We start from the raw sequence: 72089 nt of genomic DNA on the forward strand, positions 1-72089 counted from the left end.
TAGCTTTTGACAAAACGCTCTAGTTTAAACAAACAACTTCGTTTGACAATACGAGCGTTTAGCTTTTAGTTAAAAAAAACGTTCAAAATCTTAAAGCTATTTCATGTAGTGCTTAACAAAACACTATTGAGCTTTTAAATTTTTTTTCAAGAATTGCCCTTAGAATATATATTTATATATTTATTTTTCTTACACAATTGTCCTTTTATGTAATTTTACATATTTTGAAAGCTTCTAGATACTTTGCCAAACAATCATATAACAAATAAATGTTACAGCTTCCAACTTCCAGTTACCCGCTAACCGCTACTAGCTTCAGGTAACAATTACTTTTGTCAAACACGCCCTTAATCACTATAATAGTCATTGTGGATTAATATCCCTTTAATAATCTTCTTATCCCGGAATAAACATATCGACCACATGGTACTAAAGATGACACATCAAACATTTTCTTTTTTATTGTAAGCAACATTTTAACCATGTGATATTTCATGTTAAAATTGTGTTCACCGAGGATGGATATTGCTCTTACTCTACTCGACCATTATTCAGGTCTACCCGTTTTGCTAATAAAACCACTAAAGGATCATGAATAACCATAAACTAAAATGACTCGAGATTAATGAAAAATTTCACCTCCATTTAACCATTTCATCAAAACATGAGTCTAAGTATTTCAAAACATTATTATCAGAGTTCCCAAATCAAAACATTAGAGTAAACATCTCAGACTAAACATCTAGGTGTGTGCAATATAGTCATCCCGGGCTCTTCTCTTTACAACTGGAAGTACCTGAAACCAAAACTGAAAATTGCAAGCACGAAGCTTAGTGAGTTCCCCATACTACCGCATACCATACACATAATCACATACTGGACCCCCACCCCTTCATTGGGGCCCGCCCGACATCGGACAGTGTCCGACATCAGGCCCCGTCTGGCATCGAGCTCCGCTCGGTATACATATCTGTTTCTCCCAGGCCCCGCCCGCTATATACAAACAAACAATATCACATAATCATGCTAGCACATAAAGAATCATACACGGTACTATATGTTCTAGTCCTAAGGCCTTGCCTACCATGGGCCCCAACCCTACTCTGCTAATGATGAGATATGAAACCCCGTCCACACTCAGCTAGTGATGAGATACGGGACCCCGCCCACACTCACCTCCCTACCAGGCATATACATGTATCACAAAGACAACAAGTATAACTAAACATGCATACATTCGTCGGGTACCACTCGACATCGAGCCGAAGTCCGAAATCATACATATAAACATTCCTCGGGTCCCACCCTATTGGTGATTTTAGTGTCACCATGTCATTTTAAGTAACTGGAACTAACATGTGAGCTAAAGGGCTTCATAATTAGTACTTTAATATATGTACGGTGTTGTACGAAGTGCACAGATGTATAAGATCGAAATAAAAGCCAGTTCGACAACTAGTCAAGGGTCCTGGGGCAGCGCCCCTGGGTCCGGGGTTTCCAAAGGGTCAATTCCCCTTTAGCGGGGTTTAGGGGCAGCACCCCTAGCGGGGTCCAAGGGTAACGCATTTAATCTCTTGTTTTCATCAAACTCTCACATAATCTCTCTAGCAAATTGGCTTACAATTTCTGTGCCTAGAATCGTAAGTGTCTACTTGAATTATCCTAAGCCGAATTTCTTACAACCCATGCATAGGGTAGAAATATCAGTTCGGAAAGTGTACTCACGATCCAAGTTGGTATCCAGATCTCCACCACAAACCCTAAGTTTCTTACACGCCCGACATCGGACCGTAATCCGGAAAGCATACAGACATTCCTCGGGCATCGCCAACATCGGATCGTAATCCAGAAACAAATACAAACACATGCAAGAATCACGAAGACATCAAGCATAACAACATTCCTCGGGCACCGCCCGACATCGGATCGTAATCTAGAAACATATAACATAAATACGAGCCGACATTAGTGCCTTCGACCCATTCAAACAGGAGAAAACTCACCTTGCAAAGTTGGATCTCACGGATAATCCTTTGGCTGCTAGCTGGTAGATTCCCGAACTGCTGATCTCTCGACTCCCCGAGCTACTAATCATCATATAAACTAGTTAACTTCGGGATTCTCATAACGTAACCATAAGTCCTCACTGGGGTAAAAAGACCATTCTACCCCTCACATACTCTTGTCCCAAAATGAACTCTACCAAACCCTTGGCCCAAAAAGATAAACACTCCTATAAGGCCCAATATATGTCCCAATTTCCAATTGGGCCCAATCCCTTCACATGGGCCTCAACCTATGGCCCAATAATGCTTCTCTAGTCTAAAGGTTGAATTCCATATGGCCCACAAAGGCCTAAAGTAGCAAAGTCCAATGAATGGCCCAAACCGAGGCCTATATGTGCGAAGCCCACTCTGACTGAGTACGCAGGGCGTACTCAAATGTACACAACGCGTACTAGGTTTGTGACATGTACGTTGTGCGTGCCAGGTTGTACGCCCAACGTACTCCCCGGTTAAGCTCTTTTTGCTATTAAGCACTTAATGCTTCAAACTAAGGGACCAAATCACATATCTGAGCTCTACTTAACGTCTAAACCCATAAAGTCATTGACGTGGCGACTTTACATGCCCCAAACAAGCCCAAACTCTAAAAACGACATTCTACTTCCATGAAAATGGTCTTAATTCTTGCATGAACCCATTAAGACCTTCAAGATGGCAACTTTCTGTCCTAAGGACTCAAATAACACCTATGGTGGCAACCCTAAGCCTAGAAACAAATTTAGAACCATAAATCTCCATTCTTGGGACCAAAAAGGTCCAAAAACTCAATATAAGAGATCTAAGCACTCATGGATCAAGTTCAATACTTTATACCTTGAAGGTTTGAAAAGAAGCAATAATCCCAGATTTATAACTTCTAATTTGCATCACCACCTTGCCTTGACCTTTACTTCCTTGGAGAATGGATCCAAAACACTAAAATGCTCTTAAAAGGCCTTCTAAGCTCCAAGATCACTCAAGTATGGATTAGGGTTTTGTAGTAGCTGGTTTAGGGTGAGAAGGAGGTTGGTCTTAAGGCATAATGTTCCTTATATAGTACAATACCCTAAAATTTAGGGTTTTAGTCTGAATGGAGTACGCCTCGCATACCTCTTAGTACGCCCGGTGTAGTCACAAACCACCCGTAATCATGCAGCCTTCTATGCCCCGCATTTTCAATGAGTACGCCCCGCGTACTCATGGAACCCCTAAAACCCTAAACTTAATATGGCTATAACTTATTCGTTTTAAGTCCGTTTTCGACGAATTTTATATCCATGGAAAGGTGACGAGAAACCCTACGCTTATAACAACTCATCATTACCTAAAAACTTTCCAAACAAGAACCCAAAATCCCTAGAAGATCGAGATGTCAAATTACGATTATACCATTGGCCTCCGAAGACATAATCAAACACTTGGATCACGTATACCCTAACACCCACATCCGAAATGGGCCAAATCCTTCCTTTCCCCAGGCCCAAACCCTTATGACAATTGATGATTGGGCCACAACCCCTAGCAACGAAGCACTTTCAAAACTAGATGTTACATTATCTCTCTCTTCCTTTGTCTTCTTTCAAGTTACTAGTAACATTATTTTCTAACGGAGTGGTGTTGGTGATGATTTGATCATCTTTAACGTGTGAAACACTCTATATAACCTAAAAGAGCCTGGTAGACTGAAGAAGACTACCAATACTCAACCACCAATCTCTTTCAATTTTATTAGGCTTTTCCAACTCACCCAATATATTTTTGGATCTCCTATATATCCTTTCAAAAATTTTTGTCTCATATTCTGTGTAGCTTTCATAAGCATAATTTACACATGAAAACATAATATCTTTCCATGCTACCGAGGACAAGAAGAGTAGTAGATCTACGACCAAAATATGAATTTGCCAAAATATGTTTTTTTTAATTCATTTCGAGTCAGTATCGAGTATAATAGATACATTATAAATTCAAAAACAAATATATAAATAAATCAATGCCATGTGTTTTTAGATTTATATTATAACATTTTTTAAATTATATTTTAGTAAATGTTAAATTATAATTTTATTATTTTATTTGACAAGTTAAAATAAGAGAAAATTTTATGAAATGACCAAAAAAAAGGAAGGGTTTGAGAAAAATGACCAATAATTTTTGTTTTTCAGAAAATGATCATGACTTTCGCAGAGAGGAGTTCTAAGGAAGTCCTTATCTTCTAAGGAATGAATTTTGCTTTGAGGAAATGACGTGTCATGGGAAAAAGACAAAAAATTTCATGGTTCCGCAGAAGGTACACTGGTTCTGCAGAGATGCCCTCCGCGGATCTGTTCTTCCTATGTACTCCTTTAAGGAAATATTATTCGCAAAATTTTTCAGCGAAGAACATTTCCTCAGAAGAGTACCTTTGAAGACCAGATTCACAGAGGGTATCTCTGTGGAACAAATGTACCCTCTAATGAACCATAACTTTTTTTTTGTCCTTTTCCCACGATACGTCATTTCGTAAGAGCAAAATATATTCCTGAAAAGATAAAAACTTCCGCAAAGCTACTTTCTGCAACGTCATGGACATTTTCTGGAAAACAAAAATTTTTGGTCATTTTTCTCAAACCCTCCCCTTTTTTTGGGTGTTTCACAAAATTTCTAAAATATTAAAAATAATACAATACTATAAGGCATAATTGGAAATTTTGAAAATAGAAGCAAAACGTTGGTGTGCGAATTTCAGTCACTCCCCACTTTTCTAGACTGTTCCACTACCATAGCATCTGTGGCCATGGGGGAGATGAGCGACAGCATGTCTCTGAGCTCCGGCGACTTTCCGCCTCCACCATCATCGGCGATCGAAGCTAAGAGATCAGCGAAGAGAAGGAAAAGGATCGTTTACGAAGACGAAGACGAAGACGAAGAAGAAGTAAACCAAGTTTCATTGCCGCCGAACAGCAACGACGAAGAATTAAACAACGACGACGACGGAGATGATGAAGAAGTTAGACAGGACACGAAGACAATCGGAAATGTCGTTAGGGTTTCTGGTGAAGGAGAATCGAAAAGGAACCATTTCAAAGGGTTCGAAGCTGATGGCGTCTCTTACGAACTCGTAAGTCAATATTTATTTCTTATTTGTCACTTTGATTTCATACCTGAAAACCTTCATTTTCCTGATATTGAACTCATAATTTTCCAATTCTATATCAGACTCATGAACTTAGCAGAACGTTCTTCGTTTTCGATCGAATTCACAACAAAATTTAACCGGATTTGTTAACCTAGCTATTTGATCTCCATGAGCAAAAAATCTCAGTCATATACACAGTTTTTTCCAATTCAAAAAATAAATCAGGAACATTTCGATTTTTCCGATGACATTGATGAACCAAAAACCACCGTCATTTCCCCGTTTTTGTTGCTCGCCGGAGACCAAAACACACCGTCTTCCTCCTTCACCGCCTTTCCTTTCCACTATCTTTTGCATGCTGCCTCCATTCTGCTGTACTTTTTGTACTAGCCAATAGGTTTTCGTTCATTTTTTAAATATGTTTTCTTTTAATTAAAACTCAATATTTGGCTTGTTTCGCAAGTTATTATCATTTTTTTTTAAATTCGATGTACATCTTTTTTAGTGTAATAATAGAAAACTACAAAACTTTGTCCCATTCAAAAAAATATCCCAAAAAACTTATCATTTTAACGTTATCATACAGGAAGATACTGTTCTTGTAAGTCCGGAAGAACTTAACATCTACATGAAGCCCTCCGTAACTATAATTAAGGTACTCTTTTAACTTATCTCAATAAAGTGCTTACAATTCTCACTTTCTATCAATGCGGGAGATATTGTTACAGGATATCAGTGAAACTGTAGATGGGAGGATTATGGTGAATGGGCGGAAATTTTATCGGCCGGAGTTTGCAGAAGAGGAAAACGGGGGAAAATGGGAATCGAGGGGAGAAAGAGAATTATTTTATAGTTTTGAAGAGATTGAGTTTGCAGCTGAATCAGTTATGCATAAATGTCGTGTGCATTTTGTTCCACCAAACAAAACGATCCCGAATGTTCGAGAATATCCTGGTTTTTTTGTTGAGAAGGCTTACGATGCAAAATCAAAGAGACTGTGTGGGATACTTGATGTAGGGCATGGAGATAGTAGACAACTTGAACTTTTTGTGCTTGTTCAAAAAACAATCGATCGGATCCCTAATTGGCCTATCAAGTCGTAAGTCACATATCTTACTTTCGGTTAAATAGAAATACTACATGAATATAACTTTTTCAATATAGATATTGCGAATATATTTGTAATTCTAAATTTTTCCCTCGACATCTTTCAAAAATTCAATATTTGTTTTAAATTTTATATGCAATCTATGCGCAAAAGAGACTATTAAAACGATGTGGTTTTGATTCGTGTGTTATTGTATAGTTAAAATAATTATATATTTTTTTTCTGGAAGCTTTTTGTTAAAATTATTATTTTAAGATTAGTAACAATTACACAATTATTTTGAATAACATATATTCTACTACTACAATGACGAACATTCTTCTAGTACCATAATAAAAAATAAAAAATAAACAAATTTAGCATTTCTGAACCAATCCATTAAGGTAAAACTTTTTTCTTTTTCCTATTTTATTTATTTGGCCAGCAGCAATTTTGTTCTGTAGCAATTCTGGAACAAAGTATTCGTACAATTGTCAATACAACTGTATCATTGCAAGAATATTACCTGTTTTAAGATAAAAAGTGACATTAAAAATATTAATTGCAAAAATTAATAATATAAAGTTAGTGTAGGTAATGTAACTTTTACGTCTTGATTTTCGATAATTTTAAGATCAAATTTATATATATATATATATATATATATATATATATATATATATATATATATATATATATATATATATATATATATATATCATGCAAAGTATCAACATATTTTTATTGTTTTCATTGACAAAGATTATTGTTATTAGTTTTGTAGTAATTAGTTAATGATAATGTTTTAGTAGGTTTCTACGATTTTTTTTAAACAACATGCTTCATAAGAGTTGAAGCTTGTAAGATTTAAATATGGATCAACTTCATCATTTTGGTGTGTTTCATATCAACCACCTGGTCAAATGCCACATATTGATGGTGGTAGGTTTCTACGTAAATTAGATCGCTAGTTAATGAAAATTAAACCATATTTTAGTATAAGTAGACAGACATCGGTTTAAAATAGAAATTAAGTAAAAACAGGTTATTATAATATTTATTTGACAAATTTTTTTTAGTATTTTGAATCAATACTGTTTGTAAACACATCATAAATAATGATACGTACACTAGTCTTATAAATACATGTTGAATCATTAACATGTAAATAAAAACATCATAGTTAGAATATTTTAATGTAAATTAGAACAAAAGAAAATGGTGCAGGGATAATCACAACAATATTGACTATATTCAATAAATAATCATTACTGGACAAAACTGTACAAATGGTTTAAGTGGTATGTCGAAAATTGGCGTCATTTATGTTCAAAAAAGGTTTTGACTAAATATAAGAAGTCTACAATTTTTATTTTGTTGCAAATTTGGTCCAATTTATTTTGATTTTTTTAAAATGCCTTTGACATTTTTTTATTAATTTTATTTACTAAACAATATAAAAAAGAACATGTAAACACCCTACCCTCCATCTGCCTTCCTTTATCACTTAACATCACATCACCGATAAAGCACAATCGACACCACCACCACCAGAAGCCACCGTCGGTAGCACAATCACCACTACCTGAAGTCGTCGTCGGTAGGAAGGAGATGAAAAGGCACAACCGGAACTAGGGAGATAAAGAGAGACGTGAGTGAGAGATGGTAAGACACAGATCCGACGAAGAAAGAAACTCTCATACCCACATACCACATGAACCATTTATACAGTTTAGTCTTATTACTATAACTACATTTTTAATATAACGTAAAAATGACCAATGTCTTCACAGATAACATTGAAGATTTCAAAGCATAAAGGACGAGCCTTTTATGATTTCTAAACTTTTGTCTTTGTTTTTCACTCTTTCTTCTTCCATAACATAACACTATATCTCGTTAGTTCTTGCTCTAAATTCATTATTTTTCCTTTCTTTTTTAGTTTTTTTTTTCTTTTTCATTTCTAAGAAAAATATGATCATGTCATTTCATTAAATATATACAAAAAATAAGTTCGAAATTCATGAACAATTTTAAAAACTCATCTAGAAAAAACAAGTTTGATACTTTTATATGAGAAATAGTTAGATTTTTTTTTTTTTTTTGACAAAAAACTTGTTCGAACCTCAAAACGTAAGTTCCAACCTAACCAAGTTTCGAACTTGGTGCTTATTTACAAAATTTAAGAAAATACAGGTTATTTGTTATATCTAGGTAGATATTGAATATTGTTATTTTGGTAATTATCCCTAAAAGTAGTTAGTTAACAGTTATATATGTTGCTCATATGATGAGAGCCTAGTGGGTTTTTTTTAACAGCAAAAATGTTTTTATTAGAGAAATTAAGCTAGCAAATGGCTAGAATAAAATTACAAGCATACCCGGTTAGTACACCAATCAAACCATTTGATGTGACTATCTTTTCTACTTCTATTTTTAGCCAGAAATAAACATAGAATTGCATTTTATTGGCTAAAATTTTGACTTGCTTAACCTTATTGTTGAAGATATGAGCATTCCTAGAACACCAAAAGACTCAAATGAGAGTAAAAATAACAACAGACTTCACACTCCTTGTCATGGTTCTGCTTAACCTTTCTACTTATATTTAAAATGAAAATTTCTTTACTAAAAGTTCAAAATTCAAATTTTATCCATTCATAAATATTATTAGTGTTTCCCAATTTATCAATTTATAAATATTACTAGTTGTGAAACCCGTATATTATACGGGTTGATTAAAACAAAATGTTAAATAGAAACGATGAGAAGTTTATTTGAATTTGAAATAAATAAAAATTATGAGAAAAAAAACATGCAAAAAATAAATAAATAAAAATTATTGTTTAGTTATCAGACCCGTAAACTAAACAGGTTAATTATAACAAAATGTTAAACACAAATGTTTAAACTGTAAATTTATTTGAAATTGAAATTGAAATTTAAAATTTAAAATTTGAAATTAATATCATTATGGTAGGTTTAATTTATGGAAACTAATTAGTAATATATTAGAAATGGAAAATGAAATAAATGACAAGTGGAAAATAAATATATCTCTAAATTATAACAAAATGACATGTGGCAAATTGAATGAGAGAAGGCCATGTGGCAAAATCATTCTTATTTATTAGGGTAGATTAGCGTTTCACAAAATTCAAATATTATTAGTGTTTTCAAATTTTATCCATTCAAAATTCATAAATTTTATCCATTCATAGATGGGTTATTGACATAAAGGCACATCAAAGTTTTAGGTTGGGTTTTAAAAGACCATTTAGTTTTTTTTTTTTTGCCTCTTAGACCATTAAACTCAAAAATTACCCGTCTAAAATAACATTTTACTCAAAATTTGCATGTTCCTCCAGTTATAAACTTGTGTTTTCGGTAAGTAGTCAAAACGTTGTATTATAAAAATTCTGAACATTATAACAAGAAGATAACAAAATATAACATGTTACTCTTTCTAAAAATCAAGTGATTTTAAGAAATATAATACAGTAAAATACAATTCCTAAGATAAAAAGAAATAAGTATACAGTACAAAGAATAACTGTTTTCACATACACAATAATAGTAAAATACAATATCACAATTGGGAAAAATAGAAAACACAACAAGGCCGTTTGTTTGCGAATTTTAGTCATATCCCACCTTTAATAACATACCCTTCAACATCACCTAGCTAACAGTCCTAGCTACACACTTTGACCATCTACAGTGAAGATGAACGACAGGCTGTCTCTGCCTTCTTCACCACAACCACCGGTGATCGGTAAGAGGTTAGGGAAAAGAAAGAAAATGATCGTTTATGAAGACGAATATGAAGAAGGAGAAGTAAAACCGCAAGATTTATTGCCACTGATGAACAGCAACATTAGTGATCACGATGATGAAGAAGTTAACGCAAAGCCGATTGGACATGTTGTTAGGGTTTCTGGAGAAGGAGAATGGGTAACGAAACATTTCAAAGGGTTTGAAACCGATGGCATCTCTTATGAGCTCGTAAGTCATTATTTTTTATTATTTGTTAATTTTCTTGATTTAATAGCTCAAAACCTTCGTTTGCATGTCTGAACAGGAGGATACCGTGCTTGTTAGTCCGGAAGAATATAACATGAAGCCCTCTGTAGCTATTATTAAGGTAAGTACCTTTAAACTAACCCAATAACGTTAACCTAAAACTTGTTGGTATTTCCACAACTTAAGACTTATAAAAGCAATCAATTTGTGGGTCGCTTACATGTGTTGCAGATTACCATTTTTTTAAGCAGACAATTCGTTGTGTACACAGGATATTCGAGAAACGAGAGATGGGAGGATTATGGTGACTGGTCGGAGGTTTTATCGACCCGAGATTGCAGTAAATGAAGATGGAGGAAAGTGGGGGTCCGAGGAAGAAAGGGAACTATTTTATAGTTTTGATGAGATAGAGTTTGCAGCTGAGTCAGTTATGCATAAGTGTCGGGTGCATTTTGTTCCACCAAACAAAACGATCCCGAATGTTCGAGAATATCCTGGTTTTTTTGTTGAAAAGGTTTACGATGCAAAATTAAAGAGATTGTGTGGGATAGTCGATGTAGGTTATGGAGACAACAAGCAACATGAGCTTTTTGGGCTTGTTCAGAAAACAATCGATCGGATCCCTAGTTGGCCTCTCAAGTTGTAATTCATATTTTAAATTAATTAGGTTGTCTAATGAGAAACTATTCTAACTCTGATAATTTTAGATTAAGACTATGTAATTGTGTTTGCATGAGTGCACTACTTATGTGTCAACTCCTTAACGTGATTTGTTCAAGCACATTGAATTAATATAAACCGTTAGCTTTGATGCTTGTAATCCGTATTCGCTTGTAAACATAACGCTTGTTTTTCTATAGACTTGTTTCTTTATCGATATGTTTTCCGTAGAATGAGTCTAGCTTGATGCAACTTGCGTTTGTGCCTTCGTAGTATATATAAAGATATACTGGGGTGAGGTTTGGCAGAGGAAGTGCAGAACCCCGATATATTGGGGTGAGGTTGGACAGAGGGTCATGGAGAGTACCGAAGTGGTACTCAAGACGACGGAGAGGATCCAACAGGACTGGAGCAGGCTTCAAACTGCTCAGAGTCGGCAGAAAAGTTATGCCGACAAGCGCCGTTCAGACCTGGAGTTCCAGGTCGGGGATATGGTCCTCCAGAAGGTGTCACTTTGGAAAGGTGTCATCCGATTCAGGAAGCGGGGCAAGTTGGGCCCCAGGTGATGGGTTTTGTACAAACAATCATATGTGTGCATGCAACCCTAGAATTGGATCTATGTTTTCACTATTAGATACACAACATTATGAACACATAAAGAAACCCTAATATGCCCTAGTATTTTCGAAATACACATACCTCTTGTTGTTATATTGCAATAACAACTCAAATCTTCAAACTCTAAGTCTTGAAAGCAAGTACCACAAGTGTAGTACCTCTAATGGCTCACAAACACCAAGAGCAAATGGAGAGACAAGAGAGAGAGGGAGGAGGTATAAAATCGGCCCTAAGAACCCTTTAAGAAGGCATGGACAAATTCATGTGCCAAAAGGGTGTTTATATAGGTGTAGAGATTAGAGTTTCAGTCCTTATCCTTATCTAGTTGCTTGTCCACCAAGTAACAATAAGATAAGCCTTGAAAACCCTTTATCCTTTATCCTTTGGACGATTTCAACGATATCTTATCCCTTGAATTCGTCCAACCTATATCTAGGATAACCATTACCCTATTTTGTAACTATCACATAATTACAATTCAGCCCCTCTAGTTTAATTAATTACACTTGATCACTAAATTAATTCTTAATTAATTATTGACCAATATTAATTAAACAAATATGATTTCTCCTTTAATATATTATTCTTATAACATATTAATAAATCATAATAACCTCTTTCTCTATTATTTCTCCAGTCAAGTTGCTCTGGTGAAGACAACCCAAAAGGACCATGCACAATTGGGTCAAGTACTTGACAAATATGGTTACGGGCTTAGACACTAATCCAACACCAGGTACATTAGGCCTTTCAAGGTTGCAGCCCGGGTGGGCAAGGTAGCGTATAGGCTGGATCTGCCAGCCGAGCAAAGCCAAATTCACAGTACCTTTCACGTCTCCCAGCTGCGGAAGTGCCTAGTAGACGACTCTACCGTGGTGCCTCTAGAGGATATTCAGGTGGATGAAAGCCTGAACTACATTGAGCGACCAGTAGCTATCCTCGACAGGAAGTCGAAAGATTTGAGGAACAAGATGGTCGAGCTGGTGAAGGTGCAATGGCAACAACGCAAGGGCTCAGAATGGACTTGGGAGCTGGAGGACGAAATGAGAGAGTACTACCCCAAGCTTTTTTGAGATGTAGCAACAGACTTCGAGGACGAAGTCTGAAATAAGTGGGGGAGAGTTGTAACCCCTGCTTCCCGGTACGTATTTTAAATTAAAATAATTGCATGTTTTACACTGGGACTCGATGATTTGGAGGCCCAACTCGTCGAGTAGACTAGACTTTGGACATAGGTTTTAAGTAACCTACTCGACGAGTCGGGAGCCCGACTCGGCGAGTAGGTCTGCCTGGATGAAACCCTAATATTTAGGGTTTGCACCCTATTTAAACGCCTTATCTTGTCCCAATCCAGCCTCCATCGTCTCTCATAGTCCAGAAAAGCCCTAACTCGGAAACTTAAAGCATTTGGAGTGTTCTTTAGCCATTTTTGTGTGTTTTTGGTGGTTTGAAGCTTGAAGAAAGAAGTGGAAGCTTGGGGGTTCCCGAAGAAGCAAGTAGATCCAGAGGTTTTGCTTCATTTCCAGCTCATTCAAGGTAAAAATCTTCAACCTTAACCATCTATCTCTTAGATCTCTAGTTAGGGTTGATGTCTACCTTTTCTAAGCTTTAATGGAGCCAACTTCGGGGTTTTGTGGTTCTAAAGGGGTAGAACTTCATATTTGGAACCATTGAGGATTCCCATGACATAAAGGTGCCAAATTTATGGTCATGGGAGTCTCATGCATCATATAACCTCATTTTAGGGCCATTTGAGCCAAATACCCCCATGCATGAACGTCAAGTTTGTAACTTTACGTGTAATATGGACCCTAGGAGGTCAGATCTATGTTTTGGATGCATTGAGCCCAACTAAAATCGACTTGGTAGACTTGGACTTTGGGGGACTCGGCGAGCCGGGCTATGGTTCCCCAACCTTTTCTATTTATGATCGAACTGGTTGAATCTAGAAGAGGACTCAACAAGATGCATGGATGTGAATATGGACCTGAAGATCATGGAACTCGGTGAGTTCAAGAATAGAACTCGGCAAGTTCAAGACTAAGTCCCAACTACATGAAGACGAACTCAACGAGTTCATAAGGAACATGGCGAGTCCAAGACTAGATGTGCCTTCTTGCATGAAGAAGGACTCGACGAGTTCAAGGATGAACTTGGCGAGTCAGTGGTAGAAAGTCCCGACCTCGTATGAATGAGAACTCGACGAGTTCTTGAAAGACTCGGCGAGTAGGCTCGAAGCTTTTAGTGTTCTAAGGACTATGGAACTCGGCGAGTTGGTGGGTCAACTCAGCGAGTTAAGTCAGCCAGATGTTGACTTTGACCCAGAGTTGACCATGAAATGGTAATTAAGGAAGATCGTTATTTGTATGAATCGAGAGGAGTTTATATCGCCAGCGAGGACAGTTCGTACACTTCATGACACTAAGGTGAGCTACCTTCTAGTAGAAGTGGGTCTAAGGCACCAAGGTCGGCCCACCAGTAAGAGATTATGGTAGAGATGATTGTCTTTATGATAGTTATCTGGTATGCTGATATATGTTATGGTTATGTGCTAGAATGCTAAATGTGTTAGTAGTAGTAGGGGCGGAACAACCCCAGTTACCTGTTGAAAGATAACGAAGGAGTAGACATCACTCATGCATGCCTAGATATATGTTCATGATAGGCTATTATGTGGTAGTGGTAGGGGTGAAATAGTCCCCAGTTACCGGTTGAAAGATACTGAATGGGAGGTTAGCTCCTGGTTACCGGTTGTGAGATACCGAAGGGGAGGTTAGCTCTCAATTACCGGTTTAATGATACCGAAGGGGAGCCCAGCTCCCAGTCATGCCAGTTAGATACCGGTTGAAAGATACCAAGGGACATGCCTTATGTGGTATGTGGTATGATAGGGGAACTCACTAAGCTTTGTGCTTACAGTTTTCAGTTTTGTTTCAGGTACCTCTTCAGCGAAGGGGGAGGAGCCGGCACGGTAGCAGCGCACACACATGATTTCTGCACTATGATGTTCTTGGGACTGTACTCTGACACTATTATATTTCCATGACATGTTTTATGACATTTAACGATGTTTTTCAGTAAACAATTTTATAAGCTACTTAATTAAAAATGAATTTTTTGGTCTTGAAATTTGGGATGTTACAAGGTGGTTTCAAGTCCCTCCCGTATTGGCCAATGGAATGCACCATACCTATAAAAGAAGGACTTGTTGCCACGTTGAATGAGATCTCGTTCTCGTAAAAGCATCTCCTGATATCCAAGCAAACTCTCTTCCGGTGTTCTTTAGCACTTGCTGGTGTCATCTTCTCACCCGATACCATTCCTTGCTCATCAATTTTTGTAGTCCCCAAAAATCGATCCATAGGTCCTCTAACACCCCTATTGTTTACACACCTAGAGAAGAACTATTGTCGAGATTCACAAAGTATGCACCACATTCCACATTCTCTTCAAAATTGTGTTGGGCCATAAATTTTGTAGATTCAAAGGTCTTCAAATATAGAGTGATTTCGTCCTTCACCTCGATGGGAACATTAGGACAAGTTGCAACATCTTTGTGAGTGCATGGAAGATGTTCCTTCATTATCTTCACTCCCCCCTTGATGACTTTACTACAAAACTTACATTTTAAGTATTTGTAAGGTTTTTTCCTACCCTCAATTGTTACTTCTGTACCATACTTCCATGCAGGATCATTTCGTGATCCTTTAGTAGCCATCCTAATAAAAGAAATTGGATGAAACAGTCCTAAACAGTAAGCAAAAAGTCTAAACAGTCAAGAAAACCAAAAACTGTATATTGTTACTAATTCATGGATGTATGAAGCAAACAAAAAGCTTGTAAACAGTTAAGAAAACCAAAAGTTGTATATTATTACTAAAATAGCAAGAAAGCAAGAAAATATATCGATGTATGAAGAAAACAGAAAGAAAACTACATTAAATAGCAAAAAAGATTGCAAACAACCAGCAAAATAAGGCAATAAAAACCAAAAGCTATATACTATTACTAATTCATGGAACAGCCAAGAAAAGCTATTGCATTTATGACATTAAACACATAATAAGTGCATGTCTGCATGAAATAATGAATAGAAATAAAAAACACTACAGAAGACGAGGTAAAAAAAAAAGATAAAGAAAAAAATGTAACCTGATGAGGTCTTCAATGGCTTGAAGAAATAATGGCCTCAGATTTTCTTGAAGGAAGTATGGAAGACTTATGTGATATGTTTGAATAAAGAAGAAGAAAAAGAAGGAAGGTCCAAGTAATAGGAAAAATATCGATTCTAGAGTAGGTCAAAAAGTGTGAAATTGATATTTTGGGTAGTCTTAGAACTTACTTTCTTGCAGAAGTAAAAGTAAAAAACAAAATTGTGGAAAAACTATGGGGTAAAAAACATAAAAACAAAAGGCTAGAGGACAAAATCTCTCTTGAACGCCTCCACATAAAACGCACCGCCTTCATCTGCTTTCCTCCGCTTCTCTCCGCCTCAAACATTTGAGGCGCACGCCCTAAACCAGACCCTAGAATCGGCGCCTCAAACTCGTTTCATCCCCAAATCGCCTTGAGGCGCGCATCAAGGCGTACGCCTCGACTGCTTTTTTAAATAATGGTTTACATACATGCTTTAGCAATGGAACAGTGGAATGCTTATCATATGTATTTTTGTTTATTTTGCCTTATCATCCATACCATTGTGTATAATTGATTAGATCATGTGAAATCCAAAGATGCGAACTCACTTTGGCTACCAACATATCTGATGATTGGATGTTGGGGGAGGGAGGATTCAGGTGTGTTTACAAGGCTACTTATCATGTGATGGCATGGTGGTAGTTGTTAAGAAAATTAAAAATGCCACATAATCCCAATTTACCCGGGAGAGAAAGAAAGAGAGAGAGAGAGAGAGAGAGAGAGAGAGAGAGAAAGAAAGAGATTCGTTTTATTACTCAAAAATTAAAAATGCCACATAATCCAGATTTAATCGGTGAAACTGGAGAAAATGAAATTCAATGCCCTTTTTAATAGGTTAGTTCTAAGTTTAAGGAGTTGTACTACAAAATAAATATATGAGGAACCTTTTAAAACAAATCTCGAAAGTTGGTTGGGCTACAGTGATATTAATTAACCCTATTTTATATAGGGTGATATTCATTGAGTGTGGAGGGGTCTTTAACTTTGGGTGCGAGTGTGATAAATAAGGAGTTACGACCGTGTCCAAGTGTGCCAGATTCCTTAAAGTGTCTCACAAATCTCATAACATAATCACAAATTGTATCCCAATAGTTTTTAATAAACTTGAGTGTGAATCTGTCGGACCCCTTGGCCTTTTCTCCACCACAGGCCCAAACAACAGCCTTGACCTCGTAAAGTGTGAAGGGTGCTTCAATCCTGATAGCCTCCATTATGGATATGGAACGAATGTGAGGATTAAGTAACTTAGGCCTAGAAACATACTGTTCTTTGAAATTGGATTGAAAAAATTACCGATTCAAAACATAGTATAACTTTTCTCAAATTGGTGGAACATATAAACTAACGATTAACTTCATTTATTTTAATATGAACCTATATTTCAACTAAACATGCTATTATATAAACATGTAATCACTATTATAGATAAATGATCTATAAGGCTAGGAGTCATGCCACTCTGTTCACTCTTTTTCCTGCCACATCAGCTTTATATCACACTTGTCACACATCTTCAACTTTCCAAAACTCTACTAACCGGAATGTTTGTTACTTTCTGCATGAAAATTTTGAAGAGAATTGGCTCACAACATTCCATCATTTTAACTATTTACTACATCACGCCTCACCTTAGAAAACATAGTATGAAACTATATTGCCACTGTGCTTTTCTCCATTTGACGAAGGGTTGATCTTTACTTCAATGACGCCCTTCACGTACTTCGAGGTTGTAGCGTTGGGTGATTCTTCTCCAGAAGGAGACCCATCTACGAAGTTGATGTGATTTGGATCTTCACTTAATCGACACAAACAAGAGCCAAAATTATCTCTTCATCCATACTCTAAATATGGGCCATTTTGTGAGATGAAGATGGTAGAAAATAAATAATGTTGAGAAAAATGAATAAAGAAGGTTTGAATGGGGTGAAGAATAAAGAATATTATAGGTATTTATAGTAGTTGTTGAATGATTTGAAATTTGAAATTTTGAAAAGAAAAACGGTTATATTTTGAAAACTGATGTATTTTTTGAAAGTGGTAAAAAAATCAATTACACCATCTCTCATCTACACCCAGTTTCCGAGTTAACTCTCCAGACTTGGCATGACGAGTTAGGGGAGTGTGTTCACCGAATATATGTTCACATTTGCCGAGCTTCCCCGAGTCCACTCCATCTAGCCTAACATATTTATGTATCCATGGACTACTCTCTTTACCTATAAAATGGACTTCTGATCTATAAAAACAAATATTTATTTTTTTTAAAAAAATCTATCCATTCAAAATCTAAGCAATTTAATGAACTTTTTTTCTCTACAAATTTCAAAGTTAATTGAATTGCTTATAGGAAAAAAAATAAGGTTTTGGAATGGATTTCTTTTAAAACAACTATGAAACTTTATGCATCTAAATCTACATTTTTTTTGTCTCCCACCATATTTGACAATTTTTAGTTGATGGTCACATTTCATCAATTTTGATACCGTTAGGTTACAAGTTATTTTGTATTTAAAATTGTGTCTTTTTTTTAATAATTCCAACGTTTTTTATCAAAAAAAATAATAAATAAATAAATTAATTAAAAGGTCAAGAATATTGGACATCATGGGTAAATCTTAATTATTTTTATTATTATTATTATCTTTTTAATTTGGTCAAATAAAATTTACAAAGTCCAACCCGTAAACAACAATGGGAAATGTTAGACATTTCCTACTAAATATACCCTTGGCCTGTCCACACCACCTCAGTCATACACTGCCACAGAGTACAGACTGTGGTTAGGCAGAGATCGATGAAGGACAGGTTGTCTTTGTTCTCCGGTGACTCTTCATCATCACCACCACCACCACCACCAGTGGTGATCGGAGCTAAGAAATCGGGAAGTAAAAGAAAAATGATCATTTACGAAGACGAAGATGAAGAAGTAAACCAAGTTTCATTGCAAGAAATAACCGACAAGAATGACAATGATGATGAAGAAGGAGTTAGACAGGACACGAAGCCAATCGGAAATGTGGTTAGGGTTTCTGGAGAAGGAGAATCGAGAAGGAACCATTTCAAAGGGTTCGAAGCTGATGGCGTCTCTTACGAACTCGTAAGTCATTATCATTTATTATTTGCCTAGCAAGCTAGTTTGATTTCATAGCCCAAAACCTCCATTTTCGTATTTAATTCTTATGTAGCTGAAAAACTTCATTTTTACCAGTATGAACGCAAATAATTTCACAGACAACAAACTTTAACCTGAATCTGAGATATAATCAACCTATTTGATCTTCAGATCAACATTTTGCAGTTATTTCCGGTGATGACATTGATGAATCAAAAATCACCATCGCCGGAGATCGACTGTTAAAATGAAAGGAATCAACATGTGATCGTGATATATTAATAGGCCATAGCTGGAATATCAGATTTCTGTTACCTATTCATTTACTTTCCTCCATTGTGTAAACTTGTGGCACCTTTTGTACTAACCAATAGTATTTGTTCATTGATAAACATGTTTTTTTAAACAAAAAATTAAAAATAAAAACTCAATCTTTTATATTGGAGCCCTATATGTAGAAACACTTATTTTGGTTGGTTTGCGGGTTAAATCAATCAAAATCAATATTTTTTTTTATCAGTCTTGTATTACTAAAATAATATAAAAGTTGTATTTGATATTCACTAGACTAGTGGAAGTTATTTAAGGCTTATAAAATGATAAAATTTCTCATTTTGTATCCATGAGACCATTTCTTACGAAAATTCAAGCAAGTGAAGTAACATGACATCAAGGGTACATCCGTAAATATGCTTTCTCTTTTGGGTCTAAAATGTCAGTAGCAAGAAAATTTTGAGATAAAGTCGCCTACAAAAGAACATCAAATTCCCAAATTTCGTATCCTAGTACATAATATTGAGAAAATGTAAAAAACTTTAAAATGCAAAAGACCAATTGATTAATGACATTACATAAAATATTGTTCGTAAGGAGGAAGTGTATTTATTTAGCAGGCTGATATCATGAAGCAACTTTTACCTTTTGGCCCAATTCGGAAGGCCTTTGCCTATTGCATCTAAGGTATATGATAATATGATATACATAAATTTTCAGTTTTTTTAATTTTTAATCATCCACTAATGATATACATACACATCTTTCATTTTTCATAGCCACTTCAACGCAACACCACTTTCCTCTTTCATCTTTCACTACATCTTTGAATGTGTCTTACCCATTTTTGACATTCCATTTCTTTTTAATACAAATAACAATTATTAATTTTAAAACATTTAACTAACTAAATACAAAGAAAAAGAATACAAATACAAAATTAACGATAATTAAAAATTTTCATTAACTAAAACTAAAATATATATAAGAGTACATGAAAATAAAGAAAAAAACATTACTCAAAACCATATCTTTTCGCTATTTTATCCTTCAATGCTAGAGCTGCTTGAAGAGAAGGTCCGATTAGATGGTCGATCTTCGCCGTTAAGATTTTAAAATCTTCAACCTCGCGTGCTTCATTTTTCGCACGGATTTTCTCCTCCCGTGCTTTTACCTTTATTCGTATTTTTTCTTTTTCCAATTCCAAGTGTTGGTCATAAGTCGAGGTAAATTTCTCCAACTTATCTGCTAAACGATCTATTTTCTCATCCATACCGGAGCCCGATAAAGTCGACGATGAAGCTCTGTTTCCTTTACCCCTCCTGATCGGGCGTCGAGGTTCTTCAGGCTCAATCTCGTCATCCTCGGGCTCAATCTCATCATCCTCGTCGTTGACATCAACAAGACAACATGCATCCGATGATGTTGTATAATCATTCGAGTCAGATGTCTTGGTTTGTTTCGGGCCACTTGTATGATCCACCACAGACGTCGTCACCCACTTTTTGGATTTTTTAAGAACATCCCAAGCGGATCCATGGTTAAACGTAGTCCCGTTATGTTCCGATCGGTATTCGTCTAACGCCGCCCTCAAAATGTCCGCTTCACTATGATCACTTCCACGTTGACTTAACAAGTTGTTGTAGATGTCATTAAACTTCGCCACCTTTTGGTTTACGTCCCTCCATTTTGAGCTAAGTTGGTGGTTTGTACGGTAGTCATCACGACCCATTGCATTGTGAAAATGTTTCAACACGCGCTTCCAAAACGGACCGACACTTTGCGCATTACCCGTTGAACCGTCCTCCTCCGAGATGTCGACCCATGCAGTTGCCAGTGCGGCTTCCTCGACCGTAGTCCATGCTTGACCGTTAGAAGTACCGATACCAACATTATTTGCGATATTTTTATCGCTCTTTCTTTTGGAGCTCTTAAGCGGTCGGGATGGTTCGGGTTCAGGTACCGGTACCGGTACGGGCGGGTCATCCTCTTCGTCAAAGTCAACGAGCGATGTCGTATAATCATTCAAGTCAGATGTCTTGGTTCGTTTCAAACCATTTGTATGATTCTTCCCATTCCCATACACTGTTAACCATTTTCGGGATTTTTTAAAAGCATCCCAAGCGGATGCATAGCTAAACGCTACCCCGTTATGTTCCGATCGGTATTGTTCGAGCGCTGCTCTCAAAATGTCGGCTTCACTATGACCACTTCCGCGTTCATTTAACAAGTTGTTGTAGATGTCGTTGAATTTCATCACCTTCCGATTTATGTCCCTCCATTTTGAATTAAGTTGGTGGTGTGTACGGTAGTCATAACGACCCATTGCATTATAAAAATGTTTCAAAATACGGTTCCAAAAAGGACCAACATAATTACCGCTTGCACCGATCTCCTCCGAGATGTCGATCCATGCAGTTATCAATGCGGCTTCCTCGGCCGTAGACCATGTTTGAGCGGGAGCGGGACCCGTACGATTAGGATTTGCGGTTTTTTCAGAGCTCTTTCTTTTCGAGCTCTTAACAGGTAGAGATGTGTCATCATCATCAGTTGATTGGGGTTGACATGTAGGAGATTGGTTTTGTAAAGTTTTAGTAGGATCACATGCAGTGTTTGTAGGAAAACAGATGGTCTCAAATTGTATGGAGCGTGGTGGTTGTGAGTAATCGAGACGGGAAACATTTTTGGACAATGGTGTGTTTGAACTAATAAGCCGAATATTTTGATGAAAAGCATCACCTAATATACTCTGCATCTCAAAATGAAAAGAAAAATGCTAATAAAATTCAATGGCATTTCTGTAATTAGTGATGTAACAAAATGACATACACTGATTTTTGGTGTGCTTCCAACTTCAAAATCTCCACCTGCAAAAAATATAAACAATTATTGATTTTTTGTTCATAAGATTCTTTTATTTTTGTTGTTACTACTGAAGTGTAGTTTACAACTTTACATATTTGATTCACATTTAATCCAAAATAGTTCGTTACCCATTTATGACATTAACCCATTTAGATATTATAGTGACACACACATATCTCAATCAAACCACTCGGATCATATATAAAAACTTGAATATGTCTTTACTTGTTGGGAGTTGGGACTTCTTCAAATCCTCTTCAGATAAGAGACTATCTTCATCTATAACATCCATTTCATCAACAACCTCAACTTTTGGTAAAATCTTCCAAGAAGGCTTCTTTCCCTTTACCTGTTGACAATAAATTTAACCATTTCAATGTTTCATAAAAATATAATTTTGGGTCTTATAGATAGTGACCTATTGATTTCTTCGAAGTTTTGCTTACCCCAAAAGACTGAAGACCTTCAGACAGCACCTCTGCCATCTGAACCACCTCAATATTTGAAAACCCTGCAACTAATAACTTGCGCCCAAGGGAAGATGTTGTCTGAAAAACAGTTAACAGTGATTGATTGATACACAAAGCCTAGATTAGTTTCACTTTTGGGAAGAAGACAAATGTTTTACATTCTTTTTGGCAGCATCAAAACTTTGATGAATAAAGATTTCTCCACCAGGCTTTAAAACCCGTGAAAATTCCCCAACCAAATTATCACCAGGAAAATCTTCTGATGTACCCATTGAAATTATAAAATCCACTGAGGATGACTCCATTTGCAAAGAACCTGTTACAGTGTTTTTCATTAAGATAAGTTATAATACAGTTTAAAGATGTAAATGGGAATGAATAATCTATACAAGTTTACTGAAAGGTGAAATGAGAAAGGTACTTAGTGATGAAGCATGACTGATGATTAAAGGATTGATCTTTTCAATCGCTTCATTCTTCACTATTTTTATAGCGTTTATTACTTCATGAAGAGGCATCACTTCATTCTCTATGAATGCTAACATGTTACTGTCCACCATTTGTGTGCCCTAAAAATTTGACAATAGTAGGTCACATTACTAAATCATGTGTATGATCATGTAATTTGTTATTGATATGGAGCAAAAGTGCTTTGCTGATTATGATTATGATTTTCTGATCATGATTCTCTGATGTTCGTAAGACACAATCATCGAATTTAGTTGCTGAAAGCACTGATTATCCAGAATAAATTAAATTGTCTGATGTACTTCAATCAAGTGATTAAATTTTTATCCGATTAATGGTCCTTGAAGTGGCAATTATCACTATGAAGACGTCCACAGAAAGTTTTCAAAGGCAAACATGAATACACAAGTTTAGGTTCGCAATATTACTTCAAAACCTTCATTGAGGCTTAAGCTATATATACGAAACGCGAACTTGGGAATTCAATAGCGATCGGAAGAAATCAATTACTGTAAAAGCATAAAATTGAATCAAACTTTAGAAAATTGAAGTCGGAACTCACCATTTAAGCACAACGTGGATAGCTTCCGTTCGGTTGAGCTGTAGGAAGGGGGAAATGTTGCTCAGCAAAAATAGATATACAGATTAGAATTGAATCTATACGGTCACCGAGAAAGTATAATCTGTATAAATGTTGCCGGAAATTGGATATGGTAAGCGGCGATGATAGGCAGACATCGGAGATTTTTTAGGAAAAAGAACTTCTTTAATATGTAAGCTGCCTGGTAATCTGGTATGTGTTTGAGCGTTTGAGAATGAAATGAAATCGTGTATTTATTATATAGGGTTAAATAAGTAGGTGTTTGGGTAAATACTAACTTTTTAAAATATAGAGTTCTTAGACTTTTCTAAAAAGTCTATAAAAAGATGCAAAAGTCTCCCACACAGATGTTAAGTTAATTTAAGTATTTGTTTATCTTATTCTGCTACTAATGTTTATTTATTTATTTATTAGTTTATAATCCGTAGAACCACGCTTATAAAAATAATTAAGTTTTAATAGTAAAAACTTAAAATTATTAATCATTTAAAATAAATTATTAATTAAGATATTTTTTAGTTATATAAAATTATAATCATTGATTTAAATAAATATGTAAAATTATATTACTTTATAATTTGTATTAATATTATTTTTATTTTTATTTTAATGTTATTAATTTAATGTAATTAAAGTGAGAAATTTAAAATTTAAAACTTGAAATGGAGAATCAATATGTTGACAAGTGACATGCATTAATTAGGAGACATAACAGGGTGTCACATGACAAAAAAAAAAATAAAATATAAATTAATTATGAGACCTAATATGGTGACACATATCAAAAAGAGAATAAAACTATTCTTTTATTAGAATAAAGAGATTATTATTATTATTTTTATTCTAACCATTAAGACAGAGCGTGTGTGCCATCACCATCGCTAACCTCGTTGTACACCGTCCTTTAGCGCACGCCAAAGGGCCTCGTCATGTTACAAAGAGGCAGAGTAGAGTGAATTCTTATGGGTGAGAAAATGAGAGGAACGGAGGAAGGAGGATGCTCTCACTACTTGATTAGGTATTTGGCTTGGGATAATGACTTAATAGGGTAAGATACTTTTTGAAATTTACACATTTAGTCCTTATTCTTTTTTTTTGTAATAAACCCTTATACTTTATTAATATGTACACATTAGGTCATTTTCACCGGATTCTACAGGTTTTGCTGATGTGGAAGGGTTTATTTTACAAAAAAAATAATAATAAAAAATAAGGACTAAATGTATACATTTCAAAAAATATTTTACCCTATCAAGTCATTTTCCCTTTCTTTTATTTTGTTGAAATGAAATACTCAGGTGGCATCCACATATCCACAACGAGATTTTTCCAACTTTTATTCATTATGAAAAAGAGGGAGAACCCCGATCTCCGGCGACTCCTTTGTGTGTTCTTACACATCACTGGTAACAAGAAGGAATGATGGCAAAAACAACAATGTTGAAGGGGGAGGCAGGAGGAAGTAGAGACGGTAATTGGCGGCGAGGAGCTGCTCGGGTAGCCCCCTCGTCGATTCTTTCTTCTTTTTCTGGCAACATATCTCAAAAATGGAGGCAAAGAGAGACATATCGAAGAAACACAACAGGTAAAGGGTGTTTGGTTGTTGTCGTTCGACCGGAAAGAAGAAAGATGAGAAAGAGAAGGGTCGTCGCCTTTTTCTTGTTGCTGGAGGATCACCCACCTCCGGTGACTAAGCTAATTAATTGTTATTTAGTGTCATTTGTGCTTCCACATCAGTAAAACCTATAGAATCCGGTGAAAATGACCTAATGTGTACATATTAATAAAGTATAAGGGTTTATTTTACAAAAAAAAAAAGAATAAGGACTAAATGTGTACATTTCAAAAAGTATTTTACCTTATCAAGTCATTTTCCCTGAAAGAAATTTTTGTATATGGCCAATATACCGGGTATAGCTGGTCACAAGGATTGCATTGTTACAAAAAATAAAGTATAAGGGTTTATTTTATAAATAATAATAATAATAATAATAATAATAATAATAATAATAATAAAGACTAAATTTGTACATTTCAAAATGTATCTTACTCTATCAAGTCATTTTCTCATTTGGCTTTTAGGTACTTAAGCTTGTAATAGTTGTACCTTGTTATTATATAACAACAAAAGAAATAAACAAATAATTAATAAAACTGAAAAAAATAAAGAAAAATCTAATAACTATAAAATAAATAATGTATGATAGGAACCTAATGCATAACAAAAATATATTATAGGAACGGTCCAAGTTAAAAAAAAAATTAATGACAAAACATACAAATTAATGAATTATCTCAAACCGTAGAGACCATTCGTATAATTTACTCCATATTTTATTATTCAATGTAAGGGGCTGTTTGATTTGGTGTTGACCGGGTCCGGTCAGATGTTTTTGTCTGACTCCGTCCGGTCAAGGTGTTTGATTTGTATCTGACCCAACACATAGCACTGACTTGGTCCATAAAAATGGCTGACTCTGTCCACCCAAAAAAAAGAAGCTGACCGACTAATTGAAGAAAAAAGACATGCTTTGCCCCCCATTTTACCCATCGACACTGCCGATAAAACTCAAAATCCAAAGGGATGAAGTTTTTGTCAATACAATTGCTAGCATATCTAAAATCGGAGAGCACCATGTCGCCGTCTTAAGATCCTGGACTCAGTTCGATGTCATCGAGAGCTTCAGCAATAAGAGTAGTTTAGATTTCGGTCTTCCTTCATGATAATACATACCAAAAATCCCTAAATTTTAAAATAAAAATGTTTGAATCTTCATCAGAAATCAAAACCTGTAAGGTTGGAACTCAAATCCAAATATTTGGATTTTCCTCCATGATATAGAACGACAACAAGAATAGGGGTAGGAGACAGAAGGATATGATGGTCGGCGGTGATATTGTTGGCAGATGAGTTTTTTGTTTAGGTTTCCATAAAGATAAGAAAGTATATAAATAAAGAGAGTTTAGGTGGGATGGGATTGACCGACGTGTTTTGCTTTTGCTTTTGTAATTAATTATTAATAAATAAATGATAAACAAAGTAAAAAATTGCAAGCGCCAAGAGTGACAACTATAATAAATAATTGGTAAAAGCTAAATGAGAAATTAACAAAATAGAATTATGAAATTAATATGATAAAATAATGTATTTTAAATTTAAAGGCAAAATGGTCATTTTTATCATTCAGCATAAGTTAGACGTACAATCAAATATCGTGATATCAGTTAGATAGACTCAGTCAGCTTCAGACCCAGTTAGACTTTTATCTCAGTCAGATCTGACTCAATCAGTAACTATCAAAGAGCCTCTAAGTTGAACACAATATCACTCTCCTCTTTCATCTTTAGCGCAATATTACTCTCTTTATCTTCCATTTTTCAATTCTTTTTAACCCCAGGCTTCACCCCGGGTCATTTTTTTCATATACTATTAAATAAAAACAAACAAAAAAAAACAAATACAAGATTTCTGATAATTAATTATGTTAAACTAAAATATTTAAGAGTACATGAAAAAAAAATCACTCAAAACCATATTTTTTTGCAATTTTTTCCTTCAACGCTAAAGCCGCTCGAAGAGAAGGTCCAGTTAGATGATCGATATTTGTCGTTAAGATTTTAAAATCTTCAGCCTCGCGCGCTTCATTTTGTGCACGGATTTTTTCCTTCCATGCTTTTTCCTTTATACGGATTTTTTCTTTTTCCATTCGGCCATAAGTCGAGGTAAATTTGTCCAACTTATCCACTAATCGATCTATTTTTTCATCCATACCGGATCCCGATAACGTTGACGACGAAGCTCTATTTCCTTTATCCTTCCCAATGGGGCTTCTAGGTTCTTCCGGCTCAATATCATCATCCTCGGGCTCAATCTCGTCATCCGTGTCATTGAGTTCAACAGTTTCCACGTTACCGGTTGAACCATCCTCCTCCAAAATGTCGACCCATGCACTTGCCAATGCGGCTTCCTCGGCCGAAGTACATTCTTGACCGTTAGAAAGACCCGTACAACAAGGATTTGCGGTTTTCTCAGAGCTCTTTCTTTTGGAGCTCTTAACCGGTCGAGATGGTTCAGGTAGACATGTGTCATCATCATCTGTTGATTGGGGTTGAGATGCATGAAATTTGTTTTGTGAAGTTTTAGTAGGAAATCGGATGGGTTCAAATTGTAGGGAGTGTGGTGGTTGTGAAGTTTTTCGTTTGCTTCCAACTTCACAATCTCCAACTGCAAAACAAATTTTGGGTTCATAAGATTCTTTTTATCATAAGGTAAGCAACTGAATGTTTTTTTTTTCCAAAATACCCTTATATTAACAGTATTTTAGCGAACACGATGTTCTAGTTGCTTATAAACAATGGTGTTTTTAAACATCTCAGATAGTTTGTTACCCATTTATGACATCAACCCATTTAGATATTATAGTGACACGCAAATATCTCAATCAAACTACTCGGATCATATATAAAAACTTGAATATGAATTTACTTGTTGGGAGTTGGGACTTCTTCATATCCTCTTCAGATAAGAGACTATCTTCATTTATAACATCCATTTCATCAACAACCACAACTTTTGGTAAAACCTTCCAAGAAGGCTTCTTTCCCTTTACCTGTTGACAATAAATTTAACCATTTCAATGTTTCATAAAAATATAATTTTGGGTCACATAAATGGTGACCTATTGATTTCTTTGAAGTTTTGCTTACCCCAAAAGACTGGAGACCTTCAGACAGCACCTCTGCCATCTGAACCACCTCAATATTTGAAAACCCTGCAACTAATAACTTGCGCCCAAGGGAAGATGTTGTCTGAAAAACAGTTAACAGTGATTAATTGATACACAAAGCCTAGATTAGTTTCACTTTTGGGAAGAAGACAAATGTTTTACATTCTTTTTGGCAGCATCAAAACTTTGATGAATAAAGATTTGTCCACCAGGCTTTAAAACCCGTGAAAATTCCCCAACCAAATTATCACCAGGAAAATCTTCTGATGTACCCATGGATATGATGAAATCCACAGAGGAAGACTCCATTTGCAAAGAACCTGTTACAGTGTTGTTCATTAAGATAAGTTATAATACAGTTTAAAGAGGTAAATGGGGAGAAATTGATAGGTGAAATGAGAAAGGTACTTAGTGATGAAGCATGACTGATGATTAAAGGATTGATCTTTTCAACTGCTTCATTCTTTACCATTCTTATTGCATTTAGTACTTCATGTAGAGGCATCACTTCATTCTCTATGAAGGCTAATATGTTACTGTCCACCATTTGTGTGCCCTAAAAATTTGACAATAGTAGTCAGATTACTAAATCGTGTGTATGATCATGTAACTTGTTATTGATATGGTGCAAAAGCGATTGCTGATTATGATTATGACTTCTGATCACGGTTTTTCTAATACTTTCAAGACATAATCATCCGATTTAGTTGCTGAAAGAACTGATTATCCAGAATAAATTAATTTTTCTGATGTACTTCAATCAAATGATTATACTGTTATCCGATTAATAATTATCACTATGAAAACGCCCACAACGCACCAAATAGCCACATGCATCATGCATGTCTACTGAAGAACAAAAACTTTTCGAATGAAAACATGAATACAAACGTTTAGGTTCGCAATATTACTTCAAAAACTTAAACTACAAATACGAACAAAATCAATTGCTGTAAAAGCATAAAATTGAAGTTGGAACTCACCATTTAAGCACAACGCGGATAGCTTCCGTTAGGTTGAGCTGGAAGGGGGAAATTTTGCTCTGCAAAAATACATATACATGTTAGAATTGAGTTTATACGGTCACCCAGAAAGTATAATCTGTATAAATGTTACCGGAAATTGGATATGGATAGCGGCGACGATGGACATAGATCGGAGATTTTTGAGGTGAAAGAAGCTTCTTGAATTTGAAGCTGGCATGTGTGAACTGTAAAGACTGAAGAGTCTTTCAGAATGAAATGAAATCGTTTAAATGCATAAGCAATATCTAAAATGGCTAGTTTTGACATTTAAAATATATTTTTCGTACAATTGTTTGTTTACAACAAAACTATAAATAAGATAATTAGAAAACCAGTTTAACCACACATATGCGACATCGTTTATTTGAGAACTTTTATTATCTGAACTGAATACTTTTGTGCTATAAATAAAATAAAACTTCTTAATAATCAAAAACGGGTCCATAGCTCAGTGGTAGAGCATTTGACTGCAGATCAAGAGGTCACCGGTTCGAACCCGGTTGGGCCCTTTTTAAGTTTTTGTTACTTAATTTTTTTTTCCTTTTTGATCTACTTAAGATTATGATGTATTTTATACAATAAAACTTTATATCCAATATTTGAACTTTCATCATTTATAAAAAAAACAATATCGAAATTTCCACAAGTAAGAAATATTTCAAGTATTAACCAATTATCTAAATTTCAACAAATATGAAATATTTCAATCCTAAACAATTATCTAAACTTCAACAAAGATGAAATATTTCACCAAACAAAATAAATAGAAATAATCCAATCCACCAAAGATTTCGTATTAACAAGAAGACAAAAAGTCATTACCAATACCACCCTTCCAAACCAAAGGGTAAACATGTCATTACATTACACCACCCCTAAGTAATAAAACAAAACAACAAAAAAAAAATTCATTAATTCAACCAACCAATTTCACCAAAAAGTATTCCAAAAGAATGCTTCCACAACAACAAACAAACAAATCTCAAACCCTTTTTCTTTTCCACCATTATATCATCAAATCAAACACTTGACTTGGGTGTTTTCCCTTCCGTATACCATCATCAAAGGGGAGGAAATGAAATGACCAAAATACCCTTCTCAGTTGGCGTTATATTTCTCTTCAAGAACCGACCCTTCTCTTAGTGCAATCTGTGCTTCATTTTCCCTCCCCAATGCAAATAAAGCAGCAGCTTGTAAATAAGATGCTATATGCCAAATTGGGGATATAACTTGGGCTTGAACTGCATCATTTAGGGCTTCTTGTGCCATTTCACTCATCAGATATGACAAACTTCTTCTTGCAAATACAGTTGGAGATACCATGGTCCCCACCTCAATAAACTATATTCCAAAAAAAAAAAAAAAAGCAGGTATTTGATCCACAACTAATGCAAGTTTTGAACTTTTAGATTAAAAAGATTAAGGTCCTAAACAAAAGAACAAGGTAACAAACCTGTGTATAAAAGTCTATTGCAGCTTTAAACTCTTTATGACGAAAAGCAGAGTCCCCTTTCTTCTTAGAGTTCAATGTATCATGTATTTGATTAGTCCACATCCCAAATGAAAGCTACAACAACCAACAATCATGAATGATTTTTAGAAAGTCAAGGTCAAACAAAGTCAAAAGATAGCGAAAAAACAATAAACAAACCTCAGTTGCAGCACCCTCATCATCTTTGTAACCTAATTTTTCCAAGACTCCATGTATGAATGTTAAATCCATTCTTAAGCAAGCTTCCCCAAGTGGCGTTAGTGGCATAGCAGAGCCACCTTGTGGCATACCCATCAACACATGAGACGGTTCCTATAAAAAAATGTACTTTAAGACACTGTTTGTTACACAGGACATGACAGAACAGAGCAGATTGTACTGCATTTAGTGTAACTGAGATGTGAATGAGACAAAAACTGTAACTTTTGCAAAAAGAATGTACTATAAGGCCCCATTTGGTATACAAGACAAGACAAATCAAAACAAAACATAATAGGTTGTCCTGTATTTGATGCGACTTGTGACTGATGTCAATGAGACAAGAATTGCAGCTTTTTAGCCCCACCCAAAAAGGTGAAAAGGGGGAGAAAGATGTGAAAGACCTTTAATAATGATAAAAATTGCAACTTTATGTGATGTGATGATGAAAGAAGATATATTTACTTAATACCTGAGTTTCCTTTTGTAGAGGAACCAAAGAAGAAACCAATGACCTTGGATTTGGGCGCTCACGTGGCTCATACTGCAAACACCTTGAAGCCAACCGTACTAATTCGGTTCCATCATCATTAGAAAATTGACCTTCCAAGCAAGAATCGGTAAGCATTTGGAGATTCCTATCTCTTATAAGATCAAGAGCCTGATAAATTCAAATAACAATCAAGTTATAGATGCCCTTTCGTATGTTTGGTGTGTTGATGTCTAAAATGCCCATCAATAATGACAAAACAAAAGAGATCTAGTCGAAGAAGAATGATCTTTATAGTAATGACAATGGGCAAATAAGTAATTTAGGTTGAAATGTTGTACGAAAACGTACATGGCTAGGTGGAATGTGTTTCCCACTTAGAAGGTCAAGCAAAAGGGTACCGAAACTATACATTACACTTTCCGGTGTTACCCTCCCTACACATAAAAATTCAAGAAGAAACAAACAATTAGAAAACCAATATCAAGAATTCAAGATCATGATTAGCCACAAGAAAAACAAACCCCGATATACCCTCCTAATAAAATTTCAATATAAACACACACACACACACAAACACATGTGTGTGTGAGAGATAAAGAAGAGAGAGTTGATACCCGTTCTCAGATACTCGGGAGGTGTAAATGCCAAATTTGTACTATAGCTCTTTCCATCCCTACTATTCTTCATCAACCCAAAGCAAGAAAGTCTTGGATTTGCATCCTACAATATGTTCCAAATCAAGATTGTTACAAAAGATTCATCAACAAGCAACAAGTAGGGGTAGAATCGTAATTCATACATCGTCAAAGACTATTCTATAGGCATTAAGATCATGGTAAAGAGCACGCCCTTTGCTTGTACAATAATCTAAAGCTTCTGCAAGATATAACGCCACCCGTAACCTCATTGCCCATTTCATAGGTTGTGTTTCCCCTATTCAAGATTTAATAAAAATCAAAACTTTACACTTGAATCACAAACATTATGTCATTAGCAAAAAAGGGTTGATTATTTTGTTAGTAACTTACAATGAAAAAGGTGTTTTGCAAGTGTTTCATGTGGCATAAATTCAGCAACAAGTAATCTTTCATCACCTTCACAACAACAACCAAGTAAATTGGCCAATCTAGGGCTTCGAAGTTGTCCAACTGTTCTTGCTTCTTCCTGTCATAATCACAGAAACAAAATTCAATTTATAAATCTTTATTTACTTTATAAGATTCACCACAAAAAAACAAGGCTTTCCCACTTTTTTACAAATTTGCCCTTATTTACTTTTTTCTTCCATTTCCCCAAAGTCAGATGTTACTTTCTCAAATAATTTTGACAACAAGTTGGACTTTGGAGTTGTTTCTTTTTTACTTAATGGGCTTAATGAGTTAAGCACTTAACCTTAACAGCTATATACATGGATGTTTCTTTTTTACTCCTATAGTGTCAAAACTGATGAATTAATGTCAGCATTGGTTGTTGGAATGTAAGGGTAAAATGGTCATTTAGTTACCAAAAACTGTCTGGAATCAGGCCAGGCGGATCGATTAAAGCGTTTGACAGCAATTCGCCTCTGATTTGCCAACTTCCCTTTATACACCACATTAGGGGCTTTCTCACCATGTTCAGAAACAATGTTTTCAACAGAGAATCCAGATGTAGCATTCCTAAGTTGTTCAACAGAAAATTCACGAAATGAAGGCAGATCACTTGTCTCCCCCATATCATTTTCTGGAAATTAAAAAAATAAAAAAATAAAAAGGATCATAATCATGCCACATAAGCTATTTTCTAATAATGATACAATGAGCAAAGTTGACTTACCAACATTACCAGGTTGAGCTACAACTCCATCCTCTATGGTATCGCAACACGAACACATTTTAGAAAATTCACAGCCCATGATTTCAAAATAAATTAAAATTGAAATCTTTGAATTGTTTATTTATATTATTATGATAAATATTTATTAATATTCAATCCAGCTTCTCAGGCACTCGAAACTATGCTTTTTGTCTCCATTAAACATTAAGCAAACCTGAAAATCTGCATTGTGATCATAATTAGAATCAAACTGTAACTGTTTAAGGACCCCAGAACCCAAAAATGATCAAGAAACAAGAATTAGCATTGGTTAATGTAAAATCTTAACTAATGTATCTACAAAGTTGATTAATCTTGAAAAAAACAATATACCCAGTAAAAAAGACCTTTAAATTAGCAGTGGATTTAAAAAAAAAATTAATGGGGATTGAAAGTTTAGTAGAACCCAGTTCTTAAAATGCTTCTCAAGTTGACAACATTTAAGAACATATACAAACTAAACAAAAAAAAAAGTGAACAAAAAGATTAAAAATAAAAGCTTTCTCCTATTTTAAACCTCTAAAGCAACACCAATTTACATTATCAGCAAAATCTCAACCCTATGTAACTATAAAATTCCAATAACGGCGATAAATCTAGCTGCAGTAACAAGAATTATATTAGGGTTTCAAAGTTTCAATAGCCCAGTTCTAAAAGTGATCCTAAACTTAATAAGATTCAAGAACACGTACAAATTAGACGCTAACGTAATGAAAAGATTCAAAAATCAAAGCTTACTCCTACTTAAAACCTCGAAATCAACATCAGTTCGCATTCACTGATTGCTATATCTCAACCGATTGATCTATAAATCTCAATATCAGCGATAAATGCAGTGAGCTCATCAAAAGAAAACCTTGTAATTAGCATCAATCAACTTATTACAACTTCAAGAATCTTATTAGGGCTTCGAAGTTCAAAACCAAATCAACAAAACTTGAACTTCGAGCTGAACAGCTCAAGTTCGAGAAATTAAAATCAAATCACGATTCGAAACACACAAATCAGGAAACATCAAGTAAATTCTTCAAACCTTTTGCTTCAAATTACAAGAGCACTTGCAGATTCATGGACCCAGTTGAGTCAAAGACTCAAAAGGATAAAATGGTCTTTCAAGATTCTCTTCTTCTCCTTTTTCTTTCTCTTTCTCTCTCTTGAATGAATGAATCAGAGATCAAGAAGAAATTGGGTTGAAATGGGAAATCTTGATAGCATATGTTTGTTTGATGATTATGATAAGTTTGCAGATCCCTTTGGTCTTCCAAGTGTGCACACGATTACTATTCTGGATTTCAATTTTCCACCGACATAAAGAATTTTTTAATCATTTTTTTTTACAATGTGTCTTGTTTGACCATTCCATTAACCACAGCCCAATACTATAAGTCTATAATCAGTAGTTAAAAATCAAATTACGGACAAAAAGTAAATAATTAAAAAATGACTAAAAACTTTGAAAATACTTTTAATAAAAAAAATAAAGTAGTTTATCAACCCAAATTTGATGAGTCCGATATCTGTAATTAAGTCAAGAATAATTCAATGTTGACGTTTTCTTTTCAAAAACCATTTTTAAAGGCTATTGGGGTTAATGTTATTACTTATTAAATATAAATATTAATTAAGTTTCAAATTTATACTATTATTTAGTTAGCATGATTCTAAAAGTTTGAATATGTGTATATGATGAAGTCGCACTTACTAGAAAAAAGATTGATGTGTTTTCGATCTATTAAATATAATATCGGTTTTGATAGAAAAAATAACCATAATATATTTTTTGATCTTCATTATTTTTATTTATTTTTTAAATTATTATTATATTAAGCATCATCATCATTCTAGACAAACACTTGTGGCACATTTCATCAACCAAACAAGCTCATCAGGTTTCTCAACCAGTCGTTAATGGGCATGTTGTTCAGAAAACATCTTCATCTTCTTTACCAGGTTGCTATATTCTGACAACCCGTTATTTTCGTTATTGTAAAAGCCAATCTAAGTCAAACTCATTGTTTTGATTTACTTATTTAAGGTTAGTTTGATAACTTTTATGTGTTTAAAAGTCGTTTATTAGAAGTGTAATGCTTCATCCGAGAAGTCTCGCATGGGCCGCAAACCCTCGGTTCGCAACCGAGAACCTTCGCATAGTCTAAGACTTCGGACCGATAACCCACTCCGGACCGCAAACGTGCAAACCTTCTATTTTCGGCCGAAAACTCTCTTCGGACCGCAAACCCTCGGTTCACGGCCGAAAACTCCTTTGGACCGCAAAATTCAGTCTTATCCCTTCGGTGCGAGAACCAATGCATGTGTGCCATCACGATTTCGGTCCTATACATATGGGGGGAATCGAAAACATCCTCACTTCTACCATTCCAGCCGAAAACACCCTTTTACTCTCAAGAACACCAACCGAGAACCCTCATTTTCTCTCAACTATCATCCGAAATTCCTTTGAATCTCCTTAGGATATTGCCAATAACATCAAGTGTTCTTCATTTCATCAAGATCCTTAGCCGAAAACCCTTGAATCTCATTGGTTTCATCAAGAACACCAAGATCCACTTTGGGTCGAAAACCCAAAGGGTTGGCCGAAAACCCATTGCAGCTACACTAAGTCACTTCTAACACTCTTATTTGTAAGTGAAACTTACAAATTAGTCGATTTCCTTAACATACTTGTGATTATATTCACTAATTGTATACACATATATTACGTGAAATGCTTTTAGGACTTGTTTTTGCCTCGGGATATAACTTGTGGAAAACATCCTATATCGAACCTTCAAACGAATCACTCATTTAAGGTGAGTTCATACCCCTGCAATTTACCTTTTTCAACGTTTTAGGGGGGGGGGGGGAAATACAAGTAGAACACAATATAATTGTGTTAACATTTACATGTGAAAACAAACAAACGAATGATTTCTTATGCTTTTAAATATTGTTAAAATAATTTCAGAAACTCTTTTAAACTATTTTTAGATTTCTGTTTATATCAAAATCATATTCGTTTGTATATTTATGTATAAACATGCTTTAATGGACTTAGGACTATTGCTAATACCGTGACTCCTGTTCCTTGTTTGGTTGTGGGCTTAGGGTAGGATCACTAGTCCGACGATCGGTTAAATCATAATTATACTTGCTAAATATATAAATGAGTATTAAATTTCATTTTCAAGAATATACTTAACTCAATTGCATATGATGGGCAAATGAGTCTTTTCTCCAAATCATTTACGATTCAAACAAACATACTAGTAAACTATAATAAGTATAGTTTAGAGGATCAATACATACTATTTTCTAGATCAGAGAAACAATACAAGAGTCAATACATACATACTAGTATATTTCATTGCAAAGTATATTATTCATATACAAGAACAAGAATGAACTTACATACTATACGTGAACAAGTTAACTAGAATATGAGATACTATTTCATGGCATAGCAATATTCTTGCTAAGTCACGTTTTATAACTAGAGTCTCCTAGAGGGAGAGCGTGAGTTTGTGTATAGATCTATACGGGATTGTCCATCCCACACCTTGTTGCTAGCTACAGTGGGACCTGCAGGTTTACGGGTGACGAATGTCATATCATTTTCGACGCCTAAAGAACGTCGTGTTTTATACTAGTCAATCAAGCATGGTTATAACCTTAATCACATTTAAACTTAATTAAATAGTTCGTTACAAGGCAGTTAATTCATCAGTAGGATATTTTACACAATACTACTGTAAATCTTCATTTTCCATTACATACATACAATGATAACCTCACTTGAGCAATGCATACTATTTTTCTAGAAAAAATAGTTTACAAATATGGAAAATATACATTTATACTATTTCAAGTACAAACATACATTTATACTATTTCAAGTGCAAACATACATTTTACACTATTTCAAGAAAACAAAACATACAAACAGTTTGGTCTTGGGTAGAATATTACTTTTCCTTTTAGTATAAAATATAGGATTTTCTAGGAATTATACAAACATTTTTCACGAAACAAAAACAAACATTTGATACTAAATACTTATGAACTCACCAACTTAAATGTTGATACTCTCTTTCAAAATAACTTGTATTCTCAGGGAACCAATAAACAGGTACACTGGCTCGGGTTTTTGAGAAGACAGAGCATGTTCAAGACTCGTCTTTTATTTTTGCTTTACATTTTTGGTGTCATACAACTATACAAAGAACACATATGTATTAGCTATTCTATTAATACAATGGATGTTGTTGTTTGTTTTACTATTATGCATTGTTATGATATTGTACATGACGTCCTCCGCCCTCCCCCCCCCCCCCCCCCCCCCGAAATGTTTCTGCCATCTCAGTTTGGGGGTGTGATATATATGGTTAAAACAAGAAATTTTGTTTTAATTCGTAAGATAAGGCTAAAATAACAACGTACTTTCAAAGTATATTGCTATTTTAGCATTATTTTTCCATCATTGTTATTATATTAAGTCTCATCATCATTCTAGACAAACACTTGCGACACGTTTCATCAGCCAAACAAACTCATCAGGTTTCTCAACCAGTCGTTAATGGGTGTGCATGTTTAGAAAACATCTTCATCTTCCTTACCGGTTTGCTATATTATATGGTTAAAACAAGAAATTTTGTTTTAATTTGTAAGATAAGGCTAAAATAACAATGTACTTTCAAAGTACATTGCTATTTTATCCTTATTTTCCATCATGCCCTCAAGATGTACATATTTCTTATATTTTTCCCATTTTCTTTGTTTGCGCATATGTGATATTGTAGATTTAGAACTACCAAGGAGATCTTGAGATTGAGAGGTAACTAACAATATTCAAACTCTTATCACCAACTATCAGACCAATTTGTATACATGTTGATGCATCTTCTATTATTAAGGATTCAAATTTATCGAATGCCATTTATACAAGATCATCCCTTTTTTAGAAAATTTGCTAATAGTTTTACTTTGGACTAAATTACATCTTTGGCCCTTCGGTACAGTTGCTTCTAAACGGAATCTTTAGACTAATAAGTTTGGGTTTGACAAAGTGTATGACCGAAAGGTCCTTAAGATATTACTGGAAATATTATAATAAAAAATAGGAAATTGTATTCATATGATTTGTATCATGTTGCATTTGAAGCAGTATAGAAAGAAGCATTGGAAACCTCGATGTTGTATAAGACTATTCAGAAGGTCTAAACATGTGATAGTTGGTTGGTGGATGATAGATAGTGAAGTTTTGTGGGTATTCTTTTTGAGTGGCATGGTTATGAAGAAACAAGTATAGTACTAGCAAATATCCTATATTGTATAGAGTTTCATATCTTTATAGTAAATTTTTATTTGTTATAAGTCCAATTAAAATGGACGGTTTTAAGATATTTTGTATAGGAATGACAAATATGATATAATCTAAAATGTTTTCCATCCTTGAGCGTTCTAGCATCCACAAAAGAATATTTTTATGAATTTAGTTAGATAATTTATCGTATTTCTAATTAGATTGCTATTATGAAACTTTCATTTTAAATAAGTTGATTTCTACATAGATGACTTTAAAAATGGATTTTATTTCTTTATTTTCTTCCTTAAGTTGTATAAATTGAAAGTTAGGGACAAATTAATTAAGATGTTATGAAATAGTAGGAATACAATGAGACTTTAATGTGGTGAGCCGACAAAAATGAAATATAAATGAAGAGAATAAGGAATTATGTATATTAATTGTTCATATATCATTAATCTAGACTTAACATGGCTTATCTTTACATATTACTTTAAAATAACAATGATACACTCTAGGACAAAACATCAAACTTTATATAAAAATAACTTTAAAAAATAATATTTTTGCAAATCTATGATTATAATTTTTAAAATTTCTATAATATTTTATTTTGTGAACCGTATAATTTATATGTTATAATTTTATTTATTTTTTTAACCATGATTTTCACGGAGTATAATTTAGTTAAGTTTTAAATTTATATTATTTAGTTATCTCAATTTTTTTCTTCAATTCACCTATTTCAAAATAATTTAGGTTGTCTTTTAAAACTCCCTAAAATTTAAAATGCATTTTTCCATTTTTCCACGGCCCAATATTTCAAGAGGCCCAATAGAAAAAATTAGTAAATTGCAAAAATGGTCTGTGGTTTGATTTTTGTTAATGAAGAACAAAAAATTTTAACTTGTAAAGATCGTTCTTTTTTTTTTTTTTTTTTTAATTTGGCTGTGGATTTGGTTTCTAATTTGAACTAGAAAGGTTACCTCAATTACGCGGGGGCCAGAAGCTTTCAATGTTGTTTCTGAATCGATAAATATTACAGTCGTAGATAGTGCAAGGATGAAAAGTCCGGACTTTGTCCCGAACCGTTTTTTTCATGTTTTTATGAAAAATTTAAAAAATTTGAACGCAAAAACCAGAAGTGTCAAAATGGCTAAAAAATTAAAGGGGTAGGATTTAACAACTTTTTAGAAAAATGATCAACGTTGTCAAACCATTAAAATTTTGTGGTCAAACTTTAAATATTAAAAGGTTCCTAAAAAGTGTAAAAATATTGATTGCAATGACCAAAAGTGTCAAAATAACTAAAGAATGAGGAGTAAAGTTGCCAAAAAACATCTAAATTTACTATTCCTACATTTGTAGCCCAACAATAATATAGGGATCAATTCTGCCAAAAAAATAACAAGTTTATTATTACTAACAATTATTTCTTTTATATATATATATATATATATATATATATATATATATATATATATATATATATATATATATACTAGCCGTTTACCCGCGCCAAGCGACGGATATGAATAGGTTTTTCAGAAATTAGTTTCTACAGGCAATTAGTTCTTTTGTGCAAATGATTTACTATATCTAAACAATTATCAATAACAGTCATGCTAGTAGAAACAAGCTCAATAAGATTAAAAATAAAAACTTAGGATTTTTTACAAATATACATAAACATATGATTGATTGTTCGTTATTAATTGTGCAACGGTTCTTTATACACCAGATTTGATGTATAGACTTCATTGGCGTTGAATTATTCGTCAGGCTTCGGTAATACTTTTGTATTGGCACGTGGAAATCTCGAACTTATAAATGTTTAGATTCTAAAATTATAGAACATTCTTGTTGTACCTCACGAAAAACTCCATATCCTAAATCGACATACTACCTTTAGTTTTGTTTAATTTTTTTTAATATTAAAAAGTAACTATATGTGTCACTCTTTTTGGTCCAATAATAGCACGTAACATATAGTGGATTCTAGATAGTATTAAGTCTTAGTTAACGATCAAAACAGTGATAACTGCCGTTTGGAAACCAAAAAAACATATATCACATATAAAGGAAATTAGACATGATGCACATGGTCAAATATAGTTAATTTTAGCAATATTATTAAAGTTCCAAAATTAATTTAAATGAATTTATCTGCTAGAAAAGATTACAAGGATAATGATTAAGACCGGTTAAATTAAAATTTCATTCCATATCAAAATGGTATGGAATGAAAATCAATCATTATTAATAATTGAATCACATATCCGGGAATGACCCATTCCATCCCATAAAAACGAAACTACATTTTGGTAATTTATGTAGATTAAAGTCTAAAAACTATGCACTTGTTGAACAATAAATGATTCCCTACAGGTGGAGATATCTAGACATTATACTCCTCACATATATGACGAAATTTAGTCAAACAATGGAAAAAGTTAGTCTACTGGTACGTATGGATACTTGTGTAAACAATGTTGACCTAATTACTTGAAACAATATTTTTTTGTATGTGATGATGTCGTTGTTTGTACAACACCAAAAGAAAAGTTAGATACTTTGACACAAAGACCAGAGGCATTAAGGATAAATGGACACAAATACGAAGGGGTTGTCGAAGTCCTACCAATTATTGCATCTAACTATATCAATATTTGACACCTATTCACAACTTCTAGTAAGAAAAAAAAAAACTGAAAATAAAAATTGGAAGAATCGTTTTCGGGGGTATTTTGGGTACTTCCAAGCCAAAAGGATAAAAACAAAATTAAGGTTAAAATCATTTTAATTCAAAACAATATCAAAATAAACCACTATTTTACATTACACAAACAATCAACATTTCAAAACCATAAGTAAACTACTACAACCCACTTGAATTTTACAAAACAAAAAAATAGGAGGAAGCTATGACACGTTCACTAAAAAGAAATCCGTTTGTAGCGAATAATTTATTAAAAAAAATAAATTAAATTCAATTTGGGCGAACGACGGGAATTGAACCCACGTTAAAACCTTATAATCTGAAAAATTACATTTGTCCAATTAGGGCTGAATGGAAGAAATAGCAACAAACTCCCAAGTTTAATTGCTTCCTTCAACATTGCACTTTCAAGCTTTTGTTAATAATGAATTAAAATCTATTTAATTATAGAATTTGTACTCTTAATTTTTTTTTCTTATCATGGTTTATGAACAAGCAATGACAATTTGAATTTGTTTTGAACATTGCAAAATTTGATTCCCAAAGTTCATTTCACTCAATCATTAGAATTCTATTAGTCCAACTGGAAATAATTTGCCCCTGATGATGATGGTCTGGAACAACAATCTGCATTACATAAAATGTTGAATTTTTTAGTGTTTTTTTTTTATTTTTGGACAAATTTACCCCTCATGTTGGGAGGCAGTGAGTATTAAAGATAGTGTTGGATCTTGCTACATCGGCTATGCAACTCGTGAATCTACATGGAAGAAATAGTAACTTACATCATTTCATTCTGTTATGCCCCAACCACCTGCCATACACACACAAACTTGCTATCTGCTATTAGGTGGAAGGTAAAAGCAAAAAAAATGAAATAAGGGATAAAGGGGTTGCATAGATATGAAAATAGTTGTAATAAGTTAAGCATAAATAATTTGCAAACATGTAAATGGAAAAAGATTTTGAAGGGGCCACAATATTAAAAAAAGCCCATGATTAATTCAAAATTTCTAAGCAGAAACGTTAAAAATAGCATTGATATCGCTTTAAATTAGATTAAACATCTAATGTTATTTGTACGACATAAGCCAATAGAGCATGAATTTGAGTCGTATTGACATGAGAAGAGTTAAAGTCGCTACCTTTTTGCAGTTACCATCTAGTGTTTTAATGGATTTTAGTATTAGGATCCCTCAACAAATGATTATGTTTGTTTGATCTTGAATGGGGGTTGCGTTTGAATAACTTGGTACACGTGAAAATATCGATTTCCATGATTACATTATTAAGCATTCAAATCTGTAACACTTAAAAGAAGCAAATAGAAGAAACAGAAATAGCAAAAATATTCATATTGGTTTTTCTCAGATAACACTCTGGCAAAGTCCCATCCAAAAGTGCTCACAGCTATACTTATTACTGAAATACCTACAATATATACATACAAAAGGGGATTGTAAAAGAAAAGACTTTTCCACCTTAAAGTCACTCATACAGTCCTGTTTTGCTTACTCCACTTCAAACAATTCCTACAGTGGGACAAAAAACAAATCATATTTCTATAATATGTTTCTAAAAGAAGATAAAACAAAAATTAGGATATACATAAACATAGTTACACACACAAATAAACACACCTGCACACAAAAATACACATACATACATACTTGCACACATAGATACACATCAACCTACGAAAATCAAAACAAAACTCCAAATTAAAGCAACTAAATTAAAATATCATTAGTAAAACATGGATGTGATTAATAGAGAAGAAGAAGTAACATAGGCAGATTTCTAGTCCTTCCCTTCATAGGCATCCTAGACCACCATGATCTGCTCTCTCCACTTATCTACTGATCGAAAATCAAACAACACAAATCAATAATTTTTCTGATTAAAGAATCTATACGTGTCAATTTTTACTATTTTTTCTCTATGGAGTTGGAGATGTGCTGGAGATTTGATGTATCTGAAGAAAATCTGATGAATTCTCCGGGGGTGGTGAATGGTTCAGTGGGTGGCGGTGACGGTGAAAGTAACAACGACAGTAATTAGGGTGGGGCTAGGGTTTTCAGTAAGAATTCTAGATAGTTAAACAAAGGGACCGATGATGGAGAAGTGAGAAGTGGTAGTGGGGATTTTGAGAACATAGTGCTTCTATGGTGGCGGTGAAGGAGAAGATGGTCATTGAAGGTGTCATGGTGAAAGCTGCAAATGGTAGTGGCAGTCGAAGCAACAACAGCGACGAACAAAGCAGAAGGTGGGCTTCTAGGGCTTCGATCTGACCTTGAATCGAAACAATCTGCAAGTCGAAGGAATATAAGGAGACGGGGCCGAGATAATTGGGATTTAAGTTTGAATCTAACTAAAACTCCTTAAATTATGGTATGAATATGTCAAGTATGATTGAATACTCTTAATCCTTATCTGGACGTAGTCACTAAACCATGGCGATTATTATTTTGACTTTTTCAAATATTGACCAAACTAATATCCATGAGGTGGCAATGCATAAAATCATTATACATGAAGCAATAAGGCTTGTACCTCTTAATTTTCAGTCTTTGACCAAATATGTATATTAAGGTATAATATATATATATATATATATATATATATATATATATATATATATATATATATATATATATATATATATATATATATATATATATATATATATATATATATATATATATATATATATATATATATATATATATCGTTTGCTTTTGTTTCGTTAAGTCATGCTTGAGTTACTGTTTTACCCTTCATCAAAATATTTTGTGCTCATTTATTTTTATTTAAGTGAAGGGGTGTTTGGCTTAGCTCTTGAGAGGCCAAAAGTCTTTTTAAAAAAAGATCAAAGATAAAAGATGTTTGACAAAAGACTTTTAAAAGCTAATTTTGGATTTTGGATAGAAGTAAAATAAACTTTTTGGAAAAGTAAGAAGAACCTGACTTTTTGCAACCTTTCAAAAAAAAAACTTTTGGTCTCTAAAAAGCTAAGCAAAATACCCCTGAATGTCATGTTATTGACCTTGTAGAACTAGAACCCACCTCCCTCTCCCCTTATTTGCTTTCCTCGGGCAAACTTATCCCCTCCTCCCAATTAACATATATAGTCATTTTCACATTCTTCCAACCACTTGACAATTAACGATTCATCTCTCAAATCCCAATTACAACCTTGAAACAAATAACGAAACCACCCCAAAGTAGAAAAAACAAAAAAAAAATAAGGGAGGTTCCATACCATTTAAACACAGGTCCACTCGTTCAAGAATAAAGGAGGTTCTATATTAATTCGCAATGTCGGTGGATGTTTCTTCCAACGGTTACAACCACTCGTTCAAGAATAATATTTTTCACCTTCTATTTTTTTGAACATATTTTGATTGATGATATTTTTCCTCCCTATATTTTTTATAATTTCATTTTGACCACTTATTTTAAAATATTTTGTAACATGTTATTTTCACCATCAGCTTTTTAAAATATCATTTTAACCCCCTTCAATTTTAAACTTTGTAAAATATCATGTTCATCCTTCCATTTTGTAATATTTTATGTTTATCATTGCAGTATACATAATATGATTTTTTTTAATAACTTTCATTCATTAACTTTTATAAAAATAATTATGTGCTTATTTTTATAAGTTCGAGGTGATCAACATTACGACATAAATTTAGAACTTTCATTCGCTAATTTTTCTTTTTTAAAAAAAACCTACATGTTTTATTTTTATATACGTATCGGTATAAATTCAAGTTTGTCTGCGTTTTGACGTTAAGAAAATTATTTTCTGTGTTTATTTTTATGTATGTTTATTACGTATCATTCGGGTCATATATAATACATTTTTGATTATTTGAACTTTCGTTCATTAAGTTAAAAAAAATATTTTACTTATTTTTATGTACGTGTCAGTATAAATTCCAGTTTCTTTTATGTTTTTGTGATCATTTTTTTGTATACTTTCTACTTATGAATTTTGTCACATATAAGATGTTTTCATTCGACGATATATATTGGAGTTGTATACTTATCTACCGACAAATGCAATGATACCTAATTTGTATTAATACAATCGTCAAATCTCAACATATTAGCATCGTCGCAACGAGTGGTGGGCAAAATCCTAGTTGTATTGAAATATTAAGTTTTTCAAACCAAAAACTTCATTAACACATAATCCATTTACTATGTAACCAAAAACCTATATTGACCTAAAATATTCATTAGCATAATCAATTTAATCAAAAATCTAAAATAACATATAGTTGATTTAACCAACATGCTAAAAGAAAAAAAAACTTCGAGATTAAAAGCCAATTTGTTTGATCAAAACTAAAAGCATACAATCGTAAGCCTTAAACTATTAACAAAATTTAGGGATTGAAATTGACATTAGTAAGTATTAGCGTTGATTTAGAATATATTGTTTGTTGTGTTATTCCTACCAACCAATGAAATTGAAATATTCAAGATGAAACCGTTAACTTTGGATTTTGAGCAACGGAGTAAGAAATCCTTTAAGATTTTACAACCAAATAATATATTGTATATTCATGTTTCCTATTGATGAAGACGATGAACAAACATCGTTGTACATATTGTCAGAATAAAACATCACTGAGTCTGGAAAAGTATAAGAGGGAAAGAAATATGAAGGGTTCAAGATTATGATAACAGATAATAACAGGGTGACGTGGGTTTTTTGTTTTGTTTTTATGTTTAAAATAATATTTATGCCAATAATTGGTAAAATCAATGAATAATAAAAATATAAAATTGGAGGGCAAAATGATCATTTTACCCGGCCTAATAGATTAAAGTCGTTTGGATGTTGATTTTAGGGACCAAACCTACAAAGAACCATGCCAAAACGATTGTTTTTAGTTATAAACTTTTTTTGGACAATTTAGTTTAGATATTTAGATTTTTGGATTTATTTGTAACAAAACCGAATTATTATTATGAATTTTTGATTGGTTTTGGTTTATAAAATAAGAACCGAATAGTCTAAAAATATCAAATAACTATTTATTATTTATTTATTTATAATATATATCTTTAATCATTTATAAATTTACTAAATTATTTTTTTATAGATTAGAAAGTTTCATCAAACATAATAAATTAGTATGTATTTCTTATCAAAAGTTTTTTTGTCTACAAAATACTAAACTACAATATATTTTTCTTTAGGGGTGTTCAAAATATCCGAAAACCGGAAAAACAAACCTAAAAACCGTACCGATTTTCAGGTTAACCAAACCAGTGAATTTTCCTGTTTGGTTAACCGAATCGGTAAAATCTTCAGCTTTTTAGTTTGGTTGCGGTTCATGCTTTATGCTACATACAGTTAACCGAAAAACCGAAATTTTATTTTCTCTTTTTTTAAAATATTGTTTATGTTTACTCGTTTAAGTTAATATCAAATTATTACTTAGAAAATTTTAGTTACAATTAATAATTGTCATATTATTTACATTTTCCATTTTAAACTAAGAATTGTCATCGTTAACATTTGTTATAAATATACATATGTTGATCAAGGTTGTAAAACTATTTTAAAACTCAATATATCCTAAGAAAGATTAGTATTTGAAAATTTAAAATTTTTAAAATTTTAAATTTTGAAATATTTGGTATAACATTTGAATATTTGAATATTTAAAAATTTAAAATTTTGAAATTTGAAAATTTTGGTGTAATATTTGAAATTTTGAATTTCTTAAAATCTTCCTGCCAAAGACCGTCGAGGACCACCTAGCTTGAGTTTGACCGATATTGATCAATTTCCGCCAAACAACCTAATCGTAATCAATTGCAGACCGCCTAGCGCTTAGACGGCCGCCTAGACCGATATTTACAACACTGATGTTGATAGATTAAAATTGTCATTTGCATTTCATCACCATTTCACATAAATGACTAAATATTTGACTATATTTTATCTGTTAATTAAAAAAATACGTTTTTGTACTAGTCAATATTATTTTCGATATTCCATAAATATTTGATAATTTATCTTAATTTCATTATTAATAGAAGTAACAATATAATTAAACAAATTATATGGATTATTCATTGTCATTCATTCCTTTTTAGGAAATTTGTTATGGTATTCAATAATCTTAACATATTTTTATTAATTAGTAATGGTTAATTAGTTTACCGGATAACCAAACTGAAAAAACAGTTAACCTAGTTTTTCGGTTTAGGTTTAGGTCCAAGAAATGAACGAATAGATAGTCTTAGTTAACCTTCCGAAATATGTTTTCGGTTAGATTAACCATCTATGAACACCCCTATTTTTCTTAGTAGTTGTTTATAAATTTAATTCACAATTAAACATTTTTTTAGTTTCTTTTTCATAGTTGGCTAATATTCACGGTACATATTTTTTAAAATTTATTTCCTCTTGAAAACCAAGTTAAAAAACCGATTCAATCGAATTATAATTTAATTGGATTAGATTGGATTTGAATTTAATTTGAATTATTTGAATCTATGTTTTGAAATGTACTTGATAATCCATCCAAACCAAAACTCTTGATAACATTGATTGTACATGCATATGTAAAACCAATTATATTAATATTTTTCTAAAAGTAAATATATCTCGATCACCAAAACGTTATAAGACAATTAAATTGTTTTTTTTTTTTTACTATTTCCAAGAACATAAATGATCATATTCAAGAATAATCAAAACCCAAAATAATGTGATATGATGTTCTAAAAATGTTGAAGAATGATGCAACAGACGGTTTATGAATCAAATAAGCAACGGAAGCAAAAACATCAATTTTTAATTTTTTAATCCACAAAACCATGAATCCAATTAGAACAAGCTTAGATCAACAATATTACAAACAAATCTCTAAGGAAAAGCAATTGAGACTGACCATTGCCTACTTTTGGGTTGTCGTCTTCAAAAATATCACAAAGCAAAGCTCTCCCCGGTTAATGAGATAAAATATGCTTCTTTTAGATTGATTAGTTGTAGAGAGAAATTAGATAGTAATTTTACTCGACTTAATTAATGGCATAATCTCATTATGGAGCGTTCTTGATTTCTACTCCTAGTTTATCGCTAGATATTGTAATATAAAAATTGTCTTTTCTTTCCTAAAAAGAAGAAAGAAAAGGATCCAATCGTTTGAGATAAGTAAAAAACTATTGAAAACTCTTTTAGGGGTTTCCAATGCACCATTGATGTTATTTAAGTTTCAGCTCCCTTTATATTGGACTTATATCACATTTCAAGAAATCTTTTATCAACTGTTTGTTATGCTTCTTTATGTAAACTCTGGACCCATTTTGTTGTTTGCTTGCTAAAGCTTTCATAAAGTGGGAAGCTTTCTCATTGGTTGTTGACCATTTGTGGTGCCATTTGTGGCTCATTTCATCTCATGTCTCATTTCAACTTCATACAGGTAATCATGTAAGGAACTTATATCTTTTTATAATTTATGTATTTTTATACTAATTTATACATAATCAATCAAATAATATATATATATTTCTTTTTAACGGAGAATCTAAAGTCTAAACTACTTAATTACTCATAATTTTACTTATATTTCATATATGAGGCTTTGAACAATCGACTTCAAAGATTAAAGAAAACACTTGATGTTGTTTGGCTAAAAACCTTTTAATCAATCAAATAATATTTTTATCCGACCTCAACCTTAAAATGGTTTGACAATCAAAATAAAAAGTATTTTACCCCTAAAATTAAATAAAAGTACATACATTTGTAAGGATTAAGGAAGATAAACATCATTTCATACTTACATAAAAACTAGTTTCTTGGTTTTCTTTTTTCTTAGTGGGCCCAGTTGGTGAACTGCTTGACCTACAAATGCATTTAGGGGTCTCTGAAATCTGCATCATATAATTCCAACCCCCATCACATGCACACAAACAACTTTTGTGTACCAAACTCGAAAAAAGATAGGCAAACTATTGGGGTATGTGGTCCCTTCAGAAGGACCAAAAATAGCTTCTTTAGTTTTGTTTGTTTAAATCAATGTGACTTTAAATTCGTATTCCATAGTTGTATTTGGTAAATAATTAGAATATGGTTCGGTGACTTAATTGTGATTTTGTGACATGAAATAATTAGAATATGAAAAAGTGCATAATATAATGTTTGAATCATTTTTGTTATTGGAGATGTGTAATCAAATAATTATTCATCCAATATTGATAAATTCTTATAGTTTAATAAATCAATACATTTTTTTAGAACAGTCAACACATATATTACTTCTAAATCTATATATTTTTTTGTCTGGTAAGACTTAAACCTTCGACCTTTGGTTGTGTGCCACCTAGTCAACTCATGATTCTTTAATAGATGAAATAACACTGATTTTTAACATTTTTCTTCTCAATCTCTCGTTATTTTGGACTGTTGAAAACTACGTTGAAAACGTCTTCACCAATTTGTTCACTTTTGTGTTAACTTTATAGGTTGTTGTACAACCCGTTGAACTTTATAACCATGGGCGTGTTTGGAACCGGACCAGAACCAGAATAAACGAAAACTACGGAAACTGGAAATAAGGTATTACAATATAACTATAATATAAAATCGGACCAGTATAAAAAGGATCAAATTCTGAGTATGAGACCGATTTGGTTTGTGTAACGCCCGCAGACCCGGGCTAGTCAATTTTGAGATAAGAGGGGTCAAAAACGACTTTTCGAGAAAAGATTATTTAAAATAAATAATCTTAAAAAAGTTGTAGAATATGTCTCAAGGGTTCCGTACATATAAAGAGCGCCGAAATCCGAGTTATAACGAAGAAGTTATGACCCGTCGAAGTTTCGCGACGGAACCGGCATGGCACTGGAAGACGTAAATAGTGAATTTACGATAGAGCGACTTTTAGCCTTAGTAATCTAAATGAAAGTCGTAGAATATGTTAAACTGAGAGCATCCATAAAAAGAAAGCCCAAATCTGACTTTGTATGAGGAAGTTATGATTTTTCGAAGTTTCAGCTTAGCGGTGTACGGCCCGAAACTCGAATTTTAGTTCGAGCGGTTTTTGGCCTAAGCGACCTAAATGAGAGTTGAAGATCTCATTAATAGGAACTCAACGGTAAAAAGACAGACGAAAACGGAGTCCGTATGAAGGAGCTATGAATTCTTCGCGGTCATTTAATAGTCTAATCTCCCTGTACTATTAAATTTAAGATTGATCGAGAATTAGCCGACGGAGTCTAAATTAAAGTTGTAGATCTTGTTTTTACCTAAGCTTGGAAAAAAAGAACGTCGAAAACGGAGTTCGTATGCGAAAGTTATGAATTTTTGAAAATCGGTTGATTTCCACCCTGTGTGCGATGCCACGTGTCAGCACCAGGCTGTGCCTGGCTGTAGCCAGCTTTTCTCACGACGTGAGCACCTTAAAACTCATGACGTGAGTGACCCTCCAGCCTCCTATAAATAAGAGGTAAAGCCCTCTTCATTCCTCACACCTCCCCTCACTTCCCCCTCTCTCTAGAACTTCTCTATAGCCCTGAAACCCCCTAAAAGCCTAGGGAACCTCCCTAGCACGAGGTGGAAGCCCCGAAGTGCCCGACGGCTCCGAGAAGAAGAGCCTTTCGGCTCGGGAACGTTGCTCCAGCAGCGTCCGGTTTTGAGAAAAACCCGTTGTAAGTGAGCTACGCCTACGCTATTTTTAATATAGCTTTTAGTTAATTATAGTAATGTTAGTAGGAACTTATAATAAATACTTGGGCTATTATTATGGGTTATATAACTATTGTTTAATGCTTATATAATAGTAATAATAGTTAGACTATTAATTAGTCCCGGTGAATATTAAACTAAACCCTAGTGGTAATGATACTAGGTTTTGTCGAGGCAAATTGTTTTAAGAGTAACAAAGCGTTGTCTGAATTCAGAATCACCACCTTTTCAAGTGAGTGCATGGTCCCTTTCATATTACACATAGATATGAACTATTTAATATAAATTACGTGTTATGCGTGCATATTGTCTGAATATTTGCTGTCTATGCTGGATGAAATATTTTTATATACGTTTTAAATGATTTAAACTGTATATGTATTTTATATCTACAAAATGTGTTGGGTAAAACATGGGTAGATGTAATAGTTGTTGTGTGACCAAATAAAATAATGAGAGGCCTTGATATAGATTTTATTGATGATCCAGTCATCTAGCGAAGTATAGATGACGACCACGGACTATTCTAAACAATCCAGTGGAACGCTAGCAGCCTCGCAACCTGTAAGTGTTTATTTGAGTTGTGTGTTTATTTGAATTGTGTGCTCACCAGCAATACTCCATCCCCCACATGATTGCCTTATTTGACATGAATTGTTGAGGAACCCCTCTAAGCATGTGTTGTCACCCCGATGAAAGTCCTCAGACTAGGTCCCTTGTGTTAGATGTTTTAGGGACGTAAAGTGAGGATAACGAGAATGGGTAATCGGGTTTGTTTGGTTAGATAAAGTTAATAAACTTATTTATTGTGGGTTTAAAACCCTATGTGTGACATCCCCATTTTCACGGCCAGAAAAGACCGATTTTGTTTATGCTTTATAAAAATCAGAGTATCTCTTTTAATAAAAACGTTATGGAATTTGTTCCCAGTAAAACATGATAAATACGATATCAAAGCATTTACGAGGAAAAGTATTTTTATTCATTTTAAAACATTTGGGATGTCATCGTCAATACAGAAACATGAGCATAAACAGAACTTACATTCATTATCGCTAGTGATTTACATCTCCTTAATCTCTCAGTGTAATGTGACATCATAACAACACCTGTGATATAAATAAACTGAGTGGTTCAGGTTGGGAAACCTGGTGAGTACATAGGGTTTTCAACCCACAATAATATAATTATTATGTTTAAACAAATAAGCAATCAACCCAATTACCCATCCCCATTAACTTCTTTATTCTTAAGGATCTACCCTAAGAATTAGTTATTTCTCGTTCACTCATTCCTAAGGATCATCCTAAGGAATCGTCACAAAGTCCATCGTTGCCATCGTTTACACAACGGGCACTAAGTCTGCATAGTCGCCAGGGTTTAGGCATCAAGTCTGGATGATCACCAAGGTTTAGGTATCAAGTCTACATGATCACGGGGTTTAGGCATCAAGTCTGCATGATCACCAAGGTTTAGGCATCAAGTCTGCATGATCACCAGGGTTTAGGCATCAATTCTGCATGATCACCTAGGTTTAGAGTACACCGGGTGAACACATCGTTCACAACACCTACAGGTTGCGAGCCTGCTAGTGTTCCACTGGACTATCTAGAATAGTCCGTGGTTGTCATCCATACTCTAATGAATGACGAGGCCATTTTCCCATCATCCACCTCTCACCCTCACCTCATGGTCTATAACACATCTCAACTCATCATCCAACTCATATTCCATCTATTACATCTACCCATGTTTTACCCCAACATTATCGTAGATATAAAATACATATACAATTCAAATCATTTAAAACATGTATAAAATCGTTCATCCAGCATAGACAACAAGTATTCAGATAATATGCACACATAGCACGTAATTTATATAAAATACTTCATATCTATGTGTAAGATGAAAGCAACTATGCACTCACTTGATTAGGTGGTGATTCCGGACTCAGTCAACACTTCGTTATCTCAAAACAATTTTCCTCGACAAAACCTAGTATCAATACCACTAGGGTTTAGTTTTTAACGTTAACCGCGACTTATTAATAGTCTAGCTATTATTACTATTATATAAGCGTTAAATAACACTCAATATAACTCATAATAATAGCCCAAATAATTATTTTAAGGTCCTAATAATGTTACTATAATTAAATAAAAGTTATATTAAATATAGTATAGGCGTAGCTCACTTACAGCGGGTTTTTATTAAAAACCGGGCTTCGTTGGAGCATCGTTTCCGAGCCGAAAGCTTTTCTTCTCGGAGCCGTCGGGCGCTCCGGGGCTTTCTTCTCGTGCTAGGTAGGTTCCCTAGACTTGGGAGGGGTTTACGGAGGTTAGAGAGATGTTAGAGAGAGAAAGAAAGGCTTATGGTGTGAAGAAATTATGAAGAGCTCGTCTCTTATTTATAGGAATTTTATAGTAAAGTAGCCTATAAGCTTCGTCCGTATCTTTCGCGTACGAGCTCTGTTTTCTACGTTCTTTATATCCACGCATTGGTATTTATGAGTACTACAACTTTCATTTAGACCCCGTCGGCTAATTCTTCTTCTATCTCAGATTTACAAAAACTGTATCGTATTTATCGCGCACGAAGAGTAGCGACTAAGCTTCATCCATATCTTTCGCATATGAGCTCCGTATCCGACGTTATTTATATCCGCATGTTTTCTACGTTCTTTATATCCACGCATTGGTATTTATGAGTACTACAACTTTCATTTAGACCCCGTCGGCTAATTCTTCTTTTATCTCAGATTTACAAAAACTGTATCATATTTATCGCGCACGAAGAGTAGCGACTAAGCTTCATCCATATTTTTCGCATATGAGCTCCATTTCCGACATTATTTATATCCGCATGTTGGTATTTACAAGTACTACAACTTTCATTTAGACCCCGTTGGCTAATTTTCATTCTATCTCGGATTTACAAAACTGTATCGAATTCGCCGCGCTCAAAAAGTAGAGACTAAGCTTCGTCCATAACTTTCGCATACGAGCTCCGTTTTTTACGTTATTTATATCCACGCGTAGGTAAAAATAAAATCTACAACTTTCCTTTTTACTCCATCGGCTAATTCTCGACTGATCTTAATTTTAACAGTAGGAGGAGATTATACTGTTATATGTCCGCGTAAAATTCATAACTTCTACATACGGACTCTGTTTTCATCTATCTTTTTACCCTTGAGTTCCTATTAATGAGATATTCAATTCTCATTTAGGTCGCGTAGGCCAAAAACCGCTCGATCTAAAATTCGAGTTTCGGGTTGTGCACTGCTAAGCCAAATCTTAGAAAATTCATAACTTCCTCATACGAAGTCAAATTTGGGCGTTCTTTTTTTGAATGTTGTTGGTTTAATGTATACTATTTTTTTATATTTATAACACTAAAAGGTCCTCCATCGTAAATTCACTATTTACGTCTCTCGGTGTCGTGTCGGTTTTGCCGTAAAACTTCGACGGACCATAACTTCTTCGTTATAACTCGGATTTCGGAGTTCTTTATATGTACAGAACCCTTGAGACGTATTCTACAACTTGGTTAAGATTATTTATTCATAATACTCTTTTGTCGAAAAGTCATTTTCGACCCCTATTATCTCTAAATTGACTAGCCCGGATCTACGGGCATTACATTTATCTCCCTTTTAGGATGATTACGTCCCGGAATCATCAACGAAATAGGGCAGTATAATGACTCCAAACATTATCTCTTCATCCTAGGTAATAATCTTAACTTCCTTGTTTCTTCGAATGAGTATCTAACTCTTGGACTCCTTGACTGTAGGCGGTGCTCGATCTTGCACTTGCTCCCTATCTCACGTTAGACTCCAGATTATGACCTTCAAGTCACAATCTCGATCCTCACTGGTTACGAACTTAAGATAAGTTCTTTCATTACTACAATGGAACGATGTGTCATATTCTAATGACCTATTATCGTATGTTGCAACTCTTAGACTCAGGTCTCTTAGAGTCTTCCAGAACATATTATACCTTCCTTCATGTTCTAATGTGATATAATCACATCTTAAGAGGTAGCATTTCTAGCTACAACCAACTATCACGATACCTCTAATGATCGCTTTGATTATCTTTTATTTCAATCTTTCGGCTTAAGTCAGATGTTACATCGAACTTGGTTCTCTGAACCACGTATCATACTCATCGTATTCAGACTCAATTTGATATGACCACTAGGGTCAGAATAACAACAATCTTCTTAGTCATTACCGAAACGATGGTAATGACATGCTTGAATAAAACGGACTCACTTATTGGCTTCTTGGTAACCTTGTGACTTTCCCTGATCCAAGCGTGAGTCCTGTGCTTCCGGTAGTATATGCATCTACTACCTTTCACACCTACTCATACTCGTCCCAAGTACTGTCTCGCAGTCCCCACGTCCTAAAATCACAAAACAATTTAACACATACGAGTGTGTCCAAATAATCATAAAAATTTCCCTAGACTCTACTAGGACTTCTTCCATGCGTATCTTCAATCATCAATTCTGCTTCAACTCGGTTGGTGATGGAAATTCCAGATGATAGGAAAACTTTAGGAATTACACCAATCGTTCTATCATCCCGCCAATCAAATGTGTACATTCAGATGTACCGTACTTCTCTAGACGTACTGATATTTTATCAGACGTATTCTAAAGGAAAGATACCTCTCTTGTGATATCTTCCGATAGGTATCATTTACTATCGTAAGCCATCTCATTTCCTCTATTTTGTCAGTCTATCATGGTTCGCATCACTTCCTGAACTTCTGCCATTGTGATAGGTTCGGGTGCAGGCGCAACGACCGATGCATGACCCATCACATTCTTAGGCTTAGGTTGTCATCTTCCTTGGATATTTCCTAGTCTGTCTTCACCATGACGTTTTGTACACCCAAGCAGACTTTCAGTGTACCGAGGCGAGAATTTTAAGATAGGAAAGATTTTATTTACGATAGACGTATAGATCTCCTTGTCACACCGAAAAGTTATATGCCAGTTCTAATACCGTAATCAAACGTTTAGAAATCTGAACACATAAAATTTCCAGATCCGGTTGGCAACAGACCATAGATCCGAACAAATAATAACATATAATGCATCTTTATAGCTATAACATAAAACATTTAGCACATAAAACATTTTAGGCATCTTTCCTAAAATAAACTAGTGCTTGTGTCTAAAATATAGTAGACACTCATTTCACAATCATCACTTAGCATTCTAAGTTTAAGTCTAGAAATTTCCTACAAATTCCTAGTTCGCTTAAACTAATGCTCTGATACCAACTATGACATCCCCATTTTCACGGCCATAAAAGACCGATTTTGCTCTAGGACTCGGCGAGTTGGAGGCCCAACTCGTCGAGTAGACTCGATTTTGACTGGGAGGTTTAGTGACCTACTTGACGAGTTGGGGGAACGACTCGACGAGTAGAAGCTGTCAGGATGAAACCCTAATATTTAGGGTTTGCACCCTATTTAAACAACTTATCTCGTCCCAAACCAGCCTCTATCATCCCTCTCGCTTCCAGAAGACCCTAACTCGAAACCCTAGCCATTTATTGAGTGTTCTTGAGCTTTGTGGTGCCATTTTTGTGTGTTTGAAGTTTGAGGAAGAGAAGGAATCTTGAGAGATCAAGAGGACGAAAGAAGATCGAGAGGTTTGGGCACATTTCCAGCTTATTTGAGGTATAAAGCTGAAATCTTGACCATCTAACTCTTAGATCTCTAGTTAGGGCTCATTTCTACCCCTTTCCTAAGCTTTGTAAGACCATATTCGGGATTGGGTGTGTATCATGGAGTTACACTTCGGATCTGGAACCATTGAGGGTTCTCATGGCATAAAGCCAACTTTATGGCCATGGGAAGCCCATGCATCTTATAAACCTCTTTTCTTGGCTTTTTGAGCCAAATACCCCATGCATGGACACCAAGTTTGTGACTTTACGTATAATATGGACCCTAGGAGGTCAGATCTATGGTTTAGATGCTTTGAGAACCACTGAAATCGACTGTATAGTTTTGGACAATGAGGGACTCAACGAGTTGTTCATGGGACTCGGCAAGTCGGGTTGTATTTCCCATCAAATCCTTCTATTGATGGACCAAATGCTTAGATAGAAAAACACTCGATTTTTTATGCTCATTAGGGACCTGGAAATCATGGAACTTAGTGAGTGTATGAACGGACTCGGCGAGTTCAAGGCAATGTCCCAGCCCCATGAAGACGGACTCGACGAGTTCAAGGAGAACTCGTCGATTCATATACTAAACACCTTCATAAAGACGAAGATGAACTCGACGAGTTCAAGGATGAACTCGACGAGTCAGTTGAAGAAGGTCCCGATGTTTTGTTAAAGGTGAACTCGTCGTGCTCTTGCAAGGCTCGACGAGTGGGGACGGGGTTTTAACATTTTGTGGACATGGGGACTTGACGAGTTGGTGAACCAACTCGGCGAGTCTAGTCAACCAGATGTTGACTTTGACCAAAGTTAACTTTGACCAGGGTTTTGACCTTGACTTTGACTTGGAATTGAGTGGACCTTGTAAGGGTTATGGGTATGAAATGGTAATATATAAAGGATGTTGTGTATGGATTGAGGAGTCGAGAAGAGTCGGTTTTCATACCGAGTATAGTGCAAACACTACACGGCATCGAGGCGAGTTACCTTCCAGTAGACATGGGTCTAAGGCACCAAGGCCGACCCACTAGTAAGAGTTATAGTTGAGATGGTTTTCTTTGTGATAATTGTCTAGGTTTTCTACTACCTTATGTGTCTTGTGTGCTAGTATGATATGTTATATGTGATAGTGGTAGTAGGAGGGGAATAGTCCCCTGATTCGGTCATTAGGACCGCAGGGTAGGTCGGACACCCCAAATATGTTTGACAACATGATTATGATATGTTATTATGTGATAGTGGTAGGGATGAAACAGTCCCCGTGGCCAATTTAGATAGACCGGAGGGTAGGCAGGCACCCCAAAATGGCCTGACACGGGTAGGTCAGCACTCCAGAATGGCTAGACCTGGGTAGGTCAGCACCCCATAATGGCTTGACATGGGTAGGCCGGGCACCCCAAAATTGCCCAGCAGTATGTATGATTGTATGGTATGTGGTATGATGGGGGAACTCACTAAGCTTAGTGCTTACAGTTTTCAGTTTTGGTTTTACGTACCTCTTCGTCGAAGGGGAAGGATTCGGCAGGGTAGCAACGCATGGCACACACATGATTTCGCGTTTGAGATTTCTAGGATTATACTATGACATTATTACTAATTAACGATATGGTTTTTGAGACATGTAACTATGGTTTATGAATTATTATGATATCAGTAATGTTTTCCTCAAACAAGTTTTATAAGCAATATAATTAAACAAAAAATTTTGGTCTCGATTTTTTGGGATGTTACACACAAGCTCAAAAATCACTCTCAATGGCAAACTAGGGTTTTAGGGACTTTAATAGAAGTGAAGGTTGATAAGGATGAGGGTCCAAAGTTCATAAGTGTGCTTAAATAGGTCTCACACCCTAAAATTAGGGTTCTGGCTTTTGGCTACATACGCCCCGCATACATGGCTCAGATTCCCGATTCAGCATGCCCATGTACGCTAAGCGTACATAGACGTATGCCCAACATACGGGGGACCTCTTTCGCAATTATGTTTTTATTTCAAGTACTAAAAAGGAATCTATCTGGATTCGAGTGTTACATGTGCACTATTTAAACACCTTTATAGCCCTATTAACCTTTCTGTCATCAACCTCTATCCCTATTTCGACCCCTTTGCAAACCCTAATCCATTTGAGAGCATTTATGAGCTTTAAGTGTGCATTTTGGTGTTATTGAAGGAGGAATAAGGAAGAGTAAACCATTATAGAATAGTAGATCACTTTGGATCCGATTTTCGCATCTTCATTTGACACCCTTTAAAGGTAAAAAGCTTTGAACTTGGTGAAGTTATGCTTAAATCTTGTTTAGCTATAGATTTGTGTTCTTTTTGGTCCCATAAGCTTGGTGTTATGATTATGTGTTACTCTAATTCTTATAAGTTGTCCTTTCAGATGTTTTAGAGTGTTTAGAAGCATAAACATGTAATCTTGGGCCTTAGTTTCCTTCCATACATGAACTAGGATGTCTTAATGAATTAAGAAGTTAGGGTTTTTGGTATTGAGCACTTAATAGCCATGCAAGACCATAAAGTTGGAAACTTTATGGTTAAGGACATCATTTATGGACTAGATCTGGATTCTGGACGAAAGAGCTTAATGGAATAAGTACTTATTAGAAAAGGTGGCTTGCAGACGCGTACGTTGGGCGTACCAAATGGTATGTTGCGCGTATGCAGTCAATAACCCGCAAATTGGTCAAGGTGCTTGTACGCCCCGCGTACGAGCTGAGTACGCCCAACGTACTTAGCTGAGTTGACTCATATGACTCTTTGACTTTTTGACTTTGACCAAGTTTAACCTAGGGTTATTTTGGGTATTATAATTATAAGTTAAGTTTCATTATGTTCCAAAGAATAGGTGACCGGTAGAGCTGATATTCAGAGCAGTGTCCTATCCAACAATCTTTTTAGACTAAGTGATGAATTTTTCCTCACTGTACTTGTGGGTTAAAGACACCATTGTTAACCCACTAGATTATGTATCTCGTAATATAGGATGTTGCTATGTTGAAGTAAACTGTTAGATTCGTGTCCTGGTATATAGTATGTTGCTATGCTCTAGTGATCTGTAGATCTGCATATTTGTTTGATGACTGGTTATATGATTACCTGTTGATGGATATCTGTTATTTGTGATGCATATGTCGACATGGTGTGGTCGGGTTGAGAATGTACTACTTTGTGATGTCAGTCAACAAACCGGGGTATTCCAACCGAAAGGTTGTGTGCGGGGGCATTCCAATCGAAAGGTTGTGGGTCATATGTAATCCAACAAGAAGGTTGTGGAACGAATATGTATTAGGCAATCCAAGTGAAAGGATGTGGGTTGGGACATTCCAAGCGAAAAGGTTGTGGGCCAGGGGTAATCCAACCAGGAGGTTGTGGACCCAATATGTGTTTGGTTATATGTTTGTGTGGTGGTACCTTAGGGGAACTCACTAAGATTTAGCTTACAATTTTAGTTTATTATTTTAGGTACTTCAGATGATTGTGGTAAGACGAAGGCATGATCATGCATATACTTCAGATTTTATGTTATTGTATTTTGGGATACCTTGATTTATGAATTTACTTTGAATGAATGTTTTTGTAAACAATTATTGTCTTGGGGTTGTTTTGGAAAAATTAAAAATTTACTCTGATTTGTAGGATGTTACAAGTTGGGATCACAACCTTGGTTTGAGATAATTGGAAGAACATTCGTGTGAATCCAGACTCTAACTAAAAAGGTTTTCAATTTTTTTTTCAAATGTAACCAAGGAATGATGAGATGTGTACGATCAGTCGGAGCAAGAAGTTATACCCCAAGTTACCACACTGTTATTTCTTATGATATGATAGTTGTAACACCCCAATCTTCAAGTAATTTTAACTCATACCTTGGGTTGTAATTATGTCATTTTTAGTCCTTGGATTGGAAAGGAGTGGCCATGGGAAGCCCTAGTGGAAAAATGGTAATTTTTGGAGCAGGGGTTGTACGTTGGGCGTACATGTGAGTACGTTAAGCGTACTAGAGTGCGCCTAGTATGTTGGGTGTATGTATATGTACGCAGGGAGTACTAGTGTCCGGGTGAAACCCTAACTTTTAGGGTTTGTGGAGTATTTAGGCATCATTATGGTCTCCCCCTCCCCCCCCCCACCATCTTTTCAGCCTCCAAGTTCTGGGATCATTTTTGGAAAACCCTAACTCCTCTAGTGTGTATGTGTGTGTATGAGTTAAGAGTGTGTTTCTTGTATGGTTGAAGGAGAAGTTAGTGCATCAAAGGAGTCAAGGAAGGAAGCAAGCTAGTAGATCTGGAATTATCATCTTCTTTAGGAGCTTTAGGAGGTATAAAGCTTCTACCTTTATGATTGGATTGTTAAGATCTTGTTTTGGTAGCTTTTTTTGGGTTTTGAGAATTCTAACAACCTTAAGGTGCACATACAAGCTTAGAAGCTTTGGAACTATGTTTTCTCTATTATACATGCAAAATGATTTCCAAAGCCTTAACATATCCAACATGAAATCCTAGGTACATGAATAACAAAAATTCTAGATAGAATTACATATCTTTTCTTTGTAGTGAGTAGCTTGGAGTTTATGAGCCTAACACCAACAGTGTGGATGCCTCAAGTGGTGTCACAAATCACCCAAAACAACTTGGAAATACTTGAGAGAATATGATGCTCATAAAATCGGCCCACTCTTGTTCTCACACACACTAGTGCCAATTCTAGAACCAAGGATCTCTTTATATACTATGGAGGTTTAGGGTTACACCCTAATACCCATGACTCTTCATTTACCTAGGATCCATGGGTTAAAAGCTCCATGGACTATCCATGGACTTCCATATACTCTTAGCCCATCCTAAATAAATCTTTGCCCATTCCATATATATGTAAGAGTCCATATTTAATTAGCTTCCTTTGATCATTAAATTAATTCCAAAAAATCAATTCTTGATCAACAATAATTAAATAATATGATTTCATATTAATATATTATAACTTATAATATATTAATAAACCATAAATATCTTATTCTCAAAAGTATATCCATACAAGTTGTTAGGTGAAGTACAACCCAAATGGACCATCCCGGGTCGGGTCAAGTTGACACCAAATATAGTTACAGACTTAGACACCTTATCCAACAGTCTCCCACTTGGATAAGTCTAGTAACTATAGTTGCAAGTATAACTTCAGGAACCAACCAGCAATCGTGGCTCTTTAAAACTCTATTGAACCATGAAGCGCCATTTTAAATAAGTGACCATATGGTTCTCAAGATATCAGCCGGACAAATACATGGAACAATGTCGTACTTATTGTCTAGCAGTTGTTTCTCGATCTCTGATTTGTTTGACATAGAACTAAATTGAACACATCAATTAGGTTCTGACCGGGCCCGACACATAAGTCAAGACCAAATCAACAAGGGGCCTAGATATCGCTTCTATTGCTAGAAGGAACAGATAAACTTCGACTCATATGCTTGTACTAACTACCAGTTGAATTATGCACAAAAGCATGTTTTATGACATCAAGTTACTGATGCGTTTCCGTACAATGAATGGATAACCACTCATAGTCAACGACTCATATCTCTAGGTTTGAAGATATATATGATATTAGCGTCTCATGATCACTCGAGATAAATTCCATAAAGTGATACAAGTGAGCGTGGGTTTAATCCAATACTCAGAACTTATGAGCACTCATGAATGTTGTGTGACATCCCCATTTTCACGGCCAGAAAAGACCGATTTTGTTTATGCTTTGTAAAAATCAGAGTACTTCTTTTCATAAAAATGTTGCGAAATTTGTTCCCAGAAAAACATGTTAAATACGTTATCAAAACATTTTCAAAGAAACATATTTTATTCATTTTAAAACGTTTGGGATGTCATCGTAAATACAAAAACATAAGCATAAACAGAACTTACATTTATTTACACTAGTGATCTACATCTCTTTAATCTCTCAGTGTAATGTGACTTCATAACAACACCTGTGATATAAATAAACTGAGTGGGTCAGGTTGGGAAACCTGGTGAGTACATAGGGTTTTCAACCCAAAATAATATAATTATTATGTTCAATCATCAAACAATTAACCCAATTACCCATCCCCATTATCTTATTTATTCCTAAGTACCCTCCCTAAGGATTTATCCTAAGGATCGTCTCCTACATCATATTTTACCTCTCATCTCCTTACATCGCCTCTCCTTTCATGTTTGTTCCTAAGGACTTTCCCTAAGGATCATCGCCTACATCGCCTAGACAGTATTGATTCAGGGATTACTCCCTCAATACGTGCCCACCAAGGGTTAGGGTATCATCGCATGAATACGTAGTTACAACATCGCTTGAACTCGTAATTCATAGTAGGGGGTTAGAGTATCATCGCGTGAATACGTAGTTACAACATCGCCTGAAATCGTAATTCATCACCTACAGGTTATGAGGCTGTTGGTGTTTCCACGGGGTTGTCTATAATAGTCCGTGGTCACCATCTATACTCTGGTAGATGACTACATCTCCAAATTGTCGGACAAGGTTGTAGTATCCTACATCACCGATTCATCATCACCTATCCATCCTCACCTAATTATCATCACCTATCTCTCATTATTTTAATTCATCACACACCAACTATTTCATCTACCCATGTTTTATCCCAACATATTTGTTGATATTTAAAACATGTATAAAATCATTCATCCAGCATAGACAACAAGTATTCAGATAAGATGCATACATAGCACGTAATTTATGTAAAATACTTCATATCTATGTGTAAGATGAAAGTAACTATGCACTCACCTGAGTAGGTGGTGACTCGGTTCTCGGACAGTACTTCGTAACTCTTAAAACAATTTTCCTCGACAAAACCTAGTATCAATACCACTAGGGTTTAGTCTAACGTTAACCGCGACCAATTAATAGTCTAGCTATTATTATTATTATTATATAAGCGTTAAACAACACTATATAACTCATAATAATAGCCCAAATAATTATTTTAAGGTCCTAATAATGTTACTATAATTAAATAGAAGTTATATTAAAAATAGCGTAGGCGTAGCTCACTTACAGTGGATTTTTTTTTGCAAAACCGGGCTTCGCTGGAGCAGCGTTCCCGAGCCGAAAGGCTCTTTTCTCAGAACTCCGGGAGACTCAGGGCTTCCTTCGGGTGCTAGGGGGTTTACCTAGGCTTTAGGGGGCTTAAGGGGGGCTAGAGAGAGTTTAGAGAGAGAAAGTGGAAGAGGAAAGGTATGAGAATGAATGGAACCCGACACATCTATTTATAGTGTGAAATCCTAATGGACTCGCCGAGTAGGAGGACCTACTCTCCGAGTTGGTGCCACGTATCATCATCTGATGGCTTTCCTTGGAGAGAAAGCAATGGTTGTGATCGCACCACGTCACCCAATATCGCGTATCAACCTCATGACTTAGAAAAATTATAACTCTCGCATACGAGCTTCGTTTTCAACGTTCTTTACATCCACGCGTAGGTAAAATCAAGATCTACAACTTTCATTTAGACTCCGTCGGCTAATTCTTGACCGGTCTTAAATTTAACAGTAGGAGGAGATTAGACTGCTAAATGACCGCGAAGAATTCGTAACTCCTTCATACGGACTCCGTTCCTATTAATGAGATCTTCAACTATCATTTAGGTCGTGTAAGCCAAAAACCGCTCGAACTAAAATTTGAGTTTTGGGTCGTGCACTGCTAAGCCGAATCTTAGAAAAATCATAACTTCTTCATACAAAGTCAGATTTGTGTGTTCTTTTTATGGATTTTCTCGGTTTAACATATTCTACGACTTTCGTTTAGGTAGCTAAGGCTAAATCTCGCTCTATCGTAAATTCACTATTTACGCTTCCCGGTGCCGTGCCGGTTTCGTCTCGAAACTTCGACGGGTCATAACTTCTTCGTTATAACTCGGATTTCGGCGTTCTTTATATGTATGAAAACCTTGAGATATATTCTAAAACTTGGTTAAGACTATTTATCATAAATAATCTTTTTCCGAAAAGTTGTTTTCAATACTTATTGTCTCTAAATTGACTAGCCCGGATCTACGGGCGTTACATGTTGCAGCAACCATTGCTGTGTCTAATGCACCTTAGACAAATCTTACAAACCAAATTCATGACAGTGTTAATTCAATACCTACTTCCAATGTATGACCGACCGTGGAGAGTTTGAATAAAATATTTATTCTGGAAGTTAAAACATGCAAAATTGAAACAATAGTAAACGATCAACATAGGATAGTAACACTTTACTCATAAATAGATAACAACTTTTATTTAATCATCAAATGTTAATTACATTTTACAAGTTTCAGAAAACTATCTAATTGTTAAAACTAATATCGTCTCTCAGCCCGATGCTCCTCGCATGCTGCAAATGCCTAACCCTAGTCTGTCACTTCGTGAGGGGATCTGCAAGCTTCTCTTCTGACGATACCCTCTTTTCCACGAGGAGTCCTTATTTTATCTTGTATCTTATGAAGTGATATTTTCTATCAGTGTGTCTGGATCTACCATGATCTCTTGGTTCCTTGGCTAAGGCAACCAAACTATTGCTGTCACATAAAATCTCTATAGGCTCTTGTATAGTTGGTACAACTCCAAGGTCTCCAATGAAGTTCTTCAGCCATATCGCCTCCTTTGCCACTTCGCTTGCTGCTATGTACTCTGATTCACAAGTAGAATCAACTACTGTCTCCAGCTTGGAACTTTTCCAAGTAAATTCTCCTTAATTTATGGTAAAGACCCAGCCTGACTGAGAGCGGAAATTATCCCTATCAGTCTGAAAGCTAGCATCACTATACCCTGTTACTCTCAAGTCATCACTCCCACCGAGGGTAAGAACACAATCCTTAGTCCTCCGTAGGCACTTGAGAATATTCTTTACCGTAGTCGAGTGAGTCTAGTCAGGGTTTCCCTAATATCTGCTGACCATGCTCAAAGCAAAGGCCACATCAGGGCGAGTACAAGTCATAGCATACTTGATCGAGCCAACAACAGAAGCATATGGTTAATCGACACATCTCAGCTATCTCAGCCTCTGTACTCGGACTCTGATTTTTACTCTGCCCGACATTGTGCTGGATCGGTAACTCCCCTTTCTTGGAATTCTCCATGTTGAACCTTTTCAATTAGTCTTTTACTCCCGTCTCTCATTATTCTTATCCCTAGGATATAGGCAACTTCTCCAAGGTCCTTCATAGCGAAACACTTTCCAAGCTAGGATTTAACCTCCTGCAAAGTTGGGATGTCATTTCCTATGAGTAGTATGTCATCCACATACAGTACCAAAAAACTAACTATACTCCCACTAGCCCTAACATATACACAGGACTCATCCTCGTACCTCAAAAAGCCAAACTCTTTGACTTTCTCATCGAAGCAAAGATTCCATCTGTGAGATGCTTGTTTCAATCCTTAAATGGATTTCTCAAGCTTACACACTCTATTAGGGTACTTTGCATCGACAAAACCCTCTGGCTGATTCATGTAAACATCCTCAGCCAACTTTCCATTAAGGAAAACGGTTTTGACATCCATTTGCCATATTTCATAATCATGAAACGCATAGCACAACCCTAATAGACTTAATCTTCGCTACTAGTGAGAAGGTCTCATCATAGTCAACTCCCGAAGTTTGAGTAAAGCCCTTTCGCCACTAGTCGTGCTTTGTAAGTGTGCACCTTCCCATCCATGTCAGTCTTCTTCTTAAAGATCCATTTGCACCCAACTGTCTTACGACCTGGTACAATGTCACCCAAGTTCCAAATTGATTGTCATACATGGACTGAATCTAGCTGTCCATTGCCTCCTTCCATTTAGCAGACTCGGGGCCTGCCATGGCTTCCTTTTAATTATTGGGTTCATCCAAATCTATCAGTGTACTATCACTGATAAATGTATCACCTTCAGTAGTGATGTGATAACCATAATAAAAGTTAGGTGTGCTCCTAACTCTAGTGGAACGCCTCGGAGGTATGGACTCATCTATCAGCTCAACAGGAGTTTCCTCCTTAGGTTGGTCGCTAGTGTTTGAGGTTCCTTCACCACTTTACTCTTGAAGCTCTTCAAGGTCAATTTGCCTCCCACTGTCTCCTTAGCTTATAAATTCTCTCTCACGAAAGACTCCTTTCTTTACCACAAAGACCACATTCTCATTGGGTCTGTAGAAGAGGTAACCAAAGGATTTCTGTGGGTAGCCGATGAAAATACACCTCTCACTTCGAGGTTCGAGCTTTTCATGAGACTCGTGCCTCACGAAAACCTCGCAACCCCAAATCTTGATGTGGTCTAAATTTGGAATTTTCCCAGTCCACATCTCATGAGGTGTTTTGGCAACCTTCTTTGTAGGGACTAGATTAAGGATATGGGTGGCAGTCTCTAAGGCATACCCCAGAATGAGATTGGTAATGAAGCTCGACTCATCATGGAATGAACCATGTCCAACAATGTTCGATTGTGCCTCTTAGCCACACCATTCAGTTGTGGTGTCCTAGGAGGTGTCAATTGTGAGATAGTCCCACATTCCTTAAGATAGTCAAGGAACTCAATACTAAGATACTCTCCTCCCCAATCGGATCGAAGCATCTTGATGTTCCTGCCCAATTGATTCTCCACTTCCTGCTTGAACTCTTTGAATTTTTCAAAGGTTTCTGACTTATGCTTGATTAAGTAGATATATCCATATCTACTGTAATCATCAATAAAAGTCACATAATAGCGACTAGCATCCCTTGTGGCAGTTTTGAAGGGTCTACACACATCTGTGTGTATGAGGTCCAACAAACCTTCACCCCTCTCACAATAACCAGTAAAGGGTGACTTTGTCATTTTTCCAAGTAAATAAGACTCGCAACTATCATCTGATTTTAGGTCAAATGATTCCAAAACTCTAGCCTTTTGGAATTGGCCTATGAGCTTCTTGTTGAGATGTCCAAGACGACAATGCCACACGGATGCTTTATCCAAGGTAATCGAAGAATCAATATGAAATACATTATTCCCTAAGTTGTCTACAATCGACACTGTTTCATATACACCAACACAAGGTAATGCTTTAAAATAAAACACATCATTATAAAAAGCATCAATAGCACCAATTTTATTATCAGATGAAAAGGTGAAATCTTTGCTTGAACAAACTGTGAAAGGAAATAATATTTCTCGCCATTTTTGACAAGTAACAACAATTATTCAAATATAAAGTTAACCCATTATTAAGCAATAAAGAATAAACTCCAATCTTGGTCACATGTGATGCTTTTCTATTGCCCATGATTAAGTTTATCTTCCCATGCTCCACTTCTTCACTACTTCTCAGGCCCTGCAAATCAGTACAAATGTGAATACCACAACCTGTATCAAGTACCCAAGAGTTAGTATGCAATGATTTTTTAGACAATATAGTATAAATACCTCCATGGGTGGATTTAACTTTCCCATCCTTTACATCCTGCAAGTACTTAGGGCAACTTCGCTTCCAGTTCCCCTTTTCATGGCAGTAGAAGCATTATGCTTCCTTTGGGTTTGAAGAAGGAGGAATGGGACCTTTCTTGATCCCACTTGAAGAGGAGCCATCAAGAGACTTTCCCTTGGTACCCTTCGAAGGGGTTTTCCTCTTCTTCCCCTTTCCCTGCCCAATTGCCATAACAGGGGTTGTTGTAGGTGTAGGAGTAGAAGTAACAACTGATTTACCTTTAAGGCCACTTTCAGCGGTCCTTAAAAGTGCTTGAAGTTTGCTAAGTGTGACTTCCTCCTTGTTCATATGATAAGTCATACGAAACTGATCATAACTTGGAGGTAAGGAATGGATAATGATATCAATCACCATGTCCTCAGGGAAGTCCACATTAAGTTTCAGCAACCGGTCCACGAACCTTTTCATTTTCTGCAAGTGATCAGTGATGGGTTCACCATCCTTCATCCTGGCTGTTATCATGGAGGAGATGATTTCATACCTCTCTTGTCGTGCACTGTGATGGTACCTTTCCATCAGATCCAGGTGCATCTCATAGGGGTAGAAATCTTCATAGGATTTCTGGAGTTCGGGAGTCATGGAAGCCAACATAATGCATGACACTTTAGTCGCATCCCTCTCATGTGCAGCATACTTCGCAATCTCCTCAGGAGTAGCAGTGGACTCATTGATAACCTTAAGCTCCATGTCAAGGACATATTCGTTGTCCTCATAGCAGGTAATCATTATGATGTTCCAAATCCATTCATTGAAATTAGAACCATCAAAAGTGATATTCCCACACAAGTTCATGAGGGAAAAGGAGCCTGTAGGGTTTGAGCCAACAACAGTGTTGAAAGACATCTGAAAGAAAAGAAAGACAAGTTTTAATTAGATAAGATGACCTTAATAAGTCACCCAAATGAAATATTAAGGCTAGGATCATACAAACTATTTCATAACTTGGAAGAGGGATGCCGTAATCCAAGCTATAAAATATTTGAAGGTAGGTAAATGAGAATTTACTAATTTACACCATTATAAACAAAATAAATTATTAAGTTTTAATTGGATTTGAAACTCCTAGATCTTTTAAGATACATTGAACTTTCAATGGCATGTTTAAATCTCGATTGTGCCCTCTCAAGTTTGTGACTGGGATGCTGAGGATCACAAACAAGGTGTGAATAACCATGAAAATTGACTTGGTTCCCTTAATTTTATCACCTAATCAATGTGCCAGTTAACCACACGCGTTCCACCGATCTATGATAAAACTTAAGTTACCCTTTGCCACTCTTACTAGTCCTTGTTAGTGTGCCAGTTAACCACACGCGCTCCACTAACGACTTGGTAAGGTACAAAGTGTAATTTCATGGGTTAGCACCTATTTCACATTTTCCTAAAGTAATTATGATTGGGAATTTATAAGGTTTAGTTACTTAATAATTTCATTATACTTTTAATGAGGTTTAAGGTCCTATCCTACCCATTCGGCTAACGACCCTCCGCCAGTCTAGGAAGCAGTGGGTGAGAGTGGACACTCATTAAACTGCCATTTTATAGGCAGTAACCTTATACCCCCTTATAGACCGGCTTCATGAATGAGGCCTACTAACGGTAAGATTGACTTAGTTATATATATATATATATATATATATATATATATATATATATATATATATATATATATATATGTATGTATAATAATAATTAAACTTTTAATATTATAGAAGTATAAAGTTTGAATTTTAAACTTTTAAAATTCTAAGGATCAATATAGAATTAAAGTATTAATGTGTGAGACTTTACAAATTCCAAAACTTGAGGGCAAGTTTTGAAACTATTCAAGACTATGAGTTAATGACCAATAAAATGAAGACTCTTCATTTTATGTAACCTATAAGTTCTGTAAATGGTTTTAATGAAAAAGACTTTTGGTAATCCATAACTTGAGGACAAATTATGGACTCCATTAAAACATATAATCATGGATTTAACTAATCATAATAATCAAACAAACATACATACATGATCATATTCAAACTCATAGTGCAAGACAATTCATATCATCAAATTCAAGACATTTAGCATAATCATATTAACACTAATCTTGAAGGTATGACAATTACCTTGTAATTGGATTAGGATATTCATTACCATATCATAATAAAACAGTTTAAATGATTCAAAACAGCTATAGGTAATGACCCTAACCCAATTTTGGTCAAAAAAAACTCGAACAACGTGCAGTATGCACAACGAACTCATTGAGTTACTTGAAGAAATCGTCGAGTTCATGCCCAAAGTCATGAACTCGTCGAGTTTTGCAGTCTGGATAGATTTCAGCTTTGCAAAATCATATAAACAACAATATAACAGAAAACAAGCCTAGGCTCTAATACCACTGTTGGGTTTTGAGCATCCTAACAACATTAAGGTGCACATACAAGCCTAGAAGCTTTGGAACTATGTTTTCTCTATTATACATGCAAAATGAATTCCAAATCCTTAACATATCCAACATGAAATCCTAGGTACATGAATAACAAAAATTCTAGATAAAATTACATACCTTTTCTTTGTAGTGAGTAGCTTGGAGTTTATGAGCCTAGCACCAATAGTGTGGATGCCTCAAGTGGTGTCACAAATCACCCAAAACAACTTGGAAATACTTGAGAGAATATGATACTCATAAAATCGTCCCACTCTTGTTCTCACACACACTAGTGCCAATTTTAGAACCAAGGACCTCTTTATATACTATGGAGGATTAGGGTTACACCCTAATACCCATGACTCTTCATTTACCTAGGATCCATGGGTTAAAAGCTCCATGTACTTCCATATACTCTTAGCTCATCCTAAATAAATCTTATCCCATTCCATATATATGTAAGAGTCCATATTTAATTAGCTTCCTTTGATCATTAAATTAATTCCAAAAAATCAATTCTTGATCAACACTAATTAAATAATATGACTTCATATTAATATATTATAACTTATAATATATTAATAAACCATAAATATCTTATTCTCAAAAGTATATCCATACAAGATGTTAGGTGAAGTGCAACCCAAATGGACCATGTCGGGTCGGGTCAAGTTGATACCAAATATAGTTACAGACTTAGACACCATATCCAACAAACTTTTGGTGTTCTTCTTGTCCTAAAAGTCTCACTATTATGCATGCTTTGTTTTGGACATTTTGAGTTGTCCTTTCAGACCTTAAGAAGGATTCTAAGTAATAAAAATGAGGTCCCTTTGGCTAGCTTGGCTTCATGTTGCTAATAGGAGGTCTTAATGGATTAAGACCATGTATTTAGCCCTTTTTGGTGTCTAAAGTGTTAAAGTTTGAGACTTTATGATTTGGGAGTACTTTTGAGTCATGGATATGAAGTTTGAGTTTAGGTGATTAATCCATTAAGCACTTATAATCATTTTAAGGCATGTGAGGGTACGCCCCGCGTAAGTTGATGTATGCCCCGTGTACTGAGTCACCCACCCTAATGGTGGTCAATGCGAGGCGAGGTACGCCCAGTGTACCAAAGGGGTACGCCCCGTGTATGCCTCTGTTTAGGGTTCGGATTGTGGGCTTCAGGTTTGGGTCATCTGTTTGAGCTTTGATTCTTGGGCCCTAATGGGCTATCCGAGTAGTGTATTCTGGACTAATTGTAGGATTGGACCTTAGGATAAGGCCCGATAAGGGGATTGGGCCCAATTATTCAATTATGAACCTTGAGGTAATTTGGGCCTTTTGGATCAAAGATTTGGACTTGGGCCTTGGCCTAGTTAGGAAAAAGGGTAAAATGGATATTTACCTTAAGTATGG

At 35.0% G+C, this 72089-nt stretch overlaps 5 protein-coding genes, 1 long non-coding RNA gene and 1 other non-coding gene across 8 annotated transcripts; 3 read left to right on the forward strand and 4 right to left on the reverse strand.

Moving 5' to 3' along the window:
- The first annotated feature begins 4776 nt into the window (after nt 1–4776).
- Nucleotides 4777–6422, forward strand: LOC122194620 (uncharacterized). The gene is made up of 3 exons (XM_042895597.2): nt 4777–5145; nt 5750–5818; nt 5892–6422. The coding sequence occupies exons 1-3, from the start codon at nt 4822–4824 to the stop codon at nt 6264–6266; spliced, it is 768 nt and encodes a 255-aa protein (XP_042751531.1). The 5' UTR covers nt 4777–4821; the 3' UTR covers nt 6267–6422.
- Nucleotides 6423–10287: 3865 nt separating this feature from the next.
- On the forward strand, nt 10288–11135 carry LOC111901090 (uncharacterized). Its single transcript, XM_042895598.2, has 2 exons — nt 10288–10394; nt 10545–11135. Exons 1-2 carry the CDS (start codon nt 10320–10322, stop codon nt 10917–10919), a joined length of 450 nt encoding a protein of 149 aa, XP_042751532.1. The 5' UTR covers nt 10288–10319; the 3' UTR covers nt 10920–11135.
- Nucleotides 11136–20073: 8938 nt separating this feature from the next.
- On the reverse strand, nt 20074–23761 carry LOC111901134 (uncharacterized). 2 transcript variants are annotated; one of them, XM_023897012.3, is made up of 7 exons: nt 23499–23761; nt 22890–23037; nt 22627–22784; nt 22445–22546; nt 22224–22347; nt 21963–22000; nt 20074–21882 (listed from the first exon to the last, which is right to left on the reverse strand). In XM_023897012.3, the coding sequence occupies exons 1-7, from the start codon at nt 23499–23501 to the stop codon at nt 20149–20151; spliced, it is 2307 nt and encodes a 768-aa protein (XP_023752780.1). In that variant the 5' UTR covers nt 23502–23761; the 3' UTR covers nt 20074–20148. The 2 variants fall into 2 exon arrangements, with proteins under 2 accessions (XP_023752780.1, XP_042751848.1); XM_042895914.2 differs by lacking the exon at nt 22890–23037.
- A 3242-nt stretch (nt 23762–27003) lies between these two features.
- On the reverse strand, nt 27004–29538 carry LOC111901136 (uncharacterized). The gene is made up of 7 exons (XM_023897015.3): nt 29381–29538; nt 29248–29306; nt 28673–28820; nt 28427–28584; nt 28245–28346; nt 28024–28147; nt 27004–27762 (listed from the first exon to the last, which is right to left on the reverse strand). The coding sequence occupies exons 2-7, from the start codon at nt 29248–29250 to the stop codon at nt 27059–27061; spliced, it is 1239 nt and encodes a 412-aa protein (XP_023752783.1). The 5' UTR covers nt 29251–29306; nt 29381–29538; the 3' UTR covers nt 27004–27058.
- Nucleotides 29539–29726: 188 nt separating this feature from the next.
- On the forward strand, nt 29727–29798 carry TRNAC-GCA (transfer RNA cysteine (anticodon GCA)). Its single transcript has one exon. It is a non-coding gene; the product is annotated as a tRNA-Cys (tRNA).
- Nucleotides 29799–30059: 261 nt separating this feature from the next.
- On the reverse strand, nt 30060–34599 carry LOC111901135 (serine/threonine-protein kinase BSK7). Its single transcript, XM_023897013.3, has 11 exons — nt 34360–34599; nt 33288–33509; nt 32977–33194; nt 32501–32636; nt 32272–32405; nt 32087–32192; nt 31821–31906; nt 31452–31640; nt 30941–31093; nt 30743–30856; nt 30060–30630 (listed from the first exon to the last, which is right to left on the reverse strand). Exons 2-11 carry the CDS (start codon nt 33364–33366, stop codon nt 30388–30390), a joined length of 1458 nt encoding a protein of 485 aa, XP_023752781.1. The 5' UTR covers nt 33367–33509; nt 34360–34599; the 3' UTR covers nt 30060–30387.
- Nucleotides 34600–42687: 8088 nt separating this feature from the next.
- On the reverse strand, nt 42688–43787 carry LOC111901137 (uncharacterized). Its single transcript, XR_002853411.3, has 2 exons — nt 42988–43787; nt 42688–42879 (listed from the first exon to the last, which is right to left on the reverse strand). It is a non-coding gene; the product is annotated as an uncharacterized LOC111901137 (long non-coding RNA).
- Between the last annotated feature and the right edge of the window lie 28302 nt (nt 43788–72089).

The sequence above is a fragment of the Lactuca sativa genome, chromosome 6, assembly GCF_002870075.4.
Source record: "Lactuca sativa cultivar Salinas chromosome 6, Lsat_Salinas_v11, whole genome shotgun sequence".
Lineage (NCBI taxonomy): Eukaryota > Viridiplantae > Streptophyta > Magnoliopsida > Asterales > Asteraceae > Lactuca > Lactuca sativa.

What these genes read in the sequence shown, in the direction of transcription:
- LOC122194620 (XM_042895597.2), top strand. Translation starts at nt 4,822, where the DNA reads ATGGGGGAGATGAGCGACAGCATGTCTCTGAGCTCCGGCGACTTTCCG. An exon ending in ATGGCGTCTCTTACGAACTC is followed by an intron (nt 5,146 to 5,749) that starts GTAAGTCAATAT and finishes GTTATCATACAG; the next exon opens with GAAGATACTGTTCTTGTAAG. An exon ending in CCTCCGTAACTATAATTAAG is followed by an intron (nt 5,819 to 5,891) that starts GTACTCTTTTAA and finishes ATATTGTTACAG; the next exon opens with GATATCAGTGAAACTGTAGA.
- LOC111901090 (XM_042895598.2), top strand. Translation starts at nt 10,320, where the DNA reads ATGTCTGAACAGGAGGATACCGTGCTTGTTAGTCCGGAAGAATATAAC. An exon ending in CCTCTGTAGCTATTATTAAG is followed by an intron (nt 10,395 to 10,544) that starts GTAAGTACCTTT and finishes TTGTGTACACAG; the next exon opens with GATATTCGAGAAACGAGAGA.
- LOC111901134 (XM_023897012.3), bottom strand. An exon ending in AAGGTCTTCAGTCTTTTGGG is followed by an intron (nt 22,348 to 22,444) that starts GTAAGCAAAACT and finishes TATTGTCAACAG; the next exon opens with GTAAAGGGAAAGAAGCCTTC. An exon ending in GAAGTCCCAACTCCCAACAA is followed by an intron (nt 22,001 to 22,223) that starts GTAAAGACATAT and finishes TATTTTTTGCAG; the next exon opens with GTGGAGATTTTGAAGTTGGA.
- LOC111901136 (XM_023897015.3), bottom strand. An exon ending in CAGTCATGCTTCATCACTAA is followed by an intron (nt 28,585 to 28,672) that starts GTACCTTTCTCA and finishes ACACTGTAACAG; the next exon opens with GTTCTTTGCAAATGGAGTCT. An exon ending in TTGATGCTGCCAAAAAGAAT is followed by an intron (nt 28,347 to 28,426) that starts GTAAAACATTTG and finishes ACTGTTTTTCAG; the next exon opens with ACAACATCTTCCCTTGGGCG.
- LOC111901135 (XM_023897013.3), bottom strand. Translation starts at nt 33,366, where the DNA reads ATGGGCTGTGAATTTTCTAAAATGTGTTCGTGTTGCGATACCATAGAG. An exon ending in ATGAGGGTGCTGCAACTGAG is followed by an intron (nt 30,857 to 30,940) that starts GTTTGTTTATTG and finishes TGGTTGTTGTAG; the next exon opens with CTTTCATTTGGGATGTGGAC. An exon ending in CAATAGACTTTTATACACAG is followed by an intron (nt 30,631 to 30,742) that starts GTTTGTTACCTT and finishes TTTGGAATATAG; the next exon opens with TTTATTGAGGTGGGGACCAT.